The sequence below is a fragment of the Callorhinus ursinus genome, unplaced genomic scaffold, assembly GCF_003265705.2.
Source record: "Callorhinus ursinus isolate GAN/ISIS: 27379988/994484 unplaced genomic scaffold, GSC_fseal_2.0 scaffold53, whole genome shotgun sequence".
Classification (NCBI taxonomy): domain Eukaryota; kingdom Metazoa; phylum Chordata; class Mammalia; order Carnivora; family Otariidae; genus Callorhinus; species Callorhinus ursinus.
This window is the reverse complement of record NW_027397115.1, coordinates 8,021,739-8,092,545: the sequence shown is the minus strand read 5'-3', so window position 1 is coordinate 8,092,545 and position 70,807 is coordinate 8,021,739. Positions and strand designations below refer to the sequence as shown.

General features: G+C 48.7%; 2 protein-coding genes and 2 long non-coding RNA genes across 7 annotated transcripts in view; 3 read left to right on the top strand and 1 right to left on the bottom strand.

Moving 5' to 3' along the window:
• Positions 1-25,946, bottom strand: part of RIPOR3 (RIPOR family member 3) — a 73,109-nt gene extending 47,163 nt beyond the window's left edge. For 2 of the 4 annotated variants that reach the window (XM_025853320.2, XM_025853321.2), the window contains exon 1: positions 25,584-25,946. The gene's annotated coding sequence lies outside the window, so the exon portion shown is untranslated. The remainder of the gene's footprint in view (positions 1-25,583) is intronic. The other 2 variants (XM_025853315.2, XM_025853317.2) reach the window with 1 other exon arrangement.
• On the top strand, positions 17,743-25,049 carry LOC141371001 (uncharacterized). The gene is made up of 4 exons (XR_012375585.1): positions 17,743-18,564; positions 18,752-18,866; positions 19,673-19,781; positions 24,866-25,049. It is a non-coding gene; the product is annotated as an uncharacterized lncRNA (long non-coding RNA).
• An 11,585-nt stretch (positions 25,947-37,531) lies between the features above and the next one.
• On the top strand, positions 37,532-51,422 carry LOC141371002 (uncharacterized). Its single transcript, XR_012375586.1, has 3 exons — positions 37,532-37,629; positions 50,820-50,985; positions 51,296-51,422. It is a non-coding gene; the product is annotated as an uncharacterized lncRNA (long non-coding RNA).
• Positions 51,423-53,515: 2,093 nt separating this feature from the next.
• PARD6B (par-6 family cell polarity regulator beta) lies at positions 53,516-69,823 on the top strand. The gene is made up of 3 exons (XM_025853395.2): positions 53,516-53,947; positions 58,270-58,492; positions 66,699-69,823. The coding sequence occupies exons 1-3, from the start codon at positions 53,882-53,884 to the stop codon at positions 67,520-67,522; spliced, it is 1,113 nt and encodes a 370-aa protein (XP_025709180.1). The 5' UTR covers positions 53,516-53,881; the 3' UTR covers positions 67,523-69,823.
• The last annotated feature ends 984 nt before the right edge of the window (positions 69,824-70,807 follow it).

The following is a 70,807-nucleotide window of genomic DNA, read 5'->3' as shown; positions in this document are numbered from 1 at the left end:
GCACAACTTTGTGAATATGCTTAACTGTACACTTTAAAAGTGTGAGTTTTAGGAGCATCTGGCTGGCTCAGGCATTAAGCGTCTGCCTTTGGCTCAGGTCGTGATCCCAGGGTCCTGGGATCGAGCCCCGCATTGGGCCCCCTGCTCAGCGGGAAGCCTGCTTCTCCCTCTCCTTCTGCCCCTCCTCCCCGCTCATGTGCACTCTCTCACTCTCTCAAATAAATAAATAAAATCTTTTAAAATAATAATAAAAAAATAAAAGTGTGAATTTTATGGAGTTATATCTCCATTTAAAAAAAAATAGGTTGAAAAAAAGTCTTGCTGCCTTCTCACTAGCTGGATGACCTTGCGCAGGTGATGTGGCCCGAGCCCCAAGTTCCCCATCTGTAGAATGGGGTGGTAACAGCACTACCTCGTGGGTCTGCTGAGATGGCCTAAGAAGACACAAGAGAGCAGTGCTCAATGAAGGGATGTTTTAGAATTCGTGTTAGGCTTAGTCACTGGACTAGGTAAATTGGGGGTGGTTTCCCAAGGGTCTGCCTCCTCCAGCAACTCTGCTCCCTAATTCACATGCCAGCCGGCTGATTTTCCTGCTCTTTCCACCGGCTCTAGCTTGGTGCACAATGTTCCTGCCGTTCCCTGCAACACCCTGCGTGTCGTTTGTGGGCAGGTCCGAGCTTGCCCTTGCCTTCGGGCATGCCCCCAGCAGCCCCTCTTCTGAGCCCCTGGCCCTGATCCACCCTTGCCCCGGGGAGCACCATCCTTCATTTCCTGAGCCAGGCTCCGAGCAACTTGAGGAGAAGGGTCTTGTCCTCTTGAAGTGCGTCCCAAACTTCATGTGTTTATCGCCTTCCCGGCTTCCCCACTTCCCCATACCGGAGTACCACCTGTGTTACAAGTTACTGAATACTTTTCCGTAAATCACCTCGCCTTTCAAAAAGTAAGCATATTTTGAAAGGACAGTTTAACCATGACCGTAAATGAAGAGCCAGCATCATTTGCCATCAATAAGAACATAAGCAGGAACTGCGAAATGGTCGTATTGAACACAAAGCCATGTCCAAGTGCAGATAGGCCCATTGCCTGCTAAGCTCGTTCTTTCAAGGTAGGGAGATCAGTAGGTCTTAGCGAGGCATTAAAGACGTACTAACAACAAAAAGACTCTCGCTGGCATAATCGGGACTGAGAGATCATTGAAACGGGACTTACGTGGTCCGTGAGTCACTGTTATTAATGCCTGCCCCCTGAATCATCTTCCCTCCTCTCCTGCAGCTTGGGACTTAATTTTTTTTTTAAGATTTTATTTATTTATTTGAGAGAGAGAATGAGAGAGAGAGAGAGCACATGAGAGGGGTGAGGGTCAGAGGGAGAAGCAGACTCCCCGCTGAGCAGGGAGCCCGATGCGGGACTCGATCCCGGGACTCCAGGATCATGACCTGAGCCGAAGGCAGCCGCCCAAACAACTGAGCCACCCAGGCGCCCCAGCTTGGGACTTAAATATCACCTCCTTGTGAGGCTTTTCCTGGCCCCTCGTCTAAGTGGGACCAGCCTGCCCCCCCCCATTTTCCCAATTCCCCATCTCTGTTTTATTTTTCTCTTTAGCATTTCACACCGGCAGATATCCTACTCACTCCATTTTCCCTGTCTCTAGTCTGTCCCTCCAGCTAGCATGCATGTCCTAGCGGACCAGCCCTCCCAGGAGAAGGCCTGGTACCTGAGACGCACTCGGTAAATACCTGCTGAATGAATGAATGAATGCATGGATGACTGAACGGATCTTGTGCTTCCGGCGACTTCGTACTGTCTTACTGTCTTACGCTAGCTTCGTACCAAATCTTAACCCTTGGGAGGTGACCCAATAAATGATTATTGAGTGTGCAACCCAGTGAGTGAATGAATCAATCAATCAATGAAATTTTGCCTGTGTCATGAAGCTTCCAGTTTTTGAGATAACCCATACTTCTTCATGTGTATACGTTTCCGAAGGCCTTGATTCCTAATTCTTCCTGCAGTCTGTCTCCAGGACCCAAAGAACGGAGCCTTTGCCAAGAAAAGAGGCTGAATTCTTAGGCTTCCGGTTGAGAGCAAATAGTGCTAGTCTCCCAGGAGAAGCAAGTTAGGGACCCCAAGAAATTGTGGGAGCTCAGGAAGCATGGGGGGAGCATCCTCCAGAGACAAACTCCTTCTTGCCCGCCCTGGCCAGCACCCCATGGCACACTGCCACATGGGAGAAGCCAGCCAGACACACAGACACGCTGCTGTTACTAAGTGATCTGGTTAAGTTAAGTACATCAAGATGGGCGCCCTGACGCCAGCGACTCGGAGTGGATCTGGAAGGAATTGGGGGGTTGTTAAGATCGCCGACTTAAGCCTCTTCTCACAGGAAAAATATTTATTTCACTGAGCTCTGCTTTTTTGGAAAGCTGTGCCTGCAACAGTCTGCATCGATCTAGCAGAGTTTTGACTACTGCTGGGTTTGTCTCTCTCCTGTGTTGGGCTGTGCGTGCGTGTGTGTCTGTGTGAGCGTGTGTGTGTCCATGATTATTAAGCGATCAGCCAGAAGACACAGCCAGGACACTCTGCTCTTTTTCAACTGGAAAAAAATGGACACAAACTGAGTTCGTGGCATGAGACACAAGACATGGATGTTTTATCCTCAAAGATGCCTGCTTGCCAAAAGGCAGCTGTTTCTTTCTTTCCTTTGTTGTTGTTGGGTTTTTTTTTTTTTTAATACGCTCTTTTCTTCCTGGTTTGGGGAAAAAATACAGACCAATGCGAGGCGGAAAGTAAGTACTCCCATCTTTCCTAGGGGCCATGATCGGCCGTTTAGAGCAATTTTTTCCATTGCTTTTCTACTCTTGGAGCCGAGGGGGCCTGGGTTTGAATCCCAGCTCTGACACTTACTGGCTGTAAGACCTGAAGAGCTGTGTTACCACTTGGCACCTCTGTTTTCCCATCTGTAAGACAGAGAAATAATAGACCCACCCCTTTAGGTTGTTGGGAGGAGTAAATGAGAGAAAATATATACAGAGCTTAGCAGCGTTTGTGGCACATAGTAAATGATCCACAAGTGGTACCTATTTTATAGGAGGAATATATATAATTTTTATACATTATTACACATCTCACTATACCCCAACTGCATTGAGGAATATTACTTTGTTAGTCACGGCTAATTTGACATCCCATTCTTTAATTTGCATTTAAAAAAATTTCACCCACTATTTTCCTAACACTCGTTTTATTAGCTACACTGCTGACTGTTTACTATATGCCAAGCATGGGCTAAGGGCTCTCCATAAAATATTTTAATCACACTTCTGGTGTATACCCAAACTTGAACAGATATTTATGCACCCATGTTCCCAGCAGCATTACTCACAATAGTCAAAAGGTGGAAGCAACCCAAGTGTCCATCAACGGAGGAACAGATACAAGGTGGTCTCTCCGTACAATGGAATACTGTTCGGCCTTAAAAAGGAAGGGAATTCTGACACAGGCTACAACATGAATGAATCTTGGGGACATGATGCAAAGTAAGGGAGGCCAGTCATAAAAGGACAATTATGATATGAGTCCTATATGAGGTCCCTAGAGCATTCTCTCTCTCCCTCTGCTCCTCCCCCTACTTGCGTGACCGAGCTCTCTCTCTCTCAAATAAATAAATAAATAAATCTTGAAAGGAAGGAAGAAAGAAAGAAAGAAATGGTGGGAGCCAGGGCTTGGTGGTGGGGGATTGAGGAATTAGTGTTTAATGGGGACAGAGTTTCAGTTGGGGGAAATGAAAAAGTTCTGGAGGTGGATGGTGGTGATGGCTGCCCAGCAATGGGAATGTGCTTAATGCCACTGAACCATAGTCTTAAAAATGGTTAAGGTGGTAAATTTTATGTTATGTATATTTTACCAGAACAGAAAAGTCTTAATCAATCTTCCTAACATCCTGTAAGGTAGATGTTTTTATTAACCACCTCCCCCCATTCTTCAAAAGATAATGAAAGGAAGGCTCAGAGAGGTTAAACACATTCCTAGAGTTACACAGCTTATAAGCAGTAGAGCCAGGCCTAGGTGCCAGGTCTTATTCTTCAGGCCCATGTTATGCTGTAAGAATTCTGTGGACACAGGAGTTGGAGGAACCAACCCAACTCAAGGTGACAGGCAGTTAGCAGTGCCTGACTGGCCCTCGAGGTTCAGAGTTCAGTTCTAAATATATTCTCTGACCTTCTTGTGGGTTCTAAATTTGGCCGAACAAGTTCTTCCAGCCTAATCGGTGACGTGAGTGCACTGTTTTGAAGATCAAGCCTCTTTCCTGGTACGAAAGTAATAAAATAATGCAGATTTGTTTGGAGAAGCCACCCTGCCTCCTGTCAGTGGCCCTCCAAGGGTGACCTGGGACTTGCTGACAGTGGGGTCACGTCAGAGCCTGAGTCTGAATTTCTCCTCCTGAATGAACCAGAAACAGAGCCTCAGGAAACAGCAAGGCAAAAAAAAAATCTCACCAGAACCAACCTTAAAGTTTTCCTGAAGTTATTAATTAAGAACAAAATGAGACTCTTTGGCTAGTCTCCAGCCCCAGGAGGAATTTGCAGGGGCTGAGTCTCCACTTCTCTGGGAGGTATTGGGGTGCCTGACTGGTCCATGACCCCTTCTCGGACACCCTGCCTCTACTGAGGTGGAATAGACGTGTGACCCTTGTGGTCTGGCCACTGCTATCCGAACAAGCCTTGGACACTGGACCCTGGAGAGACCATTCACTCACTGGCCAAAAACATAAGACTTCTGGTGCCTGGCCCAAAAGGATGAACCTGGACATCAGATTCCCTCCTGCAGGAAGGTGAACCAAGAGACATCGAAGAGCATTCCAGGGGGCGCCTGGGTGGCTCAGTTGGTTAAGCGACTGCCTTCGGCTCAGGTCATGATCCTGGAGTCCCAGGATCGAGTCCCACGTCGGGATCCCTGCTCAGCAGGGAGTCTGCTTCTCTCTCTGATCCTCTTCCCTCTTGTGCTCTCTATCTCTCATTCTCTCTCTCTCAAATAAATAAAATCTTTAAAAAAAAAAAAAAAGAAGAAGAGCATTCCAGTTGGTGCAGATACTTGAGCTGAAAGGTCATGGATATTTGGGGTGAGGGTGGACGTTCTGGGGGCATAAGCACACAGATATATGTAGAAAAGGGGTAGGCACTGTGGCACTCTGGCTCCCAGTCAAAATGTTGAGTGGCTGGATCAAACTTTATCTGAAACCCACCCTACCGCTGACTTTTCCATTACATGAGGCAAGAAAATCTTTCTTCAAATTACTTTTGTTAGGTTTACTGGGGTTTTCTAAATTTTTATTTATTTTTTTTTTATGACCAAAAGGAACATCTCTATTACCTCCCAATGTGTCCCATTTTTACCTGAAATTGTCAGAGTAGATTTATGACATAGAACCCAACAGACCACACCAAAGCAGAACCAGGCAGGCAGAAGGCCTTCGGCAGAGTTTAGGATTCAAAGCAGTGTCCCTGCACGTCCCAAGTGATGAGTTCCCCTTCTCTGGCCTGAAAAACTTGGAGGAAGGGCCAGGAGGTTAGAATTTTGCTGCAGGGACATGCTGTCCTCACTACGACCCCTTCTCAGTCTCAGAACTACTGTATTCAGAATCTCTCTGATGGTCCTGGACAAAGGGTGAAGCCGGGAACTCCTGAGGCTGAGGGCAGGTCAGGGGCCTGGGAGAGAAGGGGCAGCCTGGGGCTGGGGCAGAAATATGTCTTCCGTTTCGCTTGGGCCCCCCCAGCACAGCTGTTGTCCACAGTGAAGTTAGCCAACAGTAGGGACAAGTAGATCCAGGGCTAAAGGCACTGCTGGGGATAAGCTGAGTCTCGTCGAGGCAAAGGGGCTTAGCAGTGAGTTGTGGCCCTGGGATCTGCACCGGGGTCTGATGGCTCCGAGTGTGGCACCATTTCCAATTCACCGCAGCAAAGCTCTGGCGACTGCAGGCTTTGGCTGTGGCCACACTTGCCGGCGCATTTTCCCTCCAGCTGGTTCTGCAATCAGCAGCCCCTCCAGAGCCTCCCTCGGGGGTTCCTAGGAGCTGACTGCTGATGAGGAAGAGGATTAGCCACGAACTTGACTCCCCTCCGGCCTCTGCCAGACCCACCGGAGGTGTGGGTGTGTCCAGCCTACCTGGGAGCATCTGCTTTTGTCGTCAGACGGGCTGCCTTGATGAGGACCAGACCCCGCGAACAAGGGGAAAGCCAGAGAAATTAAAATTAAATTTCCGAAAGGAAAGAAGCAATCATAATTGGGGCCCCATCTGTGAAACTGGGCGCTTCTCGAGGACCAGGCAGGCACTGGGCTGGCTTTAAGCCCAGGTAAGGGACGTCACAGGTGCTGCCATAATCACGGCAGCCCCCACCTGGGGGAACGGCTTAGGCATCGGGGCCTCCATCCAGAGTCCACCCAGGATCCCCCTCTCAGATGCCCTGCCACTTCCTCCATTCAGTTCCTACTGGTTTTCTTGGGCCCCCAGAGGGGTCAGCGGCACCGGGACCCAGTATGGATTAGAGTCCTGGCCCCCCCGTACACTGGCTGTGTGACATGGGGGGATGTCAATCCCTTATTTGAGCCTCAGTTTTCTCACCTGTACATCGGGGGGCTTGTTGTAGCCCAGAAGTTTCTAGACTGTGGACTGCACCTGGCTGTGGGCCATGAGCTCAACAGAGGGAGTCATGACAGGCATTTATTTCTGCTACCAGCCTCCATGGTGACATTCTCCCAAGTGCACACCCCATCCTTTCTGGGAATGATCCGAGGGCAGGGATCCCACGTGCTTCTCTGTTTCTACCCAGCACCTTGCACGAAGCTGCTGTGGGGAACGATGTGCTTAATGGTTCGCCAATGACTCACATACTCTGTTCTGCTCCTTTTCACGATGGCTGCTTGACCATGGAGTGCAGCTCGTCCGAATGGGGCTCAGGCAGACCTGACCTCAAGCCCGGCTCTGCCCTTACTCGAGCGTGGCCATGGGTAGCTGTATCCCCTCCCTCCAAGCCTCCAGTTCGACATCTGTTCCTGGGGCATAACTCCACCTACTTTATGGGATTGTCATGTGGATTTGAATCAATCAATGCAAAGCTCTTGGCTCTGCGAGAGGCGCACCGCGAGCCCCATGTCAGCCCACTACAATCATTAAGTCCATGTATTATATATGTCACAATAGGCTTCTCGGGGTCAGGACACTGCTTACCTTCCTCTAGTCGAATCATCAGCTGGTTCGGGGCACCTCTGTTCTTCCTCTGATTGGGTGCGGCTGAGCTGGGCAAGTAATAGCTATGTCAGGGCTTTCTCTCTATTTTCTGGCTTTCCTAGAGTGGTTGCCAAATATGTGTCCTCCCCTCCAAGGCAACCCCGCTCCCATCCCCAGAAGGGAGTAACTTCAGCATCACCCCCATTTGAGAATGTGAGGCTAGTAGAGCACGTTACCCGGGTTTATTGCATTTAAGGTAGGGCCTTCAAAAGCCCACTTAGATGTCTGTGGATGGACCGGTGGGTTCCCCGTGCCCCGCCCTGCCTCACTGCCCCCCCCCCCCCCCCGCCGGTGCTGCACTCAGCTCCAGACAGCACTCAGCGAGACAGGTCAGCAGCTAAGCTCTCTGCCTTTCCTCTGACCTCAAGTCTGTTTGTTTTCCATGTGCCGCAGCTGTCTGGAGTGGAAATCTCCACTAATGGACAGAGCTCCTCTCTATGCTAGAATCAGGAAAATGCCACAGGAAAGGAGGGTGCCCAAGCATCAGGAGGGCTGGTCACTGGGTTCCCGCATGACACTGGGCGAACCAACCCTCAGACCTTCTGTTTTCTTATCTCCATGGGCTGAGAAGACAAACTGCAGACCGGTCTTGGCTCATGTTCTAACACCAACTGGTGGACACAGGTTGCTTCCGGTGTAGTGTTGAGATGGATTCTGAGGCTGTATTTGGGCTCCCTAGGAAACGGTGTTGTGGTCGATTAGCAATGTCTTCCATGAACTGAAGGATCGGAAGGATGGAATATTTGGTGTCACATAGTTACCACCCCAACCCAGGTGCTCTGCAAGGTTCCTCAAAGCTTGAAATGGCTCAGAGTCTTAAGGTCTCATAGGATCACACAAAACTTAAGAAGATCTCTCTGTTGATTTGACCTTTATTCTAACAGCACCACAGGCTTCTCATGGTGAATGCTCCCTTACCCCTTTTCAGTGCCCACCACGGAGGCCCATTCAGATTCCCACATCCTTATAGCCACCATGACAGGTTCGGCCGCGGGGATCTCCACCAGGTCCGGTCACTGAAAATCAGCCCAGTGATTCCCTACTCCCACCCACCCCACTGGATCCAGCCCTACCTGACACTAAATCTAATTCTAGATTTTTAAGTTACAGGAGCCAATGCATTCTCTGTTTTGCTTACACAGTATGAATCGGGCTTTTGTTACTTATAATTCACAGAGTCCTAACACACAGATTCTTTCTTCTTCCCAGGCAGGCCCCAAAATGAGGACCAAAAAAGGGTTTGGCTAATATGACAGTGAGAACATCTGGGGCTTTGTTTTTGATCCCATTTGATCCAACCAAGGCAAGAGGCCGAGAATGCAGACAAAAGATGCCAGTTTCTTCAAGTGCAGAGACCTGGGAAACACCTGCAAGGGGTCCCTGTGATAAGACAGACCCTACTTTGGACAAGTAGAGTCTAAAAGGGGACAAGTTGTCTGGAATATCTTTTCATCCCCCTCAAAACGTCATTTGCACGAATGCTTTCTCCTTAGCTTCCTGGGACACTGAATCTAACTTGGTTGAATTTTGTTTAAAAACCTGGGCATAAATCATAAATACCCTTGGGAGAGAACATGAACCATCAACTAGCAACATTAACATCCCTCCGCCCCACCCAGTCTCCTCCAGTTAAATGGACTGGAACCTCTCCACCTGCCCCCAGAGGAAACTTCACTGCCTGTTCTAGAACATTTCAGAATGGCTTTCTCTGCAAGTTTTCGCATATCCTCACGCAGCTCAGCTTCCTGGCCTGGCTCCTCCACAGTGAGGGGAAGGCAGGGACCACGACAGGGAACTAACAAGCATTTCTAGAGTCTGGCTCTTGAAATTTTTTTTCTGGGGCAAATTCTTTTCTCTCCCCACCCCTTCTTTCAGGAACCTGAAAGGCACAGCAGCAATGGAAGCCTAGTGAAGGCTTTGATGTCAGATGGGCCTGAGGACAAAACCTAGGCTGCCACATTCTTGCTGTGTCATCATGGACAAGTTGCTTCACCTCTCTGAGCCTCAGCTTTCCCTAAAATGCAGATGATAATACCACCCACTGTGTTGGGCTGCTTCTGAGAATTCAATATTCTAATGCTTGCACAGCCCGACATAGTCCGTGGTAGTTACAGTATCAGTATGCGTGGTTTTCTCACTTAGATAGGCTTAGATCAGGGCAGGAATGAAGGAGGTTGGAGGAGAGAGAGAGATTGAGAGCAAGCAATCTCGGAACTTCTGCATCATTCGGCCCTGGGGGATCCTGACAGCATGTCTTGTCAGCATGCCTGGTCACCCTCCAGAGATCTACCTGCTTCATCCTTTCAGAGGTGAGGGATGGCTCTTTCTTCCTCAGGTGGGGACTCTGAGGCTGGCCCTCTGCCCAGGTCCCAGAGTTTGCCGACAGGGACTGAGCTGTGACAGAGGCTCTGACCACCGAGTCCATAGTACTTTGTCATGGCACCTGAACAGATGAAGCCAATTGTTATATACTCACTGCTCTGAATGTTTCTCCTTCAGTACATTTACCACGACTCTAATTGAGTGTGTGATAATTTCTGTAACAAGTAATAGTGTGAAGAATATGACTGCTTTCCTCTATGCCTCTCTGGGTAAACAGCCCTTCCCCTTGGTCCTCAGATATCCATCTGCCTGGGGACCATGTGCATTCATACAGACGAACAAAGAGCAGGATTGTGGCAATATTCAGTTCCTCTTAATCAAAACAGATTTTGCCACAAGACAGGAGACTTAAAAAGCCACCACTGTAAGAAAACATTTCTTTTTAAGTCCTTTAGGTACCAACAAACATAGCAAAGGTGTAGTAATTTCCCAAGAAAATAGAGGTCTCCCTTCACCCATGCCCCCAGGCTTGCTGTCTAGGGCAGGAGGAGAGCATGCATAGAAGAAGGGAGGACATCCTCCTGCCCCTCTCTTGGCTTCAGCCCAGAGAGCACAGGGACATAGAGGAGGGTGGTGACGCAGAGTAGGGATGCAGGGTTACCTGGGTTCAAACTCCAGCTCTGCCACTCAAGAACTCTCTGACCGGGAGCATATTATTATTTCACATCTCTGTGCCTCGGTCTCCTCAGCCGTAAAATGGGACTGAGTACTTCCTCACGGAGTTGCTTTGAATGTTTAATGAGTTAGTGTGTGAAGTGCTTAGTGTAAATTCTGGTATTTACAAGCAATCTAAGTATCAGCTACTTCTATTTTATTTTATTACTTATTTCTTATAGTTTTTGTTTGTTTGTTTGTTTAATACAAGTAGAGCCAGCTCCTAAGGCAGGGATTTGCACTGACCCTCTGGGGACTCAAAGGGGAAGCTACACTGAGTCCACTGCCCATCATTTCAAGTTGGGGGGACCAGGCAAATGCCCCAGGTTGAAAGGAAGGGAGGCTTCCCCAATGTTGTACTTTCCCTGACGACACGGGGTCCTCCCATGGCTGGGATGGGACCCAGAATGTCCCTTTTCATAGAGGGGACACTGTGTTAGGATGGTGGACAGCCCCAGCAGGGTCCAGATGCAGTGGAGGCAAGGGCTCTGAGCCAGGGAAGAGACAAGTCAGCCAGGCAGGGCTCTGGGCCCAGAGCATGTGTTCTTCCAGCCGCCAGCTTTAGTCCCAAGTGCCAGAAAGGCTTGTAGTGATCCCGGGCAACAGACGTGGCTAGAATCCCCGACTCCCTCCACCAGGAAGCCTCCGGGACTCCAGACCCCGTGCCACCTTGGAGGGGGCTGAGGATGGAGCAGAAGGAAACCTGAGACCGAACATTACCTAAAGACATCACCTGAAAGACCTAAAGTACTGGGTCAGATTAAATTAACCAGATAAGACTAAATCTAGTGTTCTTCCTTGTTGCCTTGGGACTAGGGTTTGTGAGAAATCTCTGCTAGGTTAGAGGAAATAATGAAAAGACTTTTTTTTTTTTTTTCCTGCAGAGGCACGTAATGCTGTGGATAAAGATGGAGCCTCAAGGTCTGTCACCAGCACGGAGCCGCTGGGGGCGGAACCGCACTTGTCCGAAATGCACTAGGCCCCCCACAAACACCCCCTGAAAAAGCGAGGGCACCATTCAACCCTGACTGAGCGGTGGCGGACAGGCGGCGCGTATCTGGGACTGGGGAGGAGGAGGAGGAACTCTTCCCGGCTTCCTTCGGGGAGGGGGGCAGACAGGGGTGCCGCCGCCTGGCCTTCGCTCTCCTCTTCAGGACCCACTGACTTGCTTTAATGGAGAGAAAGTGGCAAAAGTGATGTGACGCCACCTCCACCACCGGTGACTTAAGCGCGGCCCCACGCACCGGCACGCATGCACACCCGCACAGTAGGCACCTGTGCGCACGCGCGCGCGCTCACGCACATACGGCCACGCCCGCGCGCCCGCGCATGCGCACATGCTCCCGCACGCATGCACTTTCCTGGCGGGCTGACTTTGCAGAAGCCACCTGCCATGCTGGAGAAGGCCCCGTGGCTGGGAACGGAGGGCCACCACCCCAAGACGTGAATCCTGCCCATACCACTGAACGAACGGGAAGCGGATCCTACCCCTGAACCTTGAGACGCGTAGAGCCCCACGGACACCTTGACGCGCCAGTGACGGAGCCAGAAGCAGAGGACCCGGCCGCCGCGCCTGCAACCTGACCTGCGGAAACTGTAAGATCATAGACATGTGTTGTTTTAAGGCACTGAGTTGTGGGGACATGTGTCATGCAGCGATGGATAACGAATCCAGCCCCTCGTTAGCTCTGTGCCCCGACCCAGCTACTTTATATGTGTTCCTTGATCTAGAAAGGGACATAATAATTGCACCCCCACTTTCTGGGTTCATTGTGAGGACCAAGAGAATGAACAAATGAATGAATGGGACAACTGGCTGGAGCAGTAAGATTACAGAATCAGGAAATGAAGCTCGAGGGTTAGGGCAAAGTGAGGCTGCAGAGAGTCCTCACTGGGTAGCCAAGTGCCCAGCCAGAACCCCCAGGAAGGTCCCTCACCAAAGCGAAGCCCCACCTCTACCCTTACTTTGTCCCAGTGAGTTTCTCCTGGGGTTCTAAAGCACCATTGCTCAGGGGTACCTGGCTGGCTCAGTCCGTGGACCATGCAACTCTTGATCTCGGGGTTGTAAGTTCAGGCCCCACATTGGGTATAGAAATTACTTAAAAATTAAAAGACCAATGCCCAGAGCTACCTGTGGTCAGGGCGCCCAGCATCATTTGCCCTCCACCCTGCCATCCCTACACTGGGTTCTGCCATCCCTTCTTCATGGATTAGGTTCCCCAAGGGGCTGCTGTTGTCCAAAAACTGGCCAGGCTTGTTGCCATGGAGACAAACAAGCCTGCAGCCACAGCATCTGATAGCTCTAGAAACTGACCCTCGTGGGAGAGCCGCAGCCAGCTGGCGTGAGTACCAGGAACTGGCCACAGCTCCTGGGCAGTCAGTCCTGGGGGAGACAGGGATAGAGGGCAGGGGTCAGGCTTCAGCCTTCACATGGTAACAGATGCCTGACTCCAAGTCAGAACAGACTTTCGACTTGGATGCACGTCCAAGCTAGCCTGCAGGGCTTTGCCCCCCCCCCCACTTGGGGGGGATGGCAGATGTGGGATCCCCAAACCTGAGCTGGACCCGCTGTGCTGCCCATCTCTTAACTGCCACCTCAGTTTTAAGGACCCAGAGATGTGCACATCCATCCCCCATCTCATTTGGGTTGGAGCCACTTGGGCAGAAGGGGCACAGGGACCACATGGCCATTGTCTATCCTCTTTTCACTGCTGAGCTGGGGACGTGAATCAGACCCTTGATGTCCACAGGCATGCACACTGGTTGCCAGCCCATGTGCAGCCCACCTGTAGCAGGTCGTGGCTCATGGTAACCCCAGCCCTCCTCCTGGGTCCTCCCCACTCAAGCTAATCCCACTTCTTGGATTCTGGGCACACGGGCTAGCCAAGCTGGGTGACAGCCAACATTGGCACTGGTCTCCCAATTGCCCTGAGCGTTAGGGACTGGGAGAAACCTCCTTGCACTGTGTGCATGCAGCAGGTTAGGAGCCTGCCCCTAGACCCACAGCCAGAAGGCACAGCGCTGCTTCTCTCTTGTCCTGATTGGCTCTTCTCTGTACCCCAGCAACGCCCTGCCACCCTGCCGTATCATCACGATAACGATGATTAGCATTCTTGAGAACTCTCTCTGTGCCACTAGCGCAGGAAATCCCCATACACCCCCAGGGTAGGTTCTGTTAATAATCCCTGTTTTACAGCGGGGCTGTCTAAGGCCTGGCTGGTCAGTGGGGGAGGCAGGATTTGAACCCAGGCAGGCCTGGCTTTAGGGCAGTGCTCTCTGTGATGTGGCTGGCTCCTACACACTTGCTAGCCACTCTCACAGCTCTTAACATCTGCCATCCCCACCCCACCCCCCGGGGGTCGGGGGCAAAGTTCTGCAGGCTAGCTCTGTTCTTGCAGAGCCCCTGATCTGCCCAGGGGCCTCCAACTTGCTCACTGGCTAGGAGAAGGCTCCTGGCTCTCTGTGCTGACAGAGCAGCTATTTCCTGGCCCCAAAGCCCCAGTTGCTGGAAATTAGAATCTTTCCTCATGGCTCTGCGCTCGTGGCTTTGAGAGACTCCTGATTGCACACGTCTCCCATTAGCCAAAACAAGTTATTTCCATGGCTGCGACACAGGCGCGTTAAAAGGTAAACTGCCATACATCATCTGGCAGCACACTCGTTTGTCTCTGTCAGGCCCCATTCCGGCCCCACCAGGCCCCTCTCCCCTGGCTGTCAGAGAAACAGCTTCATCCTGCCTGCAAAGGCCTTCACCAGGCCTGGCCCAAGGAGTCGGGGTTTGTGGACCCGACAGAGTGAATCACTTTGTGAGCATTCAATAGCATTGTCTCGATGACGAATAAATCACACCTTAACGGACCATTTTTCAATTTGTAAGCCCAAGTCAGGACTCCTAAAATGTTACCAGATGTCAAGGATGAAATGTATGCGTCTGGTGTGCTCTTACGCACGTGAGGGTCGCAAGCTTCCTGCCCACAGGAGAGCCGGGCACCAGTGACCCCAGGCAGAACACAGCTCGGTGTTTGCCACTGTGAAAACAAGGCCCAGCCCCCCCGCAACCCCTCCCCGTCTTTTTATAGCCTCTTTGGGGGAGATGTGTCTGGAGAGAGTGGAGGGAGGTGTGGGCCAGGAGGCGGCATAGCTCACGTGGCTGGGATTCTGGGAAAGAAAGCACGATGACTCCAAGCCCTTGGAATGGGATTGGAGGGTCTCAAAACCTCGCTGGCTTTGGAGTCAGAGAGAAAAGCCTTGCTCCCAGATGTGCTATTTACCAGCTGTGTGACCTTATGCAAGTCAGCTCACTGCTCTGGCCTCAAACAGACATGATCCTAGAACTTGCTTCACAAGGTTGTAGGGAGGGCTCAGCAGGGGAGGAATGAAAAGAGCACAGAAGAGTGCCCGGCACATCGCTGGTGCTGCTGCAGTTTGCGGGAAGAGACGCGGCAGGAATAACTACTGTTCCTGGGTGCGGTGGGCCCCCAAAATTCACGTCTACCCAGAGACTCGGAATGTGACCTTATTTGAAAATAGAGTCTTTACTGACAGAACTAGTTAAGATGAGGTCACACTGGATTGGGCTGGCCCTAAATCCAATGACTGGTGTCCTTAGAGGAGGAAGAAGGCCATATGAAGGCAGCAAATACCTGCTTATTCATTTGTTAACCTGCTCAGGGCAAGGGCAGAGGCACCTGAGGCCGGGCCCCGGGGCCAGCACTCCTGGTCCAGGGAGCCGTCTGGCCCATTCAGCACCCACAAACAATTCCTAAGTTTACCCCTGGATTTCACGATCTGGATTTGCTACGATCACTGCTGCTGAGTCGTTAGGGTAGGGCAGAGAGGGCCAGAATAGAGGCAAAACCACACCTCGCCGTTAGTCCAACAGCAAAGCTCCCCCACCCTGGGTCAGGAGTGTTTTTCTACCAGGAAACACGAACAGTTCATGTGAGTTTGTTCACCCTTTGTCCTAGGACACAAAAATGTCAGAAATGTGCAAGGGCCTTGGCCACAGAGGGACACTGTATCTTGCCCCCAAGGTCCATTTCCGGCACGGGGCGGAGGGTCAGGGTGAAGACCACTGCGCAGAGTCGGGACAAGTAAGTACTGCTGTGTGCATGCCGTGGGGGGCCGGTGAAGCTCCCCTTTCTCTGGGCCCTGGATTTCTTATTTGTAAAATGGGGGTCATGATGCCTGATGCCTCAGCTCACAGAGTAGAGCAGATGTCATAAATGCAGGTACGGTCTTACGGGGCTCTTTCCTCTGTTCTCCCAAAGGGGTCAACAACACAAGAAAAGAGCCCCTCTAACAGGGCCTCTCCCAGACCCCACTTTATAACAAGCAGACTTGACCCTGACACTCAGTCCATATGTATTCACTAAGCACCAACTGCATGCACGATGCTGTGCCGGTTTCTAGGAGGCTATTTACAACTGTTCTTAACTACTGATGAACAATGTCGGCAGTCGCCACCGCGTACTGAACATTCATAGATCCAGAGCCTCGCGTGCTTTGCCTCTCTTAATCCTCACGACACATCCGCCAGATAATGTCATCAGAACCCCATTTTTGAGAGAAAACTCAGTTCAGAGGGAGTACGACTCTCTCAAGGCCACACAGAGTTTGGACTCCCTTTAGACTCTGCTCCAAATGAGATGTTCTGCCTGCAAGGACCCACACCCCAGTGTGGTGAGACCCAGACCTGCCCGTAGCGAGACATTCCTAACACAAGCTTGTATTTCTCACGCCTGACATGGTGTCAGACACTTCATAGTGTTACAGTGGGTTACGTCACTGCGACCTCCCAAGACCTTCCTGAGAAGTTGCTGCCATCACTATGATCATTATCGCACCCAGAGAGAGGAGGACACAGAAGGGCAGGGGTTCCAGGGGTGGGAGTGCTGAGAAGTTAGGACCAAATCCAGCCTTCTTCCACATCTGAGATTCTCAAGCACCGTGCATTTTGCCTCCGAAAAGAGAGCTGGATACCACTGGTGCTAAATCACTGCAGAGTCAGTCAAGGGTGTCTGGAGTCCAGATCCCAGGAGGCTTCCAGGAGGAAGAGGCTTGCAGAGGATGGGCAGAACCTGCATGGTGCAGATTCCCTCTCCCCAGACCCACCTCAGTACATCTGCCAGGAACCTGGGAGCTGGATGGCCCCCGCTCCAACCTTTTGAAACTCATCGCTTGGCGCCTCACCCCCCTGAGGGCCTCGGGAGGAATCTGTCCCTCTTGGCTTGGGGAGGGCCTGACCCCACCTCCCACCGGCCTGTCCGCATGCCAGGCCAGGGCTGACCCTTCACCCGCACATCTCTCATTCTGCAGGCCCCAAGAACGAAGTCCAGAGCCAAGGTTATCGTGGGGGTCACATACCTTAGGGGAGGGGTGAGTACACAGAGCCACAGGCTATTCAAGGCAGCATTATTTGCGATCACAAAAGATTGGAACTGACCTCGAGTCCATCAGCAGGGGACTAGGTCAAGGTACTTTGGCACGAACACATATGACTCGGGTGTCAACGGGGGGGGGGAGTGAGAGGGTTTTGAGTAATAAAAGCTGACGTTTATGAAGGATTTGAGCCTCTCCCACGTGCATTGACTCATTTGATCCTACATCAGTCCCAGAGGAGGGACCATTATCATCACTTTAAAATGAGGAAACAGAGGCACCTGGAGGTCAGGTCCCTGGCCCAAGGCTCTTGGCCATACCCGATGGAGCTGGGGCTTGGTGCAGGCAGGGCACATCAGAACCACCCCGCCTTCTGCCTCCCTGCTCCTCCATGTAGCCAGGGGTCTCTACTCCAGGAGCTCCCCGAAACCTGGGAAAGAAGAGAAACGCTCAGATAACCTCCAGCACTTTCTGGCAGCTCTGGCCCAGGGGAGCAGGTGTAATCAGGGGAGCTTGACTGAAGCCTCCTGCGTCTGCAACACATTCTGGTAACTCAGACGCTGTGGTAGCCAACTGCTCTCTACAGTCAATTACGGCCAGTGGGGCCCACTGATTATCTTTATAGCCTTTCCTGGAGTCATGACAAGGAAAACTAAACGATCCGCAGGACCCCTTTCATCACGGACAGCCGGGTTTCACGGTTGGGGGTGGAGGAAGGAAAGAAAGAAATTACTTTTTTCCCCACTTTGGAGCTAATCAACAGAACTCAAGGCTGGGCGGCCAACGTGTTGGTGTTGAAAAAAGCTGTTCTCAAGCAGAACTAATTGGCAACAGAAATGGAATTCTTTCCCCCCCCCCAAAAAAGTATACACATGCTTTATCCCTGGGAATTTGGGGAATAGGTATTCCAGACATGCTGAGCGCGACTGCCCGCGCACAGCCGTCTGCCTCCCACGGGCAAGGCCAGAAGGCAGCCCGCACGGGCTTCCGCTCGGCCCGCTCGGCCTGTTTTGCAACAGGATGGTCACAAAGGTCAGTGGCCCAGAGCAGCCCAGCCTGAAGTGGACATTTGCTCTCCTGCTGCCCAGCACCACTTCCCTCCTCCTAGAAACAGCAATTGGCTTTGGGATCCCCCATGCCCCGATCCCCAGACACTGGTTTGCGGGGACTTCATCCCCTCTCAGCTCCAGGGATGAGCCCTGGCGGGTATAAGCCAAAGAACGTATTCCAGGGAAATCTGAGGAAGAGACCTACAACCCAACAAGAAACAAGAAGGCACCAAAAAAAGAATATCTAATGAAGCTTCTAGGAAAGAGAGCTCTTGCAATTTTAGAGGTGCAGAGAGATCGAAGTAACCTGCCCAGAGGAGTCACACAGCCTGGTCGTCAGGGATCCAGGATATGAACCGAGGTCTGTAGGATTCAAGACTTTGTGACATTTAACTCCTAGGCTCTACGAAGAGGGGCATGACCTCTGGAGGGAGCCAGACAAACCGGATTCAACCCCGTCTCTGCCATTTACTGCCTGTGGGATTCCAGGCAAGTTACTTAACCTCTCGGGGCACCTGCGCGGCTCTGTCGGTTAAGCGTCCGCCTCTTGGTTTTGGCTCAGGTCGTGATCTTGTGGTTACGGGATCGAGCCCCACATTCGGTGGTGCGCTCAGGGTGAAATCTGCAGATTCTTTCTCCCTCTCCCTCTGCCCCTCCTCTCTCCCTCTCTCTCAAGTAAATAAAATCTTTTTTTAAAAAAAAGTCACTTAACCTCTCTGCTCCTCAGTTTCCACGTCTGCGAAGCGGGGCCTATGAGAGCACCTCCGTTTGTGATCTGAGGATTGAATGGATCAACGGCAGTACACGTAGAGTGTGAGCAATAGTACCTGTCGTGAGTGAGGGTTTGTCCCTACCCACCTCCCCCTCCCCGCCGCCATCACTCCCTGTCCCACACCTGGTGAGAACCAGACTAAGCAAAGGCAGGGGGAGGGGAGGAGGGAGGTATTAGTGCAACCAGGGCAAGGGCTCGAATTCCCTCTCCACGTGTTCCTTCCTGTAGTGTGGTGGTCGGGCTCGGTTCCCCTCCAGGAGCAGCTCTGCCACAAAGGCGGGAGACGTCACGAACCCGCGGCCCGCTCAAGGCTTTTGGCTATACTTAGACCTGGAGATACACAGTAAGTGGCAGCCAGGCCTGTTCATGGAGGTGGTGGTGGAGATCCAGGGGAGATTGCACTCATTCAAGTGGCAGAAAGTAAGCCATCAGACAAATGCCACATGGTCGAGGGTGCGTGTGAATTGGCAGAGCCACAGTGGAAAATAGTTTGGGACGAGATCTCATATGCCCACAACCCTGCAGTCCTGCTTCTGGGTGGACACGGGAGACGCACCCCAGCATGTGTGTACTAGGACAGGTGCAAGGATGCCCAGAGCGGTACTGCTTATGATAGCAAGCGCACAGGAGGGAGACAACCCGGACACCTCTAGACGTGGGAAACGTCGTGGTTCGCCACGCGATGGCGGATAGCAGTAGAAGATGAGGAAGCAAGGAGCCGTGTGCAACCACGGGCATGAATTTTAGTGATAAATGCTTTATGAAAACAAAAGTGGCACAAGACAACATAGATCTTTTTATAAAGTTCAAAATAAGTGAAAGTCGGGCGCCTGGGTGGCTCAGTTGGTTGAGCGACTGCCTTCGGCTCAGGTCATGATCCTGGAGTCCCGGGATCGAGTCCTGCATCGGGCTCCCTGCTCAGCGGGGAGTCTGCTTCTCGCTCTGACTCTCCCCCCTCTCATGCTCTATCTCATTCTCTCTCTCAAATAAATAAATAAAATCTTTAAAAAAAAAAAAAGAAAAAAAAGAAACATAAAAAAAGATGCTTCAGAAATAAAAAGAATTGTAAGGGACTATTAAAAAAAAACAAAAATAAGTAAAAGTCAATAATCTATTGTTTGGGCATAAATATTTTTTTCTTAAAACAAGGGAAGTCGGGATGATGAAAAAGTTCTGCAAGTGGATGGTGAGGACAGTTGCACAACGTTTAGAATGTACTTGATGCCACCGAATTGTATTCTTGAAAATGGGTAAAATGGTAAGTTTTATGTATCTTTTACCACAGTTTCTTAAAGAGCCATAGAAAGGGGTGCCTGGGTGGCTCCATCAGTTAAGTCCCAACTCCTGATTTCGGCCCAGGTCATGATCTCAGGGTCGTGAGATCACGCCCTGTGTTGGGCTCCGTGCTCAGTGGGGAGTCTGGGATTCTCTCTCTGCCCCTCTCCCTCTGCCCTTCTCCCACATGCACGCATGCTCTCTCTCTGTCTCTCTAAACAACAACAACAACAACAACAACAAACCCTAAAAAGAAATAAGCCATGAAAGACAAACACAAAATTCAAGATCATAGCTACTGCGGTGGGAAGGAGCATGTAAGTAGGTAGTTGTCAAAGTTCTGGTTCCTGGGCTGGGGCGTGGCCCTCTGGGGGTTTTTATTTTATAAATAAATGTGCTGAGACTGCTAGATGGAAGGTTGAATGGGGCCGTTCAGGAGTCTCTTTCAGTGTGTCCTGAGGAGGTTGTGATTAATTCACTTCTACCTGAAGTCTATTTTATAAGTCTTGCGGAAGGTCTCTGGACCAGGATTTGGGGACCAGGGATCTAACGAGGACTGCTGGGCAAGTGAGCAAGGCCTTCGGCCATTCCCTCTGCATAGGGGCATAGGACTGGCCAGTCCCTGGTGGGGTGGGGTGGGAGGGCGTCCAGTGGTGCGTTTGCAGGGCACGCGTCTGCCCTCCCCCACATGCTTGCATCTGCAGGGTCTTCCCTCACTCGTTTGGAAGGCAGCGTCGGGCATGCTCCTCAGAGGAGCGTGGTGGAGCAGGTGTGGCGGATCCAGTTCAAGGGACGGCACAGTAACAGCCACCTGGCCATAGCAGAATCCCACAACAGATCCCATAACCTGCCTGACTCACGGTGTATCTGAACTCCCGCATGGGAGATGGTGTTTACTGGCCCTCCAAGCCCACCTGAGACAGAGAAGAGGGGTAAGTGCAGAGCCATGTGAGCAGTCTGGAATCTGGGCCTGGGCTGGTTTGACAGAGCATCTGATGGTGTACGGTTCCACTGCCTCTCACTGTTATGCAGATGAACGGCCACTGCGTGAGTTGGCAAGGGTGTTGAAATGTGGTATTCGTAAATGAAATGTAGTATGTGCCTAGAGATTCCTAGTGACCTTAATGCATGGTTCTCCCAGGAGGTCTGACTGCCTTGTCACTCTTGGCAATATAGCAAGCCAGGTAGTTCTACAAGTTTATTGAATGCCTACTATGGAATATAACACTGAGCAAAACAGGCCAAAAAAAAAAAAATATATATATATATATACACACACACACACACCCTCAGGAAACTCACATTCCAGTAGGGGATATTTAAGAAAAAAATATATAGTACGCGGGATGACGGTAAATGGTAAGAAATGAACCATGTGGAGATCTGGAGAAGGAGTGTTCCAGGCAGAGGGGAAAGCACGTGCAAAGGTCCTGAGGCAGGACTGTGCCTGGCACAATTGAGAAGCAAGTGTGGCAAGGGGGAGAGCAGGGGAGATGAGGTCCAGATCCTACAGGGCCTTGTGGGCATGGTGAGGACTTGGCCTTTTACTCTAGGTGAGGTGGGCCCAGGACTGGAGGGGGCAGGAGCGTGTTCTGAGCAGAGGAGGGACAGGATCTGATTTCATTTTAACAGGACCCTGCTGGCTGCAGAGAACACACCATTAGAGAGGCAAGGGAAGCAGACACCAATGAGGAGACAACTGTAACAACTCAGAGAGAAATGGCCTCCTGGACCAGGGACCAGGGTGAGGGCAGGGGAGGGGACAGGAAGCGGTCAGTTTCCAGTTACAGGTTGAAGGGAAAACCAGTAGAATTTCTTTGTACTGAAAAGTGGAAGCAGCTTGGTTTTACTTGTGTGTCTTGGGGTCAAGAAAATTTGAGACCTGGTTAGAAAGTAGAGATATGGTTATCAAAATAGATCCCTTCTTCCAACCTCCTGGGACTTCTGATATGCAGGCCTTGAATGTTGTAGGTCTCCATGAGCTAACGTGGATGAACACTCAGGATATATTATCAAGTGGAAACAGGAAGATGCAGAATAGAATGTACAGAGTGAGCCCGATTTCGAAAACTAAAACTACAAGAAAAGAAAGATGCAAAAAAGAGTGAATGAATGGTCTGGAAGAATAGATACCTGACTCTTAACAGTGGTTGTCTGAGGTGGGAGCCGCTGAGACTGAAACTCAGAATCACCCTTCCGAGCACACAAAATGAAATAATTATAAAACCTATTTGTAATTATTTTTAAAAGTGCTGTGAGCATGGCTCCATTCTCCATCATAGCCATGCTCCTCTGAGCCAGTGTCCCCACCTGGGCCTCCTCCTTGGCCTCGACTAGAAGAGACGGAACTCAGGAATGAGAAATACTTTCCTCGGCCATTCGCTGGCTTGGGAGAATCTGGAAAGGGCCCACCTGGCTCCCAGGGTTTCTAAAAATAGAAAGTTGTCTTAACTTTCCTATAGGTTTGGCTTAGCTGTTACTTCTACTTGTTCCAATATGCCGTTTCTATTAGAGAGTCGTGCTCTGCACATGAAAATAAACTACGGCAGGAGCAAGGCCTTAAGTGGATGGAATTAACAGGGAGCTGCCCCTAATGGGTCACCAGAAATGTCCCTGCATGCAGAGCCTGGGAAGGCAGTGAGGAAACCCGGGCCACAGCCATCTGCACTGGGGCCCAGATGCGGCCTGTGTAGATGCCACCTCCTACCCAGCCCAGTCTCTGCATCCTTTCCATTGCTCAGAACAGGAGTGAGGAGTTGAGCTGTTGGTGGGTTTTAGGCAAGAGGAGGAAGCTGAAATATTTGTGTCCAGGCTCAGTGCCTAGAGTTTGACTCCCTTTGGGTGAGGGCTAAGGATGGTCCATGCCAGGATTTCTGAGACCCTGGGCACAAGCATATGTGCTGTGGGGCCGTTAGCAGTCAGTGCTCCAGGAGCGAGAGAGCGTGTGCGTCTGTGTGCACGTATGCGTGTGCACGCACACACGTGTACATATGAATATATGCACATAGACGCACAGTTAGGTTTATTATAAACTGTACTGGTGTAAAGGATGTACAGCACACAATTTACAAATAAAAATAAAATTTACAATACCCCCTTGTAAGTTTCATATATATACTCAACTGAGTCACACGGAAGGGGTCTGTTGATTTTTGCCCCCAACCCTTGTATCTGTAGTCAGCCTACGCTTCCGGTGATGAGTGAGGGCAGCCCAAGGCTGGTGGGTATTTTCTTTTACCTTAAGGAGTCAGACAAAAGTGATACAACAAAGGGTAGTTTGTCAATGAAGCGAGCAAGTGCCTTCATTTTGGGGCTATTCACAACGGGACAGCCACAGAGGGGACACACTTCTGTGCGTACTCTGCATCGTTAACTTTTCCTGTCTCCTCCCTCAAGTCTAGTCAGTCAGCAAAACAATAAATCGAGCCCTGAGTCATCCTGTTACCGGTTCCCGTGGTTTAAGGACTCCCATTGGGGCCGATTTCCCAGGCCACCAACCTGGGGTCCCCTCACGTGGACTTGGGGAGAGATGCGCAACAGCGGACAATCGAATGTGCTTCCACTGGACAGCACAGACGAAAGTAACCTCGGGAGCATCCAGAGCAGCAAAATGTCCTCTCAGACATGGAAAGGGATGAGCAGTCAGTACTTATTACCTTTGTAACATCATTGATTTAATTATAAGTCTGTGAAATATAATTTTTAATAATGGCTCTGTTTAGCAACTCGTTCACTACATTTCTGACAGTCTGACCATTGGCTTTCAAGAGCCGGGACCAGCTGGCTCCCGCACACCACAGTGTAGGGACCGTGTGGCAAAGAGTGTCATGGGTTGGGGAGGAAGCTAGTCCCTCCATCTCTGCCCAGAACCCAGAGCAGCTCAGGCACACAGAGGGTGGGGGGTGGGGGTGCTATGAGAATCTCGTGTGGGCAGAGGCAGGAGGGGGCAGGAGAAGACCAACAGGGCAGGAGCCCAGTTGGTGGGCACATGTGAGATACCCCTTCCCTGCTCCCCAGAAAGAACTGGGGGCCCTGGCAGGGGGTTTCTGAGCTTCTGATGCAGAGTAGGTAAGGGCTTCCTAGCCAGCACGCATCTGGGCTAAATCACTCCCCATGAAAGCAGTCCGTTCGGCTCCTCGGAAGCTCACAGGGCCAAAGGCCTGGGATCGCTGATGTCAGTAAGGAGGCCCTCAGTCCCTTCTTCGAGCCCACCTTCATGCCCACCTCCTCTGGCGCCTTCCCTGGCGGCAGGGCTCGTGGGAGATCTTTATCTTCTCTAAGCTTATTGAGAACTTACGTGCCCTCCAAGCAGGCTCTCGGAATTTTAAAAGTTGCAAAGAGATTTCAGAGATTTCCTGAAATAATCCCTTCATTTTATAGATGAGGGAACAGAGACCCAGAGATGGGAGGTGACTTGGTCAAGGTTACAAGAAAAATCAAGGGGAGAAGTGGGTAGGATGACCAGTCGTCCCGGTGTGCCCGGGACTGGGTGGTGCCAGGACCCCCACTCAGGTCTTGACTCAAGCCCAAGGCAGAGGGCCTGAGCCAATCCCCAGAAGGAAGGGAGGCCTGAGTCAGTACAGAGCTGCTACAGGGTGGAATTTTCCAAGAGGAGAGAAAAGAGGAGGCCACATTCTGGGTGCCGGGATCTCCAACCCTGCCCAGATGCCTAGCACCAAGGGATTTCCCACCTGCCTCGGCCCTGCTGTGTTTTTCCCGGGCCCTCAAATGTAACGTGCATCCTCCTCCTCAGTGCCGGGCAGACACTCACGGACTCGATCAGCAGCTTATCTCTGGCGCAGCCAAAGCTGTGAGGCTGTATATGCAAATAGCCTCCGATAATATTAATGCATGATTCCCCCCCGGGGGAGACGTGTGCAAAGCTCTGTATGTGTTTCACAATTCTGTTGCATCCAGAGGAGCGGTGGGGGCCCAGAATGATTTGAAGCAGATTTTTGGAAAAGCAAAATAAAATTGGAACAAAACCTAGTAGAGGCATGTGCCACTCTCCCCACGCCCAGCTCTCTCCACCCCTGCCTAATGTTCACTCTCTTCTCCCGTCCCCAGGAGCCTCCTACAGCAGGGTGGTGAGCCCAGCACGAGGCACTGGGCACTCCATTCCAGCCAGGAGCCCCTGCCCGGGACACGTGCCCCCGCCTGTCCAGAGCTGAAGGCTGCCCAGCCTGTGGCTGCCTCTCTCTGACCTCTCTGCCTGCCTCCCACAGGTAATCCTCCCCCCGACACCCTCCTGCACCCCTGCTTCCTGGGGAGATCACGGCATCAGAACAGAATACAGACTCCTGGAAGTGGACAGTTTAGGGCAAGTCCATCAGAAAGGCAGAGATCGGACTCTGATCTCTGCCACTGACCAGCTGTGTGACCCTGGGCGAGTCACTTCACTTCTCTGAGCCTCTGTTTGCTCAGTGTACCAGGAGGGTAATACTTGCCCCACCGGTGGCTCGTGGGGATTCCCTTGGCTAGAGCTTCATAAATGCCTCGCACAGCTTCTGGCATATGGCAGATACACAAGAAACCCAGTCACAGTAAAAGACCCTTAAAGAGCAGTTGTTCCAGCCACTCCCACTCCATTGCAGAGATGGACAAACGGAGGCCCAGGGAGGGGAGAGAACTCGCCCAAGGCCACACAGCAAGCCCCTGCAGTCCCATCTGGCCCCCTCGCTGGCTCCCCTCTCGGGGCGAGCTCCAGGGTGGAGTATGTGCAAGGGCTGGCTTCCTCACACCTCACCTCCCTCTAGCGTCTGGTCCCCACACCAGCCTCACTCACCAGCGAGCAGGTACCGGCGTTCAGGCCGGAGCACACCTCCTCCTCCAGGCAGCCTGGCTTTCTCGGTCGCCGAGGTGAGCGGAGGCTCCCATCCGCGGCAGGAGTCGAGCTGGGACTCCGGGAAGCCCGTCCAGACTAGCCAGTCGGGAGGTTGCTCACAAGGAGCCCACTGTCCCCCGGCCTTCCTTGCGGTGCCGAGGGCTGGGGGACAGCGCACTGCCGGGCTCTGATAGTGCAGCCGGCCTCTTATCTGGCCTGTGTCCGGGTGCAGGCGGCCGTGGAGCCGGGGTTCCAGGAAGCCCGCCTGGGGCCCCCCCGGCCGGCCCACTCTCCCCGGATGCTGCCTGCTTCTCTGGACGCGGCCGATTGCCCGTCAGTGTCACTGAGCTCTGCCAGGGAGAATTCCATGCTGGCCCCCAGCAGGCGGGGCCCCCACCCCTTCACGTCCCACCCCCCACTCCCATCTTGGCAAGGGGACGGGAAAAGGCAGCTAATTTCAAGTCCGCACAGCGCTTGTGGTCGTGTCCTGAACTCTCTACGATTAATCACGGAGCATCTGATTTCTGCTTCGCCTCAGAGGGGGGTGTGGGGACGCCTGGAAGTTTCTGTTTACTCCATTCTGCGCCGGGCTGTGTGCTAATCACAAACAGACAGGGACACAGCCTTGCCCTCCCCCCTCCGCCCCCACGTCCTCTCTTACCTTGCCACTTTCATGTCCCCTCCTGGCTCCTTCCCCTTCTCCTCCTTTCTTCCCTCTCGCCCTACGTCTGTCTGGATCTGATCCTCCACACACCTCTTCCTATGGTCCTGGTTCCCCCCCCCCCCCCCCCGAGCCCCCGTTGTCCCCTCTGCACCTCCCACTTCTCCTGGGGTGCGGATTAGCTTGGCATTTTCCCTTTACATCTTTAGCGTTAGTGGTCAGCTTCTTTTACTGCTTTGTTCCTTTTTTTACAACCTAATGTTCTCAGGCTTTCCCCACAACTCCCCCACCGCCCCTATTACATTTGTCTGTGCGACTCCTACAAACTTGACGGTGTCTCAGTAAGGGGGTGGGGTCCAGGCACTACATGCGAATGGCTCCCTTTGTCACCTTGGCACATCAGCTTTCGGATTCTGCTCAGGGATGGCCCTGGGAACAAAGCCCCCATTGACCAGCACCACAGAGAGGCCTGGCCCTGTGGAGCCAACCAGCCTGTAACACCTAGAGATGAATTTCTCTCTCCCTTGGCTCCCTTCCACCCCGCAGCCACTGCAGACAAGAAACCAGGAGTAAACAGCCCCAAAGAATAGCAACTGACACTGAGCAACACACATACTCTGACGGGTAATTTGGCAAGACCTTTGGAAACCAGAAATGAGCATATACGCCACCCACCCAGGACATAACTTATGCGTGTGCCTGAGGAGGCATGTACACAGAGGTTTGCTAAAAAAAAAAAAAAAAAAAAAAAAATTTATCATAGGAAACATTGAAAATAATGTAAACATCCATCAAACAATGACTGATTACACAGAATGCGGAAGGGTCATGCTGTGGCTTACCAGGTAGCAGTTTAAAAAGAATGAGCTGAGTCGGTAGGTAACAAAAGCTGTGGGTCTCCAAGACATATTATTGAGTGAGAAGGGGGTCAAAATGATACATTTGATATAATCCTGATTAACCCTCCCGTGTACACACACAAAGAATGAGATACTGTAGAAACACGTGTCAAGCCTGAAAAAGATGACCCAAACTGGGTCATTAGCTCTGGGCAAAAGGGAGGCAAAATGGTTTAAGGATGGTGCTCTTACCTGTAACAGTTTCATTTTGAAAAGTGAAAATGGGGGCGCCTGGGTGGCTCAGTCGGTTTAGCGGCTGCCTTCGGCTCAGGTCATGATCCCAGGGTCCTGGGATGGAGCCCCACATCGGGCTCCCTGCTCCACGGGAAGCCTGCTTCTCCCTCTCCCTCTCCCCCTGCTTGTGTTCCCGCTCTCGCTGTGTCTCTCTCTGTCAAATAAATAAATAAAATCTTAAAAAAAAAAAAAAAGAAAAGTGAAAATGGATTCATCTATTACCTGTGTCCTAAGCAGCTTCCTCCTCCTCCGCACCTGGGTGCAGAGAAAATTTCATCCTAGCACGTGCCCCCTTGGACTAACTCCGAGAATTCTCCAGTACATCCACAGAGAACGCAATAGCCGTGCTGAGGAGTGAACCCAGCAATTCTGCAGACACTCAGGTGTGATCACCTCCAGTTAGATGTGGGACCCCTGAGCCAGCAGTGACTTGTCACAGAGTGAATTCCTCAAGAGCAGGAGAGCTGTCTCAGTGACTCCCTCGGGGGCTTAGGTCTCCTGAAAACGAGGACAGCAGGTATATATTAGAAAAAGTATTAAAAAGTGCCGACTTGGTTTCAGGAAACGTCACTTACTGTAACTTAGGAAAACATGAAAACCATTTTGAAACACTCGCCAGTGTTGAATGTGAACAAGTCCAGGCCTTACGGAGAGAGCGCCACTGAGCAGTTTAGACAGTCCCCTTCCCCATCACTGAGGACACGAGGGACCACATCTCAGAGACACGACAGGCATGCGGTGCCCCTCTCGTGCTACTGATGGAATTCTTCACCTGTCACACGCCTAGGGGCTTCGGGAGCTGAGTGAGGGGAGCTACGGAACAGAAGACAGGTTCCATCGTCCAGCGTGCCCCACGGCCTCAGACGTGGGCTTTCCAGAGCACGTGGCCCAGGGAGACGGTGCACGGGGCTCCCGCTGGGGCGGAGCCCAAGATGGCTGTAGGGGCTGGGCCGGACAGAACGCTGAAGCTCCTGTGAGGAAGGCTCAGCTTTGTGCCCGCCTGACTTGACTGCCTCTCCAACATTTACTAATCTCTCTTTTTAATGAGGAAAAAGCAGGCCTCAGGCTTCGGTCGCTCAGCAACCAACGGCGTCTAGCTAGAACAGTGTTTGGCAAGTGACGATGCTTTTCCGTGGACAGTTTCCTATTTTGAATCTTTTAAAGTTTAATAATGAGTCCACCAGGTAAGGGGAGAGTGCACAAAATCCTAGGAGGACGTGGAGTAGAGTTCACAGCAACGTATTCATATTCACACTGGTTCATTCGTTGGGACAGATGTACCACAGTAATGCAGGAGGTCGCGTGTAGGGTGCAAAAGACTTCCCTGTACTTTTCTCTCTGGCTTTTTCCTGAATCTAAAACTAGGCTAAATGTTAAAGTTTACTTAAATATTTTTTTAAGATCTTACTTATTTATTGGTCAGGGAGAGAATGTGAGTGAGCACAAATGGGGAGCGGCAGGGAGAGGGAGAAGCAGACTCCCCGCAGAGCAGGGAGCCCAACGCGGGACTCGATCCCAGGACCCTGGGATCATGACCTGAGCTGAAGGCAGATGCTTAACTGACTGAGCCACCCAGGCGCCCCAAGGTTTATTTAAATATTTTTAATGAACCCAGAGAAAAATCAGCCCGCGCTACTTTTTTTTAACATGTAGGCCCGGAGAGAAATGGAGGAGGCAGACGGATTGTGGGAACAACGTTGACACGTAGTAGATCTCGGGGAGGAGCGTACAGGTGTTCTTGATGCTCTTCGCTCAACTTCTGTGCAGGTTGGAAATCTGTCACAGTGAAGGTAGGGGAAAAAGGAAATCAGTGTACAGGAAAATCTTAAGTACGTGGGAGCCCCTGGGGATGAATAGGGCCAGAGTTGTCACAGTGGTGCCTGAGTTGCGGGCATTTGGGGGACCCTAGGCGAAGAGGGGGCCTGGCAGGGAGACCCCACTACCCACTGTCCCAAAACCCACGCGACAGCCTCGCCGGGCACACGCCTTCCAGACGGTGCGGCATATCCAGTTCTTTTGGACTCTTTTCTCCATGTCCACCCACGCCCCCCTCACAGCATCCTCATGATGGAAGCAGGGCAGGTGTTGTCACCCACGTGCCAGGCTGGGTATTTTGGGGACAGAGAGGGATAGGCAGGAAATGTACTCGCAGGAGACAGATGTGTAAACAGAGACCCACTGTGCCAAGTGCTCATTGCAGCCCAGGTAGTGAGTGCTGGGCGGGGCAGTGCCTTTGAGAATGAAGGGGATGCCCCAGGGAGGTGTGTCAGGGAACGATGAGTAAACAGAAAGGTTATGCGATCTTTCCAGAGAACCTTCCTTCTCGGGGCCTCAGGGTAAGGCCAGAAAGGGCAGCCTTCGTGCCCTGCAGAGCCCTGGTCTCTGCCCCTCTCCTGCTCTGCTGAATAAACAGCCTGAGTGCCCTTACTGTGCCAGGCCCTGCGGGTTCCCCAGCCACCTAGCTGGGTACTCTCTCCCCTCAGGCTTCTCTCGCCACCCTCCTTGGCTCTCACCTGGCTAATACCTTAACCCTTAGCCTGTTGGCACCCAACCAAGAGACACATTCTCCCGGAGCTTTCTCTGAGCCCCTCCTCCGGGCACTGTGCCCCTCTCGGCGCCACCCCCACTGCCTTACCATGGCAGAGCTGGGTAAGCACGCAGGCCCTGGAGTCCGGTCCTGGCTCCTCTGTTCCCAGCTCTATGACCTTGGGCAAGTCACTTGACCTCTCCAGGCTTCCATTTCCCTGTCTGTAAAATGGGAATAACTATAGTGCCTCAGTGGTATGTTCTGAGCATTGGATGAAATAATACCTTCCTTCTTACTGTGAAGCCTGGGGACCAGCTGACTGGAGCTTGTTAGTAGAGTCCCGGATCCCACCCCCGACCTCCCAAACCAGATCCTGCATTTTACCAGGATCTCAAAGTGATTCGCATGTGTGTGAAACTTGAAAAGCACAAGACATTACATGGAAAGTCTGCAGACCCTGTCTGGCTCCTGTTAAATATCCGTGTCATCATCGTCACCCTCGTGTTGTCCCACGAGAGTACCTGTTTTCTCAGCCTTCCCCTCCACCTGGTCCATCCCGACCAGGACAACCCTAGTGCCATTGCACACTTAGTGCCCGGAGCAGAGTAGGTGCTCGGTAGTTAAGGGCTGAATTCACTCATTTGTCCACTTCTCGTGGAGAAGCCAGACTGGGGACTAGGTGGCCTCACTCCTGGCTTTTTGGACTCATTACTGCCATTAATGCCCCAGCACCCTACAAGACAGCGGGGACAAAGTCACAAAGTCTGGAGTGGTGAAAGAACCTCCCACTTGGGAAGTGGGGGTGCAAGCTTAACGGAAAGAACAAACCCCCAAACTTAGCCTACTTGGTAAAATCCATCATAGTCCTGGTAGCGCTGTCAAAACTTCTCTCCTCTGTCAGCTCTGTCAACCTTTAGCGCTGCTGAGAATGTCACGTTGCTGGATTCTTCCTGGAGATAAATGCCCGGATCGTTCATTCGCAGGCCTCTCCTCCACCCTCATCTTCACCCAGAGCCTCACCCCAGGCACCTCTGCTCCACTGTGGCAAGCTACCAGTCCATCAGATAGAAGAAGGCTCTGTTGTGCTGGGAAAACCTTTCGAACGACCGGTTCCTGCTCTGGCATCTGCCAGGGCCATAAACCTTGGTTCAGCAGAGGAATGAATTTGCCCTGAAGATTGGAGCTTTATCAGCTGGGGGGATTAGCAAAAGCCGAGTCCTGACCTGAGAGAAAATCCCAGCCACCCTCCGCACTCCCTTTGGGACCCTCCGGAGTCAAATATTTTCAGAACCAGCTCCAGTTAAGTAAATAGTTCTCTGCACGTGAGTGCCCACAGGGTTTCTCTGAGGACCTGACATTCTCCACTTGGTGACTGTCATTTCCTTACAAACATAACATTGAAAGCGATCTTTGCATTCCCAGAATGACTTCCCCAGCTCAGGAATTCTGCGAGTCTCCTTGAGTTCAGGGCTGTTGCTTTATTTTGTGCTTTTATGACAACACCGCCTAAATGCATCCTGTACAATTTGATAAGAGCCCTTTGCCCCCCTCCCTGAGCATGCATGTCTTTCTTTGCCACAAACTTCTAGTAAACTCTTCAAATATGCACTGCCTAAATTGAACCCTGATGCTAGGAACACTAATGGGGCGCCCTCTTCAAAGCCATTCTCTACAACCCAACAGTTTACATGTTGCTGGAAACAATGGACTTAAGTGCACAATTTATTTGGGTTGGCTGGCTTCATGCTGGTTGGAATCTGCTTTGGGGGAAAAACAAACCCTGCATGTGTTTAGATTTATAATTTATACCGAAAGCACAAATACCTCGTAATAGGGCTAGAATAAGACACAGTTATGAGCAGGAGGCATGCACATGTTGGCTTTGCTGTTTCACGGACATACTACCAGAGACTACAGACTGCTTTGTAGTTAAGCCACCACCTTCCTCTGCCTCCCCGAGCTCCCCCCCCCCCAAAAAATAAGCCCATCTATGGCAGAAGCTGCAGACTACCTGACCTGTGGGCAAGGGTCCTGATCTGGCACTTTCCCCGCTGTTCTGCTCTGCACCTGCTGTGCCCCTACAGCAGCCTCACCCTTGGCCTTACGATCCCCGGGTTAGGGAGGAGGAAACTGAGGTATAGGAAGGTGAAGTCATTTCCCCAAGGTCCCACAGCAAGTCACAGAGCCAGGATTCACACTCAGGGGCTCTTGCTCCAGAATCAGTGCTCTCAACTCTTAGGTACTTCTCTAGTAAAGTCTACAGAACCCCTAGCCAGAATGGTCCATTAACTCAATTTTTTATTGCCATTGAGTTGGAAGAGAAACAAGGCAAATGGCAAGAAAATAAAATGATATGAGGACTTAACCAAAGCAAAAACGAGGTCCTGCTCCCCAAATTAAACCACACAAAATCTAAACAAGAGCACGTCCAACCTCATCTCCTCTACCTTCTGCACCTCCAGCGCCAGAGAAGGAGATGCCAAGTCCCAAGGGGAGACCCCGGGTGCCAGAGCACCTCCATCAAAGGAAAGAGCCAGTGCTGCCCTTCAGATTCCAGAACCAGGAAGGAGAAGAGTGTGCTCCAGGGAACATGGCTGTGGCGGGCCATGACAATAAGGGCCCACTAGTGAGTGTCCTCCCTGAGTTCCCTGCTCTTTGCAGTGTGTTGATCGGCTCCTGAAAACCCGTGTCTCCGCCCACTTGAATCTGGGTGGCACTGTGACTTGCTTTGACAGAATGAGGTGGAAGTGGTGGTCTGCCAGCTTTGGAACCAGGCCTTCACCCGGGAGTTTCTGCCTTTACTTTCACTTGTTTCGAATTTCAAGACCACAAATGGCGGAGAGGCCTGGGCTAGCCCCCCTAGAAGACCAAGTGTCCATGTGGAAGTGAACCGCAGCACCTCCGCTGACAGCCGGACTGCTGCTAGGTATGTGGGGTAGGCTGCCTTGGACCCTCCAGCCCCAGTCGAGTTGTTGGATGCCTGGAGCCCCACCAGTGAGCCCAAGAAGGCCAGCCGCCCTGCTGCCCAGACTGCCACCCCACAGAATGGTGAGAAATGACCAACTCATCGTTGCTTTAAGCTCCTAAGTTTTGGGGTCGGTTGCTCCACAGCAGCTAGAGCGGAGGTCATTGGTAACACGGTGAAAATGAAGGTTCTCTGCTGAAACCACAGCTGTAAAGAGTATTCCCATACAACCATGTCTCTAGCACAGCAGTTTCCGGAGGATTTGTGGAAGCATGGGTCAAAATGTGTCCTTAGCCCATTTATGAAGACACTGGTAGCCCAATGGTAATTTCGCTTCTGTTCACTTATTAAATATTTGACCGTTGTTTTCCATATGAAAAAGGAACCATCGTCAGCACTGGCGACGCAGATGAATTTGGCACAGTACTCTAAGAACTCCCGGGACAAGAGAGGAAGTGGACAAGAACACTGTTAGACAGGAATCCATTCAGGAAATGTCCCAAGTACCAGGCGCCACCACGTTCAGGACTGGGAATCCAAAGATGGGAGGGTCACAGATCTATAGACCTCGTGGGGTCTGTGTCTAGTGGGGGACAGGGACTTAAATAAAAGGAAGACAGGGGTGCCCGGGGGGCTCAGACAGTTGAGCATCCCACTCTTGGTTTTGGCTCAGGTCCTGATCTCATGGGTGATGAGACTGAGCCCAGCGTTGGGCTCCATGCTCAGCGGGGAGTCTGCCTAGATAACCTCTTCCTCTGCCCCTTCCCCTGCTCACGCACTCCCTCTCTCTCAAATAAATAAATCTTTAAAAAAATAAATAAAAAAGAAGACATGTGAACGTATGACCACAAATGGCGTCCAGTGCCGTGAAGAAGCAGCACGGGGTGCCCGGAAAGAGAATTCACCTGGTAAGAGGAAGTCTGGAAGGTTCGCTGGGTTAGTTAGGTCAACCTGGAGCCCAACTTTGTTTTACATACAAACACAGAGTGTTTTCCTCATGGTTTTTATATATATTGACCTTTCCTGGAATGCTATGACCGTGTAAATTGAGAGAAGACTGACCTTTGCCTGGGAATTCACATTGGTTGCTACTCTGGAGGAACAGCTCCGGCAGCGGTTAGACTCAGCGCGCTTGAGGCGCGTGGGGGGTCCGCATCCCACACCTAGACCCACCTGCCTGTGTAGCTGTCATCTTTCCACCTGGAAGCTCAAGCCCTGGAGACTTCACTAGGACTTCCAGCAGTATCCTACAGATGATTTTATCATAAATTACTCTCTACTCGCCTTTCTCTTACAGTTCGAGAAGTACATAGGCAGTGTCTATTTCATTTCAGGGTTGACAAAGAGGCCTGAGGTCTGATAAGCTTGGAACCACAGGCATCGGGGCACCTGGGTGGCTCCATCAGTGAAGCGTCTGCCTGCGGCTCAGGTCGTGATCCCAGAGCCCTGAGATCGAGTCCCGCATCGGGCTCCCTGCTCAGCAGGGAGTCTGCTTCTCCCTCTGCCCCTCAGATCACTCGTGCTTTCTTTCAAATAAATAAAATCAGGTGCCTGGGTGGCTCAGATGGTTAAGCGTCTGCCTTCGGCTCAGGTCATGATCCCAGTGGGATCGAGTCCTGATTCGGGCTCCTTGCTCAGCGGGGAGCCTGCTTCTCCCTCTCTCTCTCTCTCTCTGCCTCTCATGAATAAATAAATAAAATCTTTAAAAAAATACTAATTCGTGATAAAATTGTGAACGTGGCGAACATTTAAAAAAAAATCAAATAAAATCTTTTTAAAAAAAAAGTCACATGCTCTACCAACTGAGCCAGCTAGACGCCCCCTAAATTGTATACTTTAAAAGGGTGAATTTTATGGCCTTTGAGTCACATTTCAGGCAAAACACAAAGATGAAGCTGAAGAGCTAGACGGGGCCACGCCATGCAGGGCGCTGTGGCCCACGCGGAGTTTTTATCTTCAGCCTCAGACTCATGGGAGCTGCAGAAGGCTTTGGGCACCAATGTGCAGCATAGGTTTGCATTTGAGAAAGATCTCCGTGACGAGTGGCCTGGAGATGGGTACAAGGGATGGCTTCAGAGGGCAAGGACGAGCTAGTGTGTGGACCGGCACCCGGCTTCGGGCTGGAGCGAGCTGGTGGAGGACGGCCACGCCGAAAGCAGTTTGTGGGGGCCCCTGGCACAGGCACAGACAGGCTGGGAGAAGCAGCCTCTGATGGTGGCTTCCGGGAGGATGTTTTGGAAGAGGAGGCATCTGAGCGGAACTCTGCAGTGTTGGTTTAGGGCATCCAAATATTCAAGGGGTATGCTAGGAAGAAGGAAGCAAACGAGCAGAGGTTTACTGTGGTTCCATTTGGCCAAGCAGGAAGGGAAACAAAAATGATGGGAATGTATTCGGGTTCTCTAGAAAAACAGAACCAATAGGATGTACATATAGGAGGAGATTTAGTATAGGAACTGACGCGTGAGATCACGGAAGCGCAGAAGTCCCATAGCCTGCCCTCTGTAAGCTGGAGGACCAGGACAGCCAGTGGTATAATTCAGTCCGAGTCTGGGGCTGAGAACCAGGGGAGGCCATGTCTGAGGTCGGGATAGATGGATGTCCCAACTCCAGCAAGAACACATTTGCACTTCCTTTGCCTTACTGTTCTGTTCAGGACCTCAGCAGACTGGATGGTGCCCACCTGCGCTGGTGAGGGTAACCTTCTTCACTCGGTTTGATTCAGATGCTCATCTCTTCCAGAAACATCCTCACAGGCACACTCAGAAATAATGTTTTACCAGCTCTCTGGGCATCCTTTATCCCATCAAGCTGACACAAAAATCTGTTATCACGAGTCTGCTCCATGTCAGCCCGACAGCCATACGCATCTCCTTCGACCGAGCTTGATCTCCTAATAGAGACAATGACTTAAGTCCTAATTCTGCCGAACACGGTACAGCTATCCAGGGCGCAACCAAAAGCACGGAAATACTGGCCAGCAGAGTGTGTCCTCCCACATCCCCCAACTTCCCTGGGGAGGCCTTAGCACCTCTTCCCAAGAGACTGAGGTTCAAGCAGTGCCTTATCCCTCGGGCCCCTCCGTGCCATGAAGGGGCTGGCAGATTTTTTCCATCTCAGATCTATTTGAAAAAATAAAAGTTGCCCAAGGTGGGTTCAGGCCAACTTGTAGCATGTGGACTTTATTTTATAGTCAATAAAGTCATTCTTTCTCTTCTTGAGCCGTAAAACTCAGTCGTCTTTGCATGTCTGTTTTGTATTACACATTCCAGTCCCTCGAACCTCTTGGTAACAAGTTTCCTTAAGGGAGAAATTGTGCTTATTGTTGGGAAAATGTGATCCACGGCTGCACCGGAGATACTCGAGGACTGCAGACACCTAGATGCAGGGAGGTAGGGTGTTTAAGCGTCAGGGAAACCCTACCCCAGGGACGCGCCATCAGAGGGCCGGTCACAGCTGCCCAATAGTAAACAGGAGACGTGTATTCTTTCTGCCACTTAGACTCCCTGGCTTTGCTTTGAGCAGTCAGTACCAAAAACAAGTATGGATTTGTTTCATTCTGTTTGGATTCCAGTTGTTGAGATATAATCGTTTCTTGTGTGTCATGCATTTTTTTTTTAAGGTACTTGAATTTTTACCTTATGGTTTAACGGGCATGGATAAAGTCTTGAAATATTTTCAAAGGGAAGGAGGTGAAGCAGGACGGAGGTGACAGAGATAAAAGATACAGTTACCAAAACTTAAGAGCCAGTGCAAACCAGCTGACTTGGGGGCAAATGGGGCTTCTGAAGGGGAGGAAAGAACTGGGAAAAACACCCAGCACATGCCACCAGCTTGCTTTCCATCTGGGACAGCCGGAGGGAGCCTGTCTGGGGGCAGGAGTGACCCTAGGACTTTGTGACAGCCCTAAGAACAGCAGAACTGACTTCCAAAGTTGGTCTGCACATTTCCAGAAAGTTCAGTGTTTCCCCACTTGCCTCAGGACAAAAACAGCCACTGGTGCTTTGTAGAAAAGCAGGTTTGGGGCGCCTGGCTGGCTTGGTCGGTAGAGTGTGCAACCCTTGATCTAAGGGTTGTGAGTTCGAGCCCCATGTTGGGTGTAGAGATTACTTAAAGTCTTTAGAGGCGCCTGGGTGGCTCATTCGGTTAAAGCGTCTGCCTTTGGCTCAGGTCATGATCCCGGGGTCCTGGGATCGAGTCCCACATCGGGCTCTGCGCTCAGCGGGGAGTCTGCTTCTCCCTCTCCCTCTGCCCTGCCCCACTCATGCACACACTCTCTTTCTCTCTCTCTGTCTTGCTCTCAAATAAATCAATAAAATATTTAAAAAAATTAAAATTAAAAAAATAAAATCATAGAAAAGGCAGGTTTAAGGGCGTCACCCCAAACCCTGTGAAACAGAATGTCCAGGAGAGATGGTTAATTGAGCGATTATGGTCAAGTTGCTTAACTCCCACAGGCCTCCGTTTCTTCATCTTGAAATAGTGCTAGGAAGCGTGGCCAGCCACGGGGTTGTGTGAGGATTTAACCAGGGCACTCGGGTGAGGAGAGATTAGCAGTGTGCCGGCACCTGATTCACGATGGATAGCCGTTAACTGCTTACCTCCTGTTTCCTGTTCCAGGTAAGGCACAAAGCTCCAAAATCACCCTGGCTAACCTCAGTCTCAAGAGGGGGCCACTGGTCGTAATCTCTGTAGAGCCTGTCTGCATCTTGATCCAGCCTCAGGTAATATACCGCACCTGTTGTGTTTGGGTGACATCCCCTGTGCTGTCATGCTGGCTCACCCTTCACCGGAGTGAGTAGAGGTGCACTGGCCTTGGGTTCAGTCTAAGATGGTCACTGCCTCTTAGAACTGGAGCTGGCCCTTCAGCAACATGGAGGTCCAACATGTGTGGGTCCACTTTTAACGTGGATTTTTTTCGATAAATGCAGCACAGTACTACAAATATATTTCTCCTCTTCATGATTTTCTTAATACCAGTTTCTTTTCTCTAGCTTATTTCATTGTGAGAATACAATATATAATACATATAACATGTGAAAATCTACTGTTGCTATTGTGTTAATTTACTGTTTATGTTATCGGTAAGGCTTCCAGTCAACGGGAGGTTATTAGTAGCTCAGTTTTTGAGAGTCAAAGCTATCCATGGATTTTCAACTGGGTCGGGCCACGGCTCCCAACTCCTGAGCTGTTCAAGGGTCAGCCGTACATAGATTTTGATTGATCACCCTCATTTACTCGTGGGCACTGCTCTGGGCCAGAACAGTTCTAGTTTCTGGAAATCAAGTGGGAAAAACAAGGTCCGTGCCTATGTGGAGCTCACGTTGTCACAGGGGATGCAAATAATAAAGAAGGCAGGTAAGTATGTCCAGAATTTCATCCTTTCTTCCTGGAAGCAGAGCTGGAGCAGTACGGGAGTGCCGAAGGGAACCTCAAAGGCCCCGAGTGAGGGGAAGGGTGGCGGTAGGTAAGGTTAGGGAAAGCAGGAAAGATAGAGACTGTTGGCTATTGAAAGGGGTTTGCATTGACTCTAAGTGAGATAAGAGCTTTCAGAGGGCTTCAACCAGAGGAGGGACCTGATCTCTCACTTAGGTTTCACTAGGAGCCTTCTGGCTTGGAGTCGGGGTTAGACTGGAGAGGGGAAGGAATAGGAGAGAAACCAGGGAGGAGGCCTCTGCAACAGGGCACACAAGAGATGGCCGTGACTTGGTCCAGGGTAGAAGACGTGGAAGCGGTGAGAAGGAGTTGGATTCTGGAGATATTTTGGAGGTCAAGCCGATCGGATCGGATGTGGGTGTGAGAGAAGCAGAGACGTCAAGGATGATTCCAGCAGTAGTCTCCTGGAAGCGACAACGCATAGATGGAAAAAGCTTGATGAGACTGTGGGTGGAGAGATCAGGGGTTCAGTTTGGACTGCATTAAGTGAGAGACGTCTAGTAGGTAGAAATAATGAAGGGGCCGAGTAGGCAAGTTAATGTATGTCTGGGTTCAGAGGAGAGATTGGGGCCCGAGATAGTGTGACGGCCATCAGCACGTAGGTGGTATTTAAAGCCATGACGCTGAAGACTGTAACCTGGAGAAGGAGTCAGAGAAGAGGTCCGAGCCCCAGGCCTGGGGGTCTCAGCCTTTAGAAATGGGGGCCAGTCACAGCCTCACTCGGCAGATGTGGAATCTGAACCTTCTCCCGTGGGACCCCCAGGACCACATTTCCCCTCTCCTGACCTTCCCCGGCCACAGCATGAGGGGAGGGAAGGATCCATTGAGATGAGGATGGGATAGGGCCACAGACCACAGAGGGCAGAAAATCTTGGTCATCACTTAGTCATCCTTGGTCATCCTTCCTAGAGGGCCAAGTCCAAAAATCCACATTGATCCTGTGTCAGACCGTATCATTGACGTTCATTCATTCAACAAACATTTCCCGAGCGTCTCCTGTGTGCCAGGCACTGGTTACCGACGGTAAAAGTAGACACAGTCCCTGGCTTCAGGGAGCCTCTTTCTTAGCAAAGGGACCACTGAACTAACTGCCACCTTTTATAAGTCTTACTTCTCTTGGATTCCTGGCATTTGTTTCTTCTAAAAGTTTATTTTCTCAATTTTTGTGTCTGTTTCTAAGAAGTGAGAAGAGATCATTCCAGATTTTTATTTGACAAGAGTACAGGCACGTAGAGAATCATCGCTATGTTTTTCTTTGTAATGTGGATTTTTCAGTGACACAGGACCCTCGTGAACTAGTCACACGACAATGGCAGTGTTTAGCTGTGGTGGAAATGAAGCAAGATAGGTGTAAGAGTGAAGACCGGTTAATACCGCACAACCACATGGTGCTGGTGCCCCCCGAGACCCAGCATCCGAGACCCAGCAGGAGGTTGGGCCACGCACACGCTCATTGCTTCTGTGCTCACTGGGCAAGTGGAGGCTCCCACGCCGACTGTTTTTTTTAAGGGAAACCCAAACATAATTACTCATCTTTTTTTTTTTTTAAAGATTTTATTTTTTTATTTGACAGAGAGACACAGCGAGAGGGAACACAAGCAGGGAGAGTGGGAGAGGGAGAAGCAGGCCTCCCGCAGAGCAGGGAGCCCGATGTAGGGCTCGATACCAGGACCGCGGGATCATGACCTGAGCCGAAGGCAGACGCTTAACGACTGAGCCACCCAAGGCGCCCCATTTACTCATCTTTTTAAAATAGAAACTGAGACAGAAGCCATTAGCGTTTTTGACATTTCATGGGACCCTCTTAACACACCCCTAGGCGGGTGGAGGGCCGCTGTTTGGGAAACAGTTAAGACACATTGGGCATCAGATCACAGTGTCACCGCTTCCCAGCTGCATGACTGTAAGCAAGTCACTGCACTCAGCAGGCTCTCAGTTTCCCCATCCAGAAGCAGGAGACACTAACGGTTCCTATCTGTCATCTCCTGAGAAGTATATGACATCAGACCTGTGAAGGCCTTGGCTTTGCACAGTCACCTCTCCCTAAAGGGCCACCATTACAGTGGGAAGGCAGAGTAGAGGGTTGGGCCAGGCATGGGAGAGCCCTGGTGTCCTGTGAAGGAGGGGGAGGCGTGTCACCCAGGCAGCCGGCTCCGCTCTGGAGCAGGAGATCAGATTACTCCAGGCCCAAAGCTCAGACTGAGCCTTCCCAGACCTGCCTGGATGTGGTGCTTCGTGCTGGCCGGCTGTCAGGAAGGTCTGCCCTGGGTGTGCTGCTGCCGGGCCACAGGGAAGGACCAGGGCACGACTTGCTGCTCGTCCTGGATGAGGCAGCTGCGTGCATATGGGGAGTGAGGGGTCCAGGGTTCACAGTAGAGTTACAGTCCTGGAAGACCAGAGAGGCAGTGATGCCATGAACGGAAATGGAGCGCCCTGAAGATAGAGAAGTGAAGACAGATGATAATATTTAGAAGATGAAGAGTTCAGAGAGAAATGAGAGCAGGGAGTGTCCGAGGAATTTTGGGATGTGGCCACTTCTTGTCCTTAAATCACCTCTTCAGAGCAGCTCACCAGCGATAAGAGCAAATGACTCTGACCTCAATTAAATCTCAACTCTGGGAACAAATTAGCACCAGGGAGCGTCTTACAGATGCTCCTCAGTGTGAAGAACCATGCTTCCAGCTCAGACTGCCCTCTGTTGGAGACTCAGCCCCACATCCCAGTCCTTAAACTCCGTAAGAGAAGGAAAACAAACATCCCAAGGGCCTCCCAACCCTTCCCATACAATTACCGTTTTACTTTCACGATCGTTCTGTGAGAGGCTCCTGTTTCCAAGGTGGGGACACTGAGGCAGAGACACTGAGCACCACACCCCAAATCCCAGTCGGAGTGGAACTAAGTTTGGAGGCCATGTTCCGTGCTTCACTCACTAGACTCAGCTGTCCCTGGACGTGACAAGAATGACTTGGTCAAAAGGGACCAGATGTTCTCCCCCAAAGGGACTGCCAAGGCACCCAAGTCAGAGTCCCTTTCTTAAGCAGCTTAAGACACGGCTAAGGACCGAGGTTGAAAGGTGACACGAATATGCTCATTCAAAGCCTTTACTCCTGGGTCTGGGCAGGGCACGAGACCAGTCAAGGTAAATGACCATAGCGCTGCTAGAAGTTGATAAAAACACAAGGAGCTCCCCGGACAGAGTCAGGAGGCCGTGTTTTTGGCTGTGTCTTGAACTCACCTGTGACTTCCATCCAGTTCTTCCCCCGTTCCTCCTGTTGATCAGCAAAAAGAGGCGTTAAGTTCAACAGCGCATTTTCCAACTTTCAACTCTGCTCATGACTGGCACCATCCCTCAGGAAGACAGCTTTGGCAGTACCTGCACATTTAAATGTGCACACCCACTGATTTCTTGGAATATGACTAGAGGAATACACACAGAACTGCACAAGACAGATGCACAGGATGTTCACTGAAACACTGAGTGATGATGACTTGAATGTCCACCATCACAAGACTGTCTAGATAAGTTACAGCATACCTTGGAGAGCAATGTAGCCTGGAGAAACGAATGAAGAAGGAATGTAAGTAGTAAAGTGGAAGCATCACTATGGTGTATTTTTTTTTCTTAGTGCGCGTGAGGCAGAGGGAGAGGGAGAGAGAAAATCTTAAGCAGGCTCCATGCCCAGCACAGAGCCTGAGGCCGGGCTTGAATCTTATGACCCTGAGATCATGACCTGAGCTGAAATCAAGAGTTAGATGCTTGACCCACTGAGCCACCCTTGCGCCCCCACCATGATATACTCGAGTGAAACAAGATTTGTCCAATAAAAAACATGTATGGTATGCACACATTGCTGTATTTGTATAATGAATATAAAGAAGGAAAGGTGAAGGGGAAAGTCTTCTACAGAATGTTTTACTTTTTTTTTTTTTTTAAGGTTTTATTTATTTTTTGACAAAGAGACAGCGAGAGAGGGAACACAAGCAGGGGGAGTGGGAGAGGGAGAAGCAGGTTTCCCCGTGGAAAGGGAGCCCGATGTGAGGCTGGATCCCAGGACCCTGGGATCATGACCTGATTCGAAGGTAGACACCTAACGACTGAGCCGCCCAGGTGCCCCCAGAATGTTTTACTTTTATAATAAAAATTACTTTAAAATATTTTAACGTGTAGAGTAATATAAGGTAAATCTATATGAATCTCATCTAAGCAGTTTGGAGTTCTTGAACCACCAAACGAACCTGATGATTTGAGATTTGCAGTGTTCCTCGGATTCGGTATGTCTAGTGCTTTATGCATCAGCTACACCCACCAGCCTGTGGGGTGGACTATTTGGCAGGTGGGAAATGGAGGCCCCAAACTGGTTTTTCAAAGCTATTTCTACTACACACAGTATTGCCTCCTTTGGATTCCTACAAACCTATTTCTGTTCCTATCTTTTGGGAGCTCATCTCTATGGGGACACTTAGCACGCTGTATTGTAAGCGCGGGTTCCAGCACAGTGCTGTTCAAAGTGGGGCCTCTGCCGAACCTTAGCTAAAAAATCACGGCTTGCATTTGATAGGTCCTTGGGATTTTTAAATTTCATTTTTTCCTGGCCATTCATTTTTTATTATATTTTACAAAAATATGCATCTGTGATGACTGGAAAATTCTTTAAAAACTGGTGCTTCGGGGGGATCTCCGAGAAGCACCGGGAGGCTGGAGAGTAAAGAGTCATCCACACCGCGGCAGGCACTCCACGTTTGGAGTCTGAACGAGCGCATCGCCGAATGGCTGACTGTGTGAATGAGCAAGAGTAAGGCACAGTGGGGGCGGAAAATGCCCAGCACCTTGGTTTCGCATTCAGGGCCATGCAAAGGGTGAGAGCTTAGGACTTCAGGGTCACGGCCAGACTTGATAGGAGCATCACTAAATGCTCACTCTCCTGATCTTAAAGATGGAGCTGAGAGACCTTTTCCCCCAAGTCGTGGAGATGCCCACCAGGGAAAAGTGGGGCAAGGGCCACAGACAAATAAAAAGCAACACTCACTGCTCATGATTACAGAATCAGACGAAGTTAGCAGACCAAGATAAACATTCTCCTTACCAGCCTGAACAAGGAACAGGAAACACAGGCCCCACGCACAAAGCACTTATTTGAAGGACTACTGTTTAAGAGGAAGCTTTCGGACCATTTACCTCAGGGTGAAGAAAGTGAGCAGGGGGCAGGGTCCCACCCTGGGGCCCAGGTTCATCCGTGAGGGAAACAACTTCAGCCTGAAAGGTTTTGCCTCAGAACACAGGCAAAAACTTCCCACTCCGGAAGGCGGCTGGGCCTACCTTTGCTCCATTTTGAAATTTCCCAGAGGCGCTTTGCAGAGGCAAATAGATCTTCCTAATACTTAGAGAGACCGGAAACGAGAAAAATGACTGCTCTTTTTGTTTTTAAGCATCCCTGTAAAGCTGTGCCATAGAAAGCAGGGTCAGAATGGACCTGAGTCCTAAGCCCTTCCCCTGTGTGTGAATCATTAGGCCATTTATCCTCAGTCCCCCAGATCTGCAAATGGAATGATAACAGGACCCGAGTTCATGTGAGGAGTAAATAGGAGAATGTGTGTAGCACACTTAGCTCAGGCCTGACGCAGCGTGAGCCTTCCACACATGCTAGCTCAGGGCTCTTTCTAATCACAGACCAAAGTGGAAGCCCAAAGGAGTCTTGAGCAGTGACAGGTACCATTAATTCAACATGTGGCATGTGCCAGAAGTAGCGTTCAGTGACACATTTGTAATCTGGTGGGATTCTTGGTACAACCTCTGAGGTAGCTACTCAGACAGCACTTGGAGAGGTGAGGTCCCCTATCCCAGCTGGGCCAGCTCGAGGCAACTGGGGTCAAGGAACTGAACCAGATTCCCCTCTTGTGCTCCCCATCATCACCCACCTCTCGCCCTCTTGGCTTCCTGGGTCTTGCTTTCTTCTGTGTTTCCCAAGACAAAGCATGAGATCGTGGGCATCAGAGCATTGGCTTTGGCTGGCTTTGTTGTTGTTCTCAAGCCTTCCTCATTGGTATGATTTTACAAAGATGTGGTGGCATGCCCTTAAATTAAAAAAAAAAAAGTTCGGTCCTTAAATGTCTCCTGAGGGGGGGAAAAGGAAGGTTTCTATAAATGATTTCGTTTTCTTCTCCTTAATGTTGAATTTAATAAGGCTAAGTTACTGGATCTCCACTCACAAGTTGGGTTGTTTGTTGGTTTGTTTTCATTTTGGAAACTCCTCTCCATAGTGAACCACCCTCTCTCTGCTGAAAAAAATTCCATGAGGAATTCTGATCAGATGCCGGGGCTGTGGGGCAGATCCCCTGGAGGCTATCATGTTTCTAGAAGGCTCCTAGAAGGCAACAAGTCTTGCAACCTGACTCTTAACTGACTTCTTACCTGTTGGATTGTCTCAGGGCAAAAGGGGAAAACGACATAAGCATGCTTTCTGTGTCCAAACAAAACTATGTATTTTGTAAAGGAAGAAATCTTTTTTTTTTTTTTTTTTAGAATTTATTTATTTATTTGACAGAGAAAGAGACAGCGAGAGCAGGCGCACAAGCAGGGGGAGTGGGAGAGGGAGAAGCAGACTCCCCGCTGAGTGGGGAGCCCGATGTGGGGCTCGATCCCAGGACCCTGGGACCCTGACCTGAGCCGAAGGCAGACGCTTACTATCTGAGCCACCCAGGCGCCCCAGGGAGAAATCTTTTTAAACCGACAACTGAAATTCACTTGACCCTATAAAAGGCAACAGAAGGGCGAGAGCCCTGGAACCTGACTACTTGGGCTTGGGCACCAGCTCTACCGTTATTGTGTGGCCCTGGGCAAGTTGCTTAATGTGTCTATGCCTCAGTTTCCTCCTGGAAAATGCAAGTGATAACAGTACCTGAATCCATATATTTTTGTGAAGTCAAAAGTGGGTTTGCCAGACAGTGAAGGATTGTCCCAGAACGCTCAGGGATACAACTGGGAAAGGCCCAGGCAAACCCACCCTAAGCGTAAATGCTTTAGGAACAGTCTCTGCACATTTTACTGCTCCGTAGTCTTAGCTGCTGTTATTCACAGCTACCTCCTTGCCTTTGGTGGCCATGGTCCTCGTTTATTTATTGTCCACTCTGTAGGGGCCTTCTCCCTACAATGCCACTGATCCGACACCCCCAAAGCCCTCAGGAAATGTTTCTCGCTGTTCACAGAACAAGCTTCCAGAGAACCTACTATATGCCAGGCAAACAGCTTCAACAAATCTTGTGGTCTTTTCCCTCTTTATCTCCTCAACCTTCAGGCAGCATCTAACTTGAAGGTTAAAATAGAGAAAATGCCGTGTGATGCCAGACTGACGTGTCCACATGCAAGGAACGCCCGTGATGGCCGGCAACCCCCAGAAGCTAAGGAGAGAGGCCTGGAACCTTCTCCCTCACAGCCTCCAAAAGGAACCAATCTTGGCGACACCTTGATTTCAGACTTCTGGCCTCCAGGATCATGAGAGGACAGATTTCTGTCAGTTTAAGCCCCCTGGTTGGTGGCACTTTGTTACAGCGGCCCTAAGAAACCAAGGACAACCCCCTTCGTGACCCAAGTCCAGACCTTCACAGTCTTGCATCCTGACAAATGCAAGGGCCTCTTCACTGGTCTCCCTGCCTGCTCTCTGTCTCTCCTCATGTCTGTCTGAAAATACCAGCTTCTGACTCCCAGGTCAGAGACACCCATGATGCCCAGTGCCTACATCAGCACTTCCCAAACTTATCTGAGGGTGAGAATCCCACAGATGATGGTTAAAATTACAGGTTCCCTGGCCCAGTTCCAGACCTCCAGAAATGGGCTTGTAGAAGGGGAGCCTTGGAGTCTGCGTTTTTAATGAGCACCCAAAATGATTCTTAACCTCAGGCACATTTGGGGCACTCTGGCCCACAAGATGAAATCCAGAAGAGACCAAGGATCTTGGTTCAGTGATTTCCATACCATGCCACCAACCTCCTATTCGAACGTCACTTCCCCAGGTTTTTCAGGGCCTCGGACTTCATCCCACTGTGCTGCCTGCCTGGCGGTCCTTCAGCTTGCTCATCCTCTACCCACAGATGCTTACGTACTTTGAGAACCACCCTGGTCTGGCCATTTTCCTCCCTAGAACTGCTCTTCCTCTCCTCCTTCTTCTAAATCTAGAATCCAGAATCTGAATGATGCCACAGGCCTTAAAGTTGTCTCTGATGACTCAGAGACAGCCTTTCAGTGAACTTGGAATAAAAACCAAACCCCACACCCCGGCCTGCGAAGACCCAGCATGGCCTGGCCCTGCCTACCTCTCGCACTCAGCCTCTTTTGGAAACATTCTCCTTCAGTCTCGAAGTTCCAGGCATGGGCTTTCCTTTAATTCCCCAAACACACTGCGTTTTTCCCTGCCTGGATCCCTGGCACAAGCTCTTCTCTCTCCCCACCACCAATACCTTATAATACTTAAATATCATGTCCTCAGCGCTTTTCCTACAACCTATCCTCAGTAGAACGCGCACGCGCGTGCACACACACTCACACACACACACACTCCACTTATACTCAGTCACCACACTCTGTTTGATCAATTGCCAACATTTAAAAATCAGGAAGTATCACATAAAAATGTCCAGCCAGACCTGCCACTACAAAGCCGGCGTTCTCCCACAGCCACCCAGGTGGGAGGTGAGCCCTGGCCTGGAACAGGAGTCCTGTGCAGGCCCCACCCAGCCTCTCACTCCCTTCCCTTACCTGCCTGGGCCATAAACAACTGTGTTTGGGACACTCCCCTTCCCCCTTCCAAGTTGGGTTCACTTATCATCTGTCTCCCTCATGGAGAGAGATGGTCTTGGTCCCCAGTGCAACCCCAGCATCTCGCCTCACAGAGCTGGACCTCGCTAAACATGAGCTGAATGAGTGGATGAATGGATGGATGGATGTCTTGCCTCCTCCCTGTGTCCCATAAGCCATACCATTCATTTTGCCTTTTAATTACACCCTTCCCCGCAACACTCATTAATTTGCTGCCCCCAGTGCCTCCCTCCCCCGTAGAGCTTATGAAAATACAAATCTGATCCTTTCATTGCCCAGTTGTAAACATTTGAGGAGTCTCCCAGCACCCAACTGGAGAAAGCATAAACTCGTCACGAAGGCATCTGAGGCCCTTCAAGCTCTGGTTTCCACTTACTTCTCCAGCCCCCACCTCCAGAGAGAGCCCCCCACCCGGCACACCCACGCCCCACACGATGGCTTAGGGAACACACCATGTTCTTTCCCCGCCCCCACACCTCTGCTGCAAAGCTCCCTTTCCCTGGAATGCCTCCCCCCCCCCCCAACACACACACCCTGCCATGCCTCTAGCAAACTCCTACTCATTCTTCTGCCCTAGCGCTAACCAGAGTCACTTCACTGTGAAACACTCCAGACCGCCTCCCCAGGCTGACTTAGTCATTCTCTCTTTTCTATTCCCACCCCCTCCCCTTTCATACCGCAGCCTCAGCACTGAGTAATGGCTCAAAATAGCAGCTGGTGTCTTCTGAGTACTTGCCGTGTGCCAGGCACAGAGTGAGCTTTATCGTCTTTAATCCTCACACTCGTGCTGAGCCCCTGCCTGGAAGGAAGCCTTCCCCCTTCAGGCCCCCCCCTACCCCAACACACAGAGATGCAGGAGGATCACTTTCTCACCTCCAGCTTCCCTGAGAGGCCACCCCTGCCACTCTATGTTGAATTTTCTTTCTCCTTCCATGCCTTGTCCTACCCCCCAGGCCTCCCCATCTCCCCTACCTGCTTTATTTTATTCCATGACTCATATCACTAACAAACTATACATTTGATTAATTTGTGTATTCAGTCTCTACCCTGTGGAATGTCAGCTCCAGGAGGGCAAGGATGTTGTCATGCTTTCTTTACTACTGTATGTGTACTATCTAGAATGGCACCTGGCACATAGTAGACAATAAATATTTATTAATTCAATGAGGATAGATATTATTACATCTCCAGTTTACTCCCAAAGTAAGTTGTCTTGAGAGAGATTAAGATGCATTCCACAGGTGGTTGGTGGTAGAGTCAAATGTGATCTCTGGATGGTTAACTCCCAACAACCCACCACCACCCTTAACTACAGTGGGTAGTACTTCCTGAAGACATCTCTCCCTGGCTCTGACATCTCAGCTGGACGTGGGTTCCTTGGAAGCAAGAACTCAATTGTATTCAGATTTCTGTTTCCTTGCGTGATCCATGGTAGGGGCTCAAGGATATTTGCCAAACCAATCTAGATGTGAACTGTGAAATGCTAGATGGTAGAAATCCTGTCTTCACTTTTTATCCTTTATCTCCATGCTAAAAAAAGTGTTAAAGACATAGTCGAGCCTTTAAATACTACATTAATAAATTCTGTTATGGCAGTAGGTAATAAAAATAATTATCAATCACAACAATAATAGGTAACATTTACAAAGTCCTGACTCTGTGCTGGGCCCTTTCCTGAATGCTTTGTACATGAATGAAGACGATCAACTCTCTTACTATCCTCATTTTACAGATGATGAAATGGAAGCTCAGGTTAAGAGCTTGCCTGAGGTCACGCAGCTAGGAAATAGCAGAGGCAGGATTTGCATGTAGGCACCTGAGAGTCACGTTCGTAACTACTCTGGGCTGCATCTCAGCTAGGAGATGTCCATTACAAGGCCACCCTGTGTGAAGACAAGAAGATTGGTTTATTACACATTTCTGTTTTATTTCAAGGGACTTCTTGAAATTCCGCCAAAGGCTTTGGTAGGCAGTACTACTTGCTAAATAATAACCACTAGTATGCATATTGCACTTGATGGTTGGCAGAGCGGCTTCATGCACTGTTTCTCATCTGACCCCTGCAACAATGTGATGAGGTGGCCACTTCAGTCTCATCTCATAGAAGAGGAATCTGAGGCTCTGAGCGGTTAAACGAACAAGGTCAAGGTCACCCACCCAGTGAGGAGCAGAGCAAGGGCTCAAGTTAACATCTATCACTTGAAAAAAATTAAGATCTGAGTGTTTTCAAACATAAGACTCTTCCATGTCACTTAAAAGTAAGTAAGCTAATCCACGGAAAAGCACTCGGCACAGTGCGTGGAACCAGGTAGGACCCTCATAAATGTGAATTATCATCATCTTCATCAACACCTCCTAGGAACTGGAATATTTTAAGCAGATGACTGCAGCCGTTCTGTTGAGCCTGATGGAAAGATTACCCTTTTCATTCTAGTTCATCCCTGGTAATGTTGAAATAATGATCAATCTCCATTATCCCTGGGGAACCATAGAATGTTAAGAGCTGGAAAGGGTTGTGGAGATGAGCTCATTCGGCTCCTGCATTCACAGATGGAGAAATTGAGTCCTAGAGAGGGAAGAGGTCAGAGGGCAAACTTCTCCAGGGTAGGGCTCCTGCATTGTGCCTGGCACATACTGCCCCCCCCCCCACGAAGGTGGGCCGTTACCTAAAGGGCATCTAGCTTTTTAAAGGCTACAGGAGATAATTCATTAGTGTCTGAGCTTTGAGCGCTCCCACCCCTCCCCCACACAAAGTACCAAAGTGTTATAAGATATTAACCAGAAAACCGGTCATGTGACTTAATTCCACCTCTGCTTAAAACGCTTTGGTGAGTAGTCTGAGATTCATAAATATACACTTCAACTCTTTCTCAAAGAATTATTAACCAGCTCCATCAAAACTGGAACTTGAGCAATCATGGAGAAAAAGAGCTGGCAAGAGAAACATCTTGAATAAAATCTCGCCACCAGTATATATGACTTCTTGGCACCTCTTTTTTTTTCTTTCTACAAGTTGGAGGAGGAAGGAAAGAAAGAGGTATTATTGTATAAGACATGAATCAATAAAACTAATCGTGGAAAATTACAGCCCCTTTCCACCTCACAAGATGGATTCCAAATGAACGTAACAGTCATGTTAAGTTGTAGAACTTGAAGACAGAAGCATTGGAAAGGGGGGGATGCGGCACAGAGGTCACCCTCACTGGCTTTTTCAGAGGGTGGAAACAGGCTGGAAGAACCTGACAGTGTGGGGGCGTGATAATCAGGGGTAGCCCATTCCCGACTAATGATTTTGAGAACCTATAATTTATCGAGTCCGTGTCATACTCACCTTCCTTATCTCACCGAGGCCCTGGGGACTCATTCTCCCGGGCATAGGACTAGCTCTTCATTCCACACTAAGGCCTTGATCAGCTTTGGCTTGAGGATTTGGGGGTGGGGAGGAATGACTGAGAGAAATGGGATTAGGGTTCAGCCTGGGGACTAAAGAAACAGAAATATAAACCCTCCTCTGCTGTGGCTCTGGGCTTCCTGCTTCTCAAGTGCGGCTGAGATTCAGGCCCTTCCAACAAACCTGAGGCCGCGACAGCTCTCTGAATGAAAAGGTCCCCCTCCCCCACAACACCTTTATCAAATTCAAACTATTTTCCACATTCCTTCCTTACACAGCTCAGGCGCACCTGTGACGCAGGGCTCAGGGCAAATTCCACTCAGGAGAGCCAGGAAGCCCCGGCCTGGCCCTCCCTTCTAGAAAGGAAAGTCCAAGAGGGATACCACACCCGGAGGAGGGGAGAGAGGACATGACAATACCTCCAGGAATGCAGGGCCCACGCAGGTATGTTGGCACCCATGCACTTCCTCTTGAAAAGGGCCTGGTATGGATAACAGTAATAAAGCTCAACCACACCATACTTGCTCCCCCTGAACCGGGGCCCCGGCTTCCAGGGCATGGCCCCGGCAGTTGGGGAGTGGAGGGTCACCGCTGAGAATAAAGATTCCCAAAGGCTGTGACATGTTTTCTCCTCAGCGGTTCTTCAAGGGGGGGCCCTGGGTGTCCCTGAGACCTTTTGAGGGGATTCTCAAAGCTCAAACCATTTCACAGTATTGACATGTCACTTGTTCTTCTCACCCTCGTTGTCTCACAGGTATCCAGTGGTGTTTTCCAGAAGGGGCATGACATGTGATGAAGTCACCCTGATGACTCCTGGAATGTGTGCTTGTGTGTTCTTGTGTTTAAACATTCTCGGTTTTAAATAATGCAATATATGTTAAGAAAAAAAAAGATAGCAGGAGGGGAAGAATGAAGGGGGGGGAATTCGGAGGGGGAGACGAACCATGAGAGACGATGGACTCTGAGAAACAAACTGGGGGTTCTAGAGGGGAGGGGGGTAGGGGGATGGGCTAGCCTGGTGATGGGTATTAACGAGGGCACGTCCTGCGTGGAGCACTGGGTGTTATGCACAAACAATGAATCATGGAACACTACATCAAAAACTAATGATGTAATGTATGGTGATTAACATAACAATAAAAAAATTTTTAAAAAAGACAAAAACAAGGAAAAAAACATTCTCAGTTTTAATTCTCATACACTGAATGTTAAAAGACAACACATAAACAAAATACTTGGGGGCCCTCCATAATTTTTAAGGGCCTTAAGTGGTCTTGAGACCAAACTGTGGAGCTACCCCATCACAACACCACACTTCATGTCCAGCAGAGCTTGAGTCACATAGCAGGCGCTTTTGAACAGGGGGTGGAGGCCACAGCCTTATTCAGCTTGGGATGGAGTCCTTTCCATCTGTACTTCCACCCAAAATGGCCAGAAAAACCTTAAATTCCCCCACAAACACTTAGTGAACTGAAACCCTCCCCCCACCCACCCACCCCGGGGAAAGATGGACTTCTCACCTTTGAGCCCAGGTGGGGCAAAGTTAACATGAAGAAACCACACTCCCTCAGCACGAGCACCGGGCAAAGCCGTATCTGAGTACCTGCTAGGAGTCAGGTACCACGCTACCCGCTCAGAAGTGAGTTGTAGTCCCTGCGTCCTCAGTGCTTTCGTTCTAGGGTGGAGGGCAGATGACTCCAAAAAAATGACAAAACTGAAACTTGTCGCACAAGTGCTGGGAAGGATGTACAAGGCGTCAGGAGGGATTTGAGGTAGGCGGATGAGGGGAAGGAAGGCTCTGAGGATTCAGGTGGAATGAAGCGCCCTAACCAATTCCTCCCGGCCATCTCAGACATCCCTCCAGCCCCCTCAAACCCAGGTCAGCTCAGAGGAGGGGTCAAGTGGGTCCTTCTAGGTGGGTGGGGGGACTTGAGGGTCTCCTCCCCACTCCACCCCCCCAACCCCGGCATGGCCAGTGCTAAACAGCTTCCCCGTTAGGAGAAACCTGACTCTGGGGCATTTAGAGCAAAGGGCTCAGTCTTGATAAATCAAGGACACAACTCTTATCACTACACTCGGAGAACGTTATCCAGAGGCTGCTGTTGGTGGAAACAGCAATCAGCCAAGAAATGGCTAAAGGAGGGAGAGGAAGACTCCAGAGGTTAAAAATAAATACAAAATAAGCAAAGAAAAAAGAAAGCCCGGGCGGGCCGGTCTAGAAGTCCTCAGGGAAGCCGGAGCTGAGGGGAGCCATCCTGGGCCTCAGCTCACTTTCCCTCCCCACTCGCGGCGCCCTCTCGACCTCCCAGGACCTGACGGATTGCAGAAAAATCTCTACGGACAAAACCGAGCCTGAAGAGCCCTGATGTTCTCCCCTAGTAACTGCTGCAGAGGCGGGAAAACTTTATTTTGCAAACAGAGTTGCAGCCGGACGCCTAAACGATCCAACTGGGTGGCGGAGGGGCGTTGCTGCACGCTGCAGCACCCCAAAGTGAACGTGGGGTGGGGGGCGCCGGGAACCGCACATATCCACCGCGCTTCTACGACCAGCGGGACTGCGCGACCCAACCCCAGCCGGGCGCGTTCTCGCCGGGACGGGCCGTCAGGCGCGTGCCTGCGCTTGCGCAAAAGGCACCCGCCCCAGCTCCTCTCCAGGTGCGCTCGCGCTTCCGGCCGGCCTTTCCAAGGCGGAAACACCAGAGCCCGCGCATGCGCTATCCAGCTCTCCTGCTAGATCCAGGGAGGGGGCCCAAGGCTTCAGGTGATCCCACCCCTCCCTCGCAGCGCGGAGCCAATCGCACGGCGGTGGGCGGGATTTCTGAGAAGGCGATCCGCCCACGCGCTTCGCGAAGCGTGTATCGATTGGTTGGCGACGCTGGCGCAGGTGCGCGCTTCCTATTGGGTGGGGCGGGGCGCGAGCCGCCGAGGCTTCGGCGGAGGCTGCAGGTGAGCGCGCGCGCGCGCCGCGGCTCCCGCCCGGCTCGGGTGCGCGCGCGCGGGCTTGCGGGGGAGGCGGCCGAGAGCGAGATTGCGGCGCCTGTCGCCTCTGCTCCGCCCCCTCCTCCTCCTCCGCCGTCGCGGCCGCCGCCGAGGCCCGGAGGGAGGGAGTCGCGTCCCCGCCCGCCGCGCAGCCAGTCCGACCCTCGGTCCCGCTGCGTGAGGAGTCAGCCGCGCGGAGCTCTGCGCGGAACCCCGAGCCCCGGCCGAGCCCCTCTGCAGGTGCCTGTGAGGAGGCGCCCGGGCCGCAGCCGCGTCTCCAACCCGCCGGCCGCGCACTCGCTCCCTGCGCTCCCGAGGGGCGGCCCGGCCGGAGGAGGCCGCTGCGGGGCCCGGCCTCAGCATGAACCGCAGCCACCGGCACGGGGCGGGCAGCGGCTGCCTGGGCACCATGGAGGTGAAGAGCAAGGTGCGCGGGGCCGGTGCTGGGCGGAGCGGCCGGCTGATGGGGGCCGGGCCTGGGGGAGGCCGGGGGGCTGCCCGGGTGTCTGCAACGCGGCGGGGGGGTTCGGCAGCGGGGTTTGGAGACAGGAGGTGGTGGATAGTAAACTGGCCGAGAAGGGGGCGAAGGAGGGGCCTTGTGTTTGTTCCTGGCCCAGGTGGGAAGACCAGTGGAGCACTTAATCTCCTTGAATCTTCATTGCTGTTCAGGGATGGGAGGCGTCTGAGCGCAGTGTGGTACGAAAGCTTTGGGGGAAATTCTAGCTCCTGGTCTATGAGTAAAAGGTATTTGGAACACGCGTGGTCACAAAATGTTACCCCTTTCTGTGGTTCAAGGGTGCATCGAGTGGTGAAAGGGAGAGGCCAGTGCACTAAAGAGCCCTTTTAAAGTTAGCTTTGCTTCCTGCTGGGGATTTCTTCGGCACTAACTTTGGTATGCGTTTAATCTGTAAAATTAACACTATCACCCTTCGTTTGAGTAGCCCTTTACAGTTTGAGGCTGGATGCTCTTTTCATTCCATCGTGCTCCCTTTTCACGTCAAGTGTTTTCCTTCTTCACCGACGGTATGCCAGTCTGCTGAATTCTGGCCGTATCCGCTGAATTCCTAAATTGCAAGGCTCCCTGAGCAGGGTAGTCTATAGGGATTAGGTAAAGAATGTTTTCGGAAGGGGGTTTTGAGTGGAATTTGAAGGTGATCGGCAACCACGGCAACATTTTCAGCAAGCAGTTCATGAGTTGAAGAGCCAAAGGAGTTTAGATCTAATTTGCTTCTCTGGAAAATGGAGGGATCAGAAAGGGCTCGCCAGGCTCTGCTTTTATGACAAAACCTGGAAGCCTTCTTACAGAATAACGTCTAGACTCTATAGAATAAAACTGTTTTTGAGAACACTTAACATAGTTAAGAAAACCAAAACACATGCAAGAATGGGAGAACAGTACGAGCATATCAACTTCAAAAATGATGAAACATCATTGAATATAAGACTATTTAGGGCAAATCCAAATCAGGGAGTGGTTTTGAGTGAAGTAGAGTAAGGAGAGCTCCCTGGAGCCTGTGGGTGGAATGGCTTTATTATCTAGACTTGATAAGCAAAGTTCTGTAAGCTGCTGTAGCTGAGGTCTTCGGCTCAGGAATATCTACATTCATTTTGGGAAGCATCATTTAAATGGTTTGTGACTTCGCATCAGGGTAGGGAGTAGTTCCACAGAAACCGTTCTGTTTTAATAAGAATAGAAATGTAATTATAGCAATTTAAGGAATGTGCTCTTCCCTGTGTCCTCCATGGAACTGCCAGAGCAGACGGAAGAGATGTGCTTGAGCTGAGGGTTAAGATGACTCCAAATATACAGGGTTTTCCCTCGAGCAGTATAGCGGCGGTAGTGGTTCTGTGCCCAGTGGTTGAACTTTCTCAGGCATTTCTGTCATAAATCTAGTTTGCGTCTGTGGGGGTTGAGGTTAAGAAAAGAAAAACACTTAGGATATTGCATAATCTTAAAATTCAGTTTGTGGTCCTAATCTTGGTAGCAAGTCTTTAAGTCATCATAGGAAAACGTGAGTAGAGATTCTAGGTGCACTGATAAATACAATCAAACAGTAATTTATCTCCTGAACTAGAAACCTCGAGCACTCTGGGACTGGAATTTCAGGCTTTCTGCCCCTTCTCTTCTGTCAGCTGATACTACATGTTATATATTTGAGCTGCCGTGCTGCAGTTGTAAATAGAATCAAGGCATTCTGAGAACCTGCACTGAATGAAGTGTGGTTCCTCTGTTCTCGATGTTGGTGAATAGACACAATATTAGGTACTGTTTTTTGTGTCTGTGACACCTTGTGTTTTAAATAGATATTGTTGACAACATTTATTTTTAGTGGATTAAACAAAACACTTGTCATCTTTATCATTTAAAAAGTACTTGGACAGATGTTTCAAACAATATTTCCCTTTGTCAGCTGCCTTGGAAATATCACAGCTTTTTACAAAACTGATGGTCAAGAGGTTGTAACCACAAGCAGGTGATACGCAGATCCACATTTCAGGATCTCTTTTTCTTCTGCATGGAAAACAGGGTCAGCTGTATTATCTGAGCAGAGCTGGGAAAGTTCTTAATAATGAAGGGTGGTATCCTTTAATAACCTTGGAACAGTCTTTGGGCTGTACATTTTCTAATTATTATTCATGGGCATTACAGTAGTAAAATTAACTTTGCGGTTTCTTGAATGTACCAACAGATGCTGGGAGAAGGGTATCCGTTGTCCCAGCAGATCCTGGGAGAACAGACACATCCTGGGTGCCCAAGACAACTAGACTGGCCTTCGTAAGAGTTATAAGTGGTTCACGTAGTGAATAGTTGTTGACTGGGTCTTAATTTTATCTCTTAGTATTTTTCTTCACGTGTAGTAAAACGTTCTCCTAATCCTATTGTTTTTCTGCAAGAAGCATAACAGTTTCTCTTGTTTGATTTTGTTTTCTGCTAACATTTGCAAAAGGGCACATCTGCTGTGAGGCCACACAGTTTTTCATTGTTTTTATCATAACACTTAAGGAAGAGAAAAACATGTTGAGCAAAGGATTTTCACCCAAAAGCTTTAGCAGTCACGTTGGAGCCCTAAAATGTTCCAGTGTTAGATGGTACTCTGATTGACATACCTGGAGAAGTGGTAAACCCCTGGCGGGAATCCAAGCACTAGGAGCTTCAGGTTGTGATACCGGAAAGAAGAACATGGAGGAGAAGCTGTGACTTTTGATAACATCATAAGATTAGCTCTGATGTGAAGGGTGTTGCCGAGTTTTTATTTACTTTGAAATGTGAAGGTGTGACTAAACTTTTTTGAGAGTTTTAGGTATGAGTCACCTTATATTCTTGACAATTGTTGTTGTTTATGTTTCAGGAATGGGTTACGGGAAACTCCTATTGAGGTGGTTTTAGTGAATTTTTAATTTTAATACTGATGAGTAGTGTGGGTATCAGTAAGGCAGATGAACTTCTGCTGTGTAACAGATGCAGTGACTCCAGATATTCGTAGGTCCTTGGGAAGAGAAACTGACACATTTGTAACCTGCTCAAATTACTCTGGTGGGGACTTTGTCTGCTTGATGCTTAAGGCTGTGTTAGTATTACATTAGAATACATTAGTATTTCTTGTTAATAGTAGATATTTAGAGGAAAAATGAGTTCAGTGGTTGAGCACATTTGGCAAGCATTTGTTTAAAATTAAAAAAAAAAATCAACTGGAGGACTGAACTGAGTCTTTAATATCTGGTCTCACAGTGATTCCTAAGAATGTGATTATAGTTTTGTAGCATTTCCTAAATGTGGCTGGGACACTTTCTGAGGAAGGTTGATTAACCTTACCTAGGTTTCCACCTGGAGGAAATGCCACGCTGGGCCCATAGTAAGTCATAGATCCTGTTTATCAGGGACCAGATGAAGCCAGTCCTGAGTGCCACTTTAATAATCTGACATTTGGAGAGCAGAGGTGTGATTCTAGAGGAGGAATCAGAACGGGGCATGATAGAGGTGTTTCTGTGGCCCCTTAATGCCTCTCTGATGTCTTTGTCCTCTTCACCTACTCATGGGTGAGCTCCTGCTGTGGGCCTGAGCCTTTCCGTCTGTAGGGCTCAGGCACTGTGCCAAGCACACAAACACTTCTTGCATTAATTGGATGGTTGTAGGATGTGTATTTTAGGTATTAACAAAGGTTTTTTCCAGCATTCATAGGGAAGATGCTCCTTATCTCTAGACCTATTTCTTAGATGATCTACCTCCCATTTGTAGTGTGCCTTAATGCAAAGAAGCTCAGAGTCCCTTTTTTATATGTTGCTATTAATTCTTGCCACTTCTGTGAAATCATAATTCCTTTTATGGGGGAAGAAACTCAGGTGCTTTTTGCTAATGGCCACAATAAAGACTTGGGCACATCTTTTTTACCCCATGGCCTGAGGTGGCAGAGGACTGCTGTCAGGATCTCGGCTCCAGACAGGGTTTGAGCTGAGTCACTGCAGGGCAGTCCCCAGTGAGGCCTGGGAACCCCAGGGATTGAGTGGAGCCTGCATCCCTTGAAGGGAATGCCCTTCCGAGATGTAGCAGTGAGAAGGCACATTCCTGTGTCTCTCTTACGCTGTTTTATCTCCGATAATGAGATTTCCGACAATAGACTTGTGTCACTGCAACTGTCTTTTTTATTAAGGGAAGGACTACGCCTGTTAATTTTCCTGTGGAGTGCATTTTCAGATTGGGTCCTGTTACTTTTGTTTTGTTTTTAATTAATATGTTCATTGTATTTGTAGTTTGGAGCTGAATTTCGTCGGTTTTCCCTGGAAAGATCAAAACCTGGAAAATTTGAGGAGTTCTATGGATTACTGCAACATGTTCATAAGATACCCAATGTTGACGTTTTAGTAGGCTATGCAGACATCCATGGAGACTTACTCCCTATAAATAATGATGATAATTACCACAAAGCTGTTTCAACGGCCAATCCACTGCTTAGGATTTTTATACAAAAAAAGGGTAAGTACCACTATGTGGAAAAATTGTTTTAGAAATAAAAGTAGTTTATTTTCCTCATTGCTAAGATTATGCATTGAATCCTCACTTTGCTGAATAGAGTTTTGTCCATCAGAAATGTAGGACAGAAAGACTGTGACTTTGGAATCAGAGACTTAAGATTCTCGTTTTTTTGTGGCAACTGACTTTCAAGTGCCATATTTACTACTTAATAACTACCTGAAGGAGAGTTAACTTATTTAGAATGTTTCACAGAAATAAAAATAGTTAATTATCTGGAAGATTAGATGGCAGGTCATTATTGTGGAGGAATTTAAACACTGATACTAGTCTTGCAAAAGAACATTTGAAATAACCATCCTATATGGCAAGCATTTTCAAATGTGTTTTGAATTTTAAAACTTTTTTTTTTTTTTTAAACTTTATGGCCTCCTCCATGTTGCCTGTCTGCACATGGGCCTAATGTGTGCCATTTATTTCTTTGTCTTTGGTAAATGAAGAGGTTTAGAAAGCCAGCATGAGGGCAGCAAGCTCAGTATTGGTGGGATAATGAAAGCCTTAACTACATTTATAAACCAACCCAGAAAGCAATTTTGAGAGTGGGTAGGGATTACCCTTGAAGGTGAAACTTTATTTCCAATCGGTTGATAAACCTTAGACCACTCCCAGAGCTTTGAAATTCCACTGATTATATAGCTTTGCTTTTCTGGGTTTGGAGGAACTAAAGTCCACCAACAAAAATAAACCTCCAAGGGTAACATGTCCATATCACTTGATTATTCATAGAATACTTAGAAACACACAAATTGATTTTCCCAGAGACCCCTGAGGTGGATTTCATAGATATGTCACAGTGGCGTGGTACAATGAGAGTGTTAATCTGGGGAGATTAATTTGACTGTTGGGGATGAGTTGGAGTGAGCAGTGGTCTTAGAGGAGAGGGCCAGGACCCGGCGGTGAGGGGAAGCTGCCCCAGTGGAGGAGGCAGGTGACGAAAGTGGCAGTGTTAGATAAAGAGGGCATATCTGATGTTGGAGACTCGCTGCGCTCCCCTCTGGGTGGTGGGGAGTTGAAGAGGGACTCCCAACAGAGAACAACTTTCTGGGTTCGAGTCTGATGGCTGGGACAGTGCCATAAACAAGCAGAATTTGGAAGAGGGACATTAGCATGGAAAGGAAATGGGTTTGGTTTTAGGATATTTGGCTGGTGAGTTTTAACCATGCCACCTAGGAAACTAGAAATGGTAGACAGGAACTTTGGATCAAAATCTAGAGGCCCAGTCAGAGAAGATTGAAAGTCTGTGGAATAGTGAATAGTTGAGAAATTCTCTGGAGGAGACCTAAGGCCGCGTAGGGATGAAGACCAGGGATGGACCCTTGGGAAGCTGTGTACAGACTTTTGGAGACAAAAGAACATTGGTAGAGGAGAGAAGACAAAGCATTCATGTGGAACTTGTCACTTTAAGCATATAATATCAATAATTATTGATGAGTAGGCCTTTCTTAGCAGTTGTAATTTTCATTAAAAACTTTGTTGCTGTTTGGAATGTGTATTCAAGTGTGGAGTGACTATTTTTAAACTGCTGTTGTTGGATTATCTTTTTTGTTAGATGATAGAAGTTGATTATACCACTACATGTTTTTATTTATTACTGGCTTTATAACACTTCATGATTGTGGGATTAACCCTCACATCTGTTAAGGGTGGTTATATTCTGTTCTTTGCTTTTGAATATGTTTATATGTGAACAGAAGTTTTCTATGTCCTAGAAAATAAATGTCCAATATAGTAAACAGCCCTTAGAATTTGATTTAGAAAGGGGTACCTGGGTGGTTCAGTTAAGTGTCCAATTCTTGGTTTTTGTTCAGGTCATGACCTCACGGTTGTGAGATCAGGCCCTAGCCCTGGGTCAGCTCCGCACAGGGCGTGGTGAGCCTGCTTAGGATTCTCTCTCCCCTGCCCCTGCCCCTCCCCCTATCTTAAAAAAAAAAGTTTTATTTAGAAATAGGCAGTACATTCAACAGAACATTTCTGTTTTTACAAATACAAATGTAGGGGCACCTGGGTGGCTGTCAGTTAAACGTCTGCCTTCAGCTCAGGTCATGATCTCGGGGCCCTGGGATCAAGCCCACAAAGGGCTCCCTGCTCAGCAGGGAACCTGCTTCTCCCTCTCCCTCTGCCCTTCCCCCCCCCCACGTGCGTGCGTGCGTGTGTGTGTGTGTGTGTGTGTGTGTGTGTGTCTTTCTCTCAAATAAGTGAATAAAATCTTTAAAAATATATATAAACGTATAGGCGCCTGGGTGGCTCAGTCAGTCGAGCATCTGCCTTGGCTTGGGTCATGATCTTGGGGTCCTGGGATCGAGCCCCACGTTGGGCTCCCTGCTCAGCAGGGAGTCTGCTTCTCCCTCTCCCTCTGCTCCTTCCCCTGCTTTTCTTTAAGATTTTATTTACGAGAGAGAGCACGAGGCAGGGAGAGGGGGCAGCCGACTCCCTGCTCGCAGGGAGCCTAACCTGGGGCTCAGTCTCAAGTAACTAGGATCGTGACCTGAGCGGAAGGCAGATGCTTAACCGAGCCATCTAGGTGCCCTAAAATCTTTTAAAAAAATAAAAATAGGGACGCCTGGGTGGCTCAGTCGATTAAGCATCTGCCTTCGGCTCAGGTCATGATCCCAGGGTCCTGGGATCGAGTCCCGCATCGGGCTCCCTGCTCATCAGGGAGCCTGCTTTTCCCTCTGCCTGCAGCTCCCCCTGCTTGTACCGCTGCTCACTCTCTCTCGCCCACGCTCTCTCTCTCTAACAAATAAATAAGTAAAATCTTTTATAAAAAAATAAAAATATAAATGTAATACAAATATGACTTAAGGAAAGCGTAAAAGTAAGCTGGTCAGGTCACTGCTGTCTAATGCCCTCCCCCTCCCCCATCCAGAATAAAATCCTCCCTGCTTTGGACTTCACAACCTCACCCTTCTCTGTTCCCCCACTCCCCAGTCATAGTCTACCGCGCTGGCTCGCTTTCTGTCCTCAGACTCGGAGAATGTTGCTGTCTTTCTTCGCGATCCTCCCCCCAGCTCCCTCCTCATCCTTCAGATCTTATCACACAGAAATAACTTCCTCAGAAGGGGTCTCTTTGGCCCACCCTAGCCAAAGCCCTTTGACCCGCCCACCTTTATCAGCCCTGGAATTACCTTATGTAAGTGTGAGTTATCTTGTTTATTGTCTCTCTTAACAGACTTCCGGGGTGCCCTGTGATTCACAGTGATACTTTTCAAGCTCAACTGATGCTTGAGCAGAAAGCTGATTTTAGGTAAACTTTAGTGGACATTAAATTCAGGAAAGTAATATAAAGCATGACATTATAGTAACATTTTACTGTTTAATTACAGTACACTTTGTTTTCTTGGCTTGTTGATTCCAGTTTAGGAATCAGTAGGGCAGCAATTAATCTTACATGGTACCAAGTGATTTTAAAAAACAAAACTTTAAAATCATTTTAAATTTTAAAATCTTGTGGTCTTTTAAAAATCTGATACGTCTAATAGAAGTTTCTTTGAAGTGAAAGTTCACAGTTGAATGCATACATTATATAGTGTGAACTCAAAGATTGTATCATTGCATATCTTGAAAGGTTTTATGTCTTACAGTAATTTATTGTTAGAAGAAAAACCCCATACTCAAGGGCTATTATCACAGAAGCAGAAACCAAAGAAAACAAAATCCCTGCTATCTGAAAAGTTAGGTTCACAAAGAGGATTCCCAGATCTTTTGCCAACCCCCATCCCCTCTTGGAGTTTAGAGGCTTCCCAGCCAGTCGTGAAGGGCAGCCAAGTCTGGGATCCGTGGAGGTGCATGGACTCCTCACCAGATCTGATCAGAATACCCGCACCACAACTTCTTGTTGTGTTACCTACCATCTGTTTCTGTATGACATCAGACAAATGCATTCCCATCTTGGATTTATTAGAAAGAGTTTGTTGGAAACCCTGGAAGGGCCTTGCTTGCTTTACACGTTGTTGTACTTGAGACACGGCCTGTGGCCCAGACACTCTGCAGGCACCTCAGTCCTTGGAACTGGGCAGTGGACATTAGTTTGTAGGTGTACTTGAAGATTACTTTTTAATGAAGCCGGGTTTGATTTAGAAATGCTCTAAGAGGGGCGCCTGGGTGGCTTAGTTGTTAAGCATCTGCCTTCGGCTCAGGTCATGATCCCAGGGTTCTTGGATCGAGCCCCGCATCCGGCTCCCTGCTCCACAGGAAGCCTGCTTCTCCCTCTCCCACTGCTTGTGTTCCCTCTCTCGCTGTGTCTCTCTCTGTCAAATAAATAAAATTAAAAAAAAAAAAAACTGCTCTAAGAGATGCATCGTAATTGTCAGTTGAATTTTGAAGAAGAGCATATGATACCCAGTCGCTCACGACAGAAACCTGGGTGTCACCTGTGACACATACCTGTTGTTCAGTCAATCACCAGCCTCTTGGAACAGTTCTAATTATTTTTTGGATTTGTTTCCCCATCAGCACTGCCTTTTCTCCAGGCCAGGCACCATCCAGAATGACCTCAGTAACCCCCAGTCATCTCCCTCAGGGTCACTCTCCAGCTTACAGTCAGGGTGAGCTTAATAGAAAAACCCAAATCTTTAGTTTTCTTCCACATTGCCCTTAGGCTAAAGTCCATAATCCCTAGCACCCCCACCCCCCCAGGCCCTGTTTGTCTGCATGGCCCCTGGCTGCCTCTAACTAGGCTCTTGGCTCCTCCTCTCCTCTCCCCTCCCTCTCTCCCTAGTGGATTTCTTCGTCTACCCCAACCTGCCCTCCTCTGTATTTGTTGGACCCTGTGCCGGGAACATTCTTCCCTCCCTTCTACCTGATTAGCTACTGGCTTCTTTTCCAGTCAGCACAAACCTCACTTCCCCTGGAAAAGCCTTGCCTTACCCTGCAAGCGGCTAGGCTCCCACAGTGCAGTGTATCTACACCACGCTTCCTTGGCCCCTTTGTAATAATTTGATTGCAAGTGTTAATTGCCATCTCCTCTTGTAGACTGTAAGCACCATGAAAGCAAGCACCCTGCTTATCTCTCTTCACTGCATCCGCAGCACAGGACACAAGGCCTGGCCCAGTTGCAGTGCTTCTGAAATGTTTGGTGGTTGGTTTTTCTTATATTAGGAAGTAAAGGGATTTGCATACTTTGAATATTGCTTTAGGTGATGTTTAATCCTCTTTGAAGTTGCCAGATTTAGTTCATTTAACTATTTTGGATTAGAACGGGTTTGCAAACAAGGCTTGCTGGCTGTTTTTGTAAATAAAGTTTTCTTGGAACACAGCCCTGCTCGTTCCTTTCTGTATCACCTATCGGCTGGATGACCTGCTGTACCCAGAGTACTTACCATACAGCTCTTCGGGGAGAAGGTTGTCAACCCTGTATAGAATAATTTCAAAAATTATTTCATTCTTCCCTGTCTTCTCGCTGAACTTCAAATGGGTCATAATCTTGAACTTTCTTGATGACCCTACCGTGAACTGTTACTGTTTTGTTACTGTACAGGGATGACGATGGGGTTTCTGTGAGGGTTGGGTTTTTGGTGTCTTTCCCCCCCCCCAGATTTGCTTTAACACTGTAGGCTTTTACTTCATGTGTCTGTGCCTGCCACTCACTAGTGGACCCTTATCCCCTGCTCTGAATCTGTGACTTGCGACTCCGTGTGTCTGTGAGTTAAGGAATGAGATAACCAGGCTTTTCGGAATTAACTGTTGAAAGAGTAAGGTCCAGAGGGAGTGGCTGCGAGGCTCCTCTGTAAGTAAAACACAGGAGCTTTCTGCTTGTAAGGAATTGAGACAAGCAGTTTGGCTCCTCAGAGGCATTCCGAGTGGATCCTTGTTGATTGCAGTCAGCCGAGATTGTGGCTGAGGGACAGGCTTGGGATAAGGGAGGGATTGCTGTCTAAGCCTGTATCATGTACTGTTGCATAAGCCTGGGTTTTTACAGCTGGGGACGTTGCTGTGAACCAGGTTTGGAAACTTTTCACCTTATTCTGAATTTAGGACTTCGACACACAGACTCAGGTAGAAAGTGAACTCCCAGTTCCCTGTGGACAGTCACCTTTACACTTTAACACTCTGCACCCTGGCTTTCTGCCAAAATATTTCTTTTCCCAGTGGCTGGAAACTGATTAGCTAGATGGGAGAACAAAGGTGCCTTTGTGCTGGGGCATATGGCTTTTGAGAATTTAGCAGAGAGCATTCAAACAGTCTGGATGCGATGCCAAATTATGCAGATTTGGGTTTGTTGTTGTTGTTGTTGTTGTTTTGGTCAGGTTTCCCATGTAGGCAACTTAATTTTGTTCTCAAGTGTGTATGGTCTGGAATTTTCCTTATAAATCTTATGTGGGTTTTCTTAATTGATTGATTCAAAAGGAAAATACATACTTCTGAGAAAACACATTCAGTAGAAGACTATCGTTGATAGGCTTTTGGTCAAATGTTGCCAAAAAAGATTCTTGTATCAGTGAGTTAATTTCCAAAGCCAAATTATAAATAAATTTGTCTCTGTAAGAACTGGGTATATATACATACTTTATAAATGAAGAAAGAATATACCCAGAGGGGGAAAAATGCCAAAAATTAAGGTACCCCTAGTCTTGTACATTTCTCTGCAACTAGCTTTTGAAGAATGTTGAAGCAGCACGAGAAGAAAAAGTTCTCCGTACTCAGACACACACCTGACACTTAATACTCATTCTGTGAATGTGTAAGGTATTGGCCTAGTAAGAAAATTAAGGTCCAGTCTTTTCTCTGTATTTTGTACTCTTAATCATTATTTTGTACCCTTAATTTCCTGGTTTTTATAGAGTAAAGATGATAATATCTATTAATAGAGTGTGAGAGTCAAGGAAAAGAATATAAACTGAACCCTGTACAATCACAGTATGGTCATCGTACTACTTATTCTGGAGCAGTAGCAGAGACTAGGATTTTGAACCAGTTCTTTGAGGGAGGAGGGGGTTTTGTCTCCTTTGTTCTTAGGAAATACATTTTTTATCCTTGAAGATTCTGACTTTTTAGTTTCTCCTCTTTTGTTATTTTTGAAACATGATTTCAAGTTTTGCACCTGATGTTAATTTCATTTTTTTTTTTTTTACCTCATTCTCTAATGAGGTGTTCTGTTTGTAGGTATTTTCCTTCAGCAGTATGATTTCAGAAGGTGGATCTGGTTTTAGGTGCCCTGTTTTCCCTTAGTTTACATCAGAGATTATAGATTGCTGGCTGGAAGCATGTATGCAACCCTCGCTTGTTGTTTGACCCAAACTGGTTTTTGTTGTTATTTAATTAGGAGTCAGCATTTAAAAACGAGAAAATTTTTACTTAAAAAACAGGGCTCCGTGGCCAATGGGATTTGGCCACACAGATTCCTATAGTGGAAGGAAGACTGCCCGGAGCATGGCCCGCGGTGCCATTACGTGAGGCCTGAGCATGCCAGTTGGCCAGTCCTCCCACTACCGTGTTGTCTGCGGTACCACCGCCGAGAAAGGGCCCTCTGCACTTCTTTGTTTTTCACACAGTGAAGGAAGAAGTGAAATCTTAGATGTCAGCGTCTTTTCAAAAGTGGGGAAATGGAAGATTAAGAACTCCCCCGGAAAACTGAGGGAGAATGTTCATTCGCAGAAGACCAGAATTCCTAAGTTGTAGATACACATTCATCTAATTTACATTATCATTTCATGCATGCTGTCTGTTTCATTTAATTGCATTATCTGCCTCACCAGCCTGTAGTACAGGTTCGTTCCCTTGATTTACCTTGGGAATCAAAAGTGTCCCATTTTATATCATTGAGTTGAGTTAAGAAATAGGCAACCTGGAGTTTCTTAACAAATGAAGGAAAGATACGTTTTAAGTAACTCATTTGAAATGATGTTTAAAAATGTGTGTGTAAGCTTATCAGAATTTCATTTTCCCCTCTTAACTGTTGTTAAGTAGTCCTTGAGCTTCACCAGATTCGACATTTGGGATTTTACGATGTGTGCTCGAGAGGGCCACCTAGTGGTTTCCTTCTGGTACAGCAGCTCTTATTACTGCGCTACATTTTGATCTGATTAGAATAAGCTAATATTTAAATTGTTTATGTACCAAATACATGTGAGTTACCTCTTCTGTATAGATTCAACTGTAGATAAAATGGGTGTTTTTACATAATTTCTATAATTATTTTGTTTTTAAACAGAAGAAGCAGACTACAGTGCCTTTGGTACAGACACACTAATAAAGAAGAAGAATGTTTTAACCAATGTATTGCGTCCTGACAACCATAGAAAAAAGCCACATATAGTCATTAGTATGCCCCAAGACTTCAGACCTGTGTCTTCTATTATAGACGTGGATATTCTCCCAGAAACACATCGTAGGGTTCGTCTTTACAAATACGGCACTGAGAAACCCTTAGGGTTCTACATCCGGGATGGCTCCAGTGTCAGGGTCACACCACATGGCTTAGAGAAGGTCCCAGGGATCTTTATATCCAGACTTGTCCCAGGAGGCCTGGCTCAAAGCACAGGACTATTAGCTGTTAATGATGAAGTTTTAGAAGTTAATGGCATAGAAGTTTCAGGGAAGAGTCTTGATCAAGTAACAGACATGATGATCGCCAACAGCCGCAACCTCATTATAACAGTGAGACCAGCAAACCAGAGGAATAATGTTGTTCGGAACAGTCGGACTTCTGGCAGCTCTGGCCAGTCCACAGATAACAGCCTCCTGGGCTATCCCCAGCAGGTAGAACCGAGCTTTGAGCCAGAGGACGAAGACAGTGATGAAGATGACATTATTATTGAAGATAACGGAGTGCCGCAGCAGATTCCTAAAGCTGTTCCTAATACCGAGAGCCTTGAATCATTAACACAAATAGAACTCAGTTTTGAGTCTGGACAGAACGGTTTTATTCCTTCTAATGAAGTGAGCTTAGCACCTGTAGCAAGTGGCACAAATACAGAAACACATGCTCCGGATCAAAAACTCTTAGAAGAAGATGGAACGATCATAACACTATGAAACCTTTGTCTGAATGTCTTTGGAGTGAGGATGCCATTGGGACTTGTAAATTTGACTAGTTTATTAAAGCATATATACCTCTGAACCAGTGACCTGGAGTAGGCATGAGAAAAATAATATTGCAAGCTTAAAATGTTATTAAAATAGTAGTTTGATAATTGTTAATATAAACTTCGGTTTGTCAGAGGTGAGTTTAAGTCTAAAAGGGGCCTTTGCTAATGAAATTATGGCGCTTGCTATTTTGTCTCTAGAGAACTGGATGTTAGCGCACATTCTCAGAGCTATGAGAGGACCAGATCATTTCTGTTCGAAGTGGTTGCATATTTAACCTGCTGTGCAGAGCCCAGTTAGCTTTTCCTTTAACTATATTTTTTTAAATTCTAATGTGAAGAAGTCTGATCTGTCCTTTGGTAACCTTGGGGACCTCAGCTCCTATGTTCCCTATATTTTATTTTGATTTTTTAATGTTCCTCTGTTGCTAATTGTTACAGGTAATTTTTTCAGATGCTTTTTTCCCCCTCTAATAGCTAAGAAATCAATTGCCTGTTTTGGGGAGTTGCTTCCTGAATTAAGAAACTGTAACAGTTGTTCAAGTTCAAAGCTTGTTCATCCTATAGCTTTCACATTTACAGACTCATTCCATACGCATGTAACTTAATGTTGCAAAAGGCAGTTCCATCAGCTCGTAATACGTGAGACTCCCTTAATCTCTCACCCGCACTCCCATCTCATTGGAAATCATTCCTTTTGTTGTTGGTTTGCGTTTTGTTGGTGTGCTTTTATATTCTGCTATTATATTTGAGTAGTAGGAGTCATTTTGGATTAAAAAATGCACCCAAATTAAGAGATTTTTACACACAGGACAAACTTGTGCACTTTTTTACATGAGGTAATTTGGTTTTTCCTTAATGGGATTTCTAGGAACACTGCCTACACTTTATGAAAAAATATAGAGTATTCACCTTGGACAGGTAGAGTTTATTGCTATAAATTTTATGAGGCTATTTATTACTTTCCAATGCATCCACTTAGAACAAGTGAAGGGTAAGGCTGCTGACTTCCATTCCTCGCCTGATTTCCCTGTACAACGTGCACGGGCACTGTAGTAGGCCTGTATATAGAAACCCAGGATCGCGTGAAGCACATAAGTTCCTTGTGGCTTATGGCTATTTCTCTCAGAGTTATTTATTAATTTTATGGTAGGGCTAGAATGGGTACCTTTGTAACACTTGCGTGCTATAGAAACAATGAAGAATTAAGTGACTCCGTTTTGAAGGATATTTTCGCTCTATGGTAAAGATATATGAAGAAGTCTTGGACTGAAGGAAGGTCACTTGACTCAGAATACTTAACGTATTTTGCTCACTTTACCACTAAACAGATTTTCACTGAACTATTAACTGCACAACATTATGTAATGCAATGTACTTTTTTGTTGAATTCACCCAAGTTCTTCCACTTCTATACCACTATTTGTTAAATGGCATTCCAGCTTTAACCTTCGGTGAGGTAGAGATTTGACTCTAGGATGGCAAAATGTTAACATGTAGGTTAAATATCATTTATATTATAAGTGGTGCAGGGGTTCAACATTTTAAGTAAAAATCCTTTCACGCACTACCTCTCTCTCTCTCTCTCTCTCTCTTTTTTAACAAAGTTTTAACATCCGAAATTTTCTCTTGGGGGAAAAATACTTCAGGGCTTGACTTTTTGTACAAATTTTAACTATAAAGTACAGATTGTCTTGTATGTACTCATAAAAATGGGCATCAAAGCTGCTAGTGCTTTTTATTTTAATTATCCTGCTAAGGGTATATGTCAGTGGTGTTAAAACTAGATTTCTCATTTAAATTATTGGTGAAATAATTGATTACTAGACGTATTGTAAAACCAATAGATCTTGGTTATACAATAAAATGTCAGTTCATTGGTAGTCTGACTCAGTTATTCCAAGTGTACCTTATTAAAAGAAATATCAGTGGATTCAGCATAAAATTTTATAGTACTAAATGTCAAGCCTAACTGTGAATTTTGTTCTGTATCTTGAGTAAATTTACGATAATGTTCTCATGAGCTATCAACAAAATACATGTACGTTTGTGAACTATGAATTTTCTAATTAAATTTTACATGTGACAACATGATTTTTACATGAATGATACTTTGTTTAAACTATCAAATGTCAGTATTTTACTACAATTTTATTATAAAATGTACATTATCACTAAATGAACTTCGATTCTAAAAATCAAATTAGCTTTAGTTGTATATTATTTTTTACAAATAAAGATAGACTTGTATAAAGGCTACTTTCTTGTTTGCAAGTATATGAAAAGTCACCCGACAAATATTTACCAATCACCCATGATACAAAATGAGTAGGAAGAAAATTGCTAAGTTATAACAATATCCTGGCTTCCTTAACTTTTTAATTTTTAAAAGATAAACACCAAATTCTGTATGCATTGACTGCAACTCTGTATGAGCATATGATTATGTACAGGAAGATAGCATTTAAATGTAGTCATTCTGATTGTGTGAGAGGTTATGTGATACTCATGCAGAGTTCATTTGCAGTAAAATGATTTGCAACACGACAGTAGTTTGTAATGGCACCATTTATCTTCTGAGATTCAAATTCACTTAGTCCTCTTTATTACCACCCTGTGTGGCATTACCCGTACAGATTGGGTTCAGTTTATACTGGACGAAGGAAAAGCCCTGAGATAGATCAGACGCTCCTACTGAGCTATTTCTAATCCCAAATTCATCACTGTCATTGGCTTAGCTGATCTCTGCACTAACTCTGTCAACCAGGGTGGAGGATAATCCTGATGCCTTCCTCAAATTTAAAAACATTGAAAATCCTCAGAGTAAAAATTCAACGTCATCCACATAGAACTCTTCACATCACTGATTGGTACAGATTATGTTGCATTCAGTACCTGATACTTATCTCTGGGTTTCAGGATCCATGAAACAATGGTATGGAACTAAAACATTCCATTCACCCCTCAATGGGGTTTATCTGTTCAGATTCAAGTTAACGCGTTTGGGCAAGAATACCACATATATGATGTTACATCTTCCTTGTACCGTGTCAGGGCACAGCATGTTGGTTTATTTCAACACTGCTGATGTAAAAACACTTCAAAAAAGTTTTTTTTAAGTTTGTTTTTATTAGCTCGAGAGAGCAAGCGGGGGAGGGGGGAGCAGAGGGAGAGGAAGAAGCAGACTCGATGCTGAGCACACAGCCTGATGCGGGGCTCGATCCCACGACCCCGA

Bases quoted from the DNA above. Each gene is read 5' to 3' on its own strand.
- PARD6B (XM_025853395.2), top strand. From the start codon at position 53,882: ATGAACCGCAGCCACCGGCACGGGGCGGGCAGCGGCTGCCTGGGCACC. The intron at 53,948-58,269 runs GTGCGCGGGGCC...TTGTATTTGTAG, and splicing joins CCATGGAGGTGAAGAGCAAG to TTTGGAGCTGAATTTCGTCG. The intron at 58,493-66,698 runs GTAAGTACCACT...GTTTTTAAACAG, and splicing joins GATTTTTATACAAAAAAAGG to AAGAAGCAGACTACAGTGCC.